Genomic DNA, 57,151 nt, shown 5'->3' with positions numbered 1-57,151 from the left:
CTGAACGATGGGGGTGGAGACGCTCCTTCAGGTATACTGGGCCTTTGAGGCCGTTTAGGGCTTTCAAGGTCAGCACCAACACTTTGAATTGTGCTTGGAAACGTACTGGGAGCCAATGTAGATCTTTCAGGACCAGTGTTACATGGTCTCGGCAGCTACTCTCAGTTATCAATCTAGCTGCCGCAGGCTTCAATCGCCAGCTTCTTCAGAGCACTCACTGCTTGACCTGTGCTAACTGCAAAAAGCAGAGGGCACTGCCAGAGACACTTTCTTGATTTACCTGCCACCAGGCAACACTTCTCCCTCTTCCCACTTTTAGAACTGCGTGGGTCCATTGGCTGAGTTATCTTCACAGCAGCTCAACAAAGGCACTGTTTTTGTCGGTTCTGTCTCACATACAGGAAACTGAGACTCTGAGCGAGGACGACTCTGAGCCATCCATGGCTTGTTTCCATAGCGAAGGCTTTGGGGCTGCTGTTCTTATAGACTGATGTAGTAATCTGTAAGAACAAAGGGTCCCGGTGTATTTTCACCCGCGTACGTCTTTGCCAAGTATCCTGGGATAACGTCAAGCCATTCTGTCTCTCTGTGGCTCCCCACATTTCTTAATTCTGCACTACGTTTTGGGGAGGGGGGATCCTGGCTGGCAGGGACTGTTGGGAATTGTGGTTCCCAAAACATCTCGAGGGCACCGGCTGGTTTACACAATCTGCTAACCCTGGGATGGAAGAGACACAACATTGATCATGGCTAGAGGGGGTAGACCAGGCATCCCCAAACTTTGGCCCTCCAGATGTTTTGGACTACAATCCCCATCATCCCTGACCACTGGTCCTGTTAGCTAGGGATCGTGGGAGTTGTAGGCCAAAACATCTGGAGGGCCGCAGTTTGGGGATGCCTGGGGTAGACTCTCCAATTTGGGACTTGCCCTCATAAGCACATCAGAGGCGGACCAGAGTTGAAGGAACTGATACAACTGACCGTGGAAACAGCTCTAGGCAATCGGGTCTCTCCCTCCTCATCATATCCCCGAAACCTACGAGCCTGTTTTGGCAGCCGGTTAATTAGTTGGCTCAGGAACAGAAATCCACCTTACAGTTCAAAATCTCTCTTTTTAATTCTTAGCAAAAAACTCGAAAAGGCAACAGAAGGTGAAATAACAAAACAGTGCGTGGCCCGTTAGTGGTCACAGCTCAACGGACTAAAATACACAGTGCAAATATTTACTCATCTAGAACTCAATATTGTCAGTTATCCACACATCACACCTACCCGGGGGTGGGGGGGGGTGGGGGAGAGAGAGAACAGAACAAGACAGCAGGAAAACATGAACTCCTGGCTTCCATTAAATGTCGCCACCGATTTCTTCGAGAAGCATCTCTTGTCAGCAAACAAGAATAAATTATATATAATTTATATATGTATATATATATATCTATATATCTCACACCCATACATACTTGTGCCAGCAGCCAACAAAGCCATCTCACCTAATTCTTTTTTTTTTTAAGGGGAAAGACAGAGAATTTGTGGCCTTCCAGATGTTGCTAGGCAGCAGCTCCCATAATCCCCGTTTACCGACTGTGCTGGCTTAGGGATGATGGGATTCGCAGGCCCACTTCCCATCCTTGCTGGGGAAGGAGTTCAAGGCCCAGGTGGGCCAGGAGAGGTACAGTAATAGCTGCCACCTCTGCCCTGGTTTGCTTCGTCTGAGTCACATGGAGCGCCCATAGATTGTGCGATTAAGAAGGCACCGGTTTAGCTAAATCCTGTTAGGAGGTTTCTTCACCTGACAGGATTGTAGTGTATCGTTTTGATTTGGGATGTTCTGCAGATTTTCTAATCCGGTGGGGCTCCCACCCTGTTTGCATATCAACAATTGAAGAAGAATCCATCGTGGTCATTGCATCTGAGCCTGTTATTGCCACCACACTCCCTGTGGGACCTACGATTCCTCACATGCTGCTGGACTCCAACTCCCATGACTGCCAACTTCTAAGATAGTTGGGGTGCTGGGAGTTGGAGTCCAACAATGTCCCAGAGGTTCCCCAGCTCCAATTCACAACTAATGGGCAAGAGCCAAATAGAGTGTGAGAGAACTTCCACTTTTGAGATGTGGGCTCTCCTCCTTCCTCTCTTGCCCCTTCAGCCCCTCCTGAAACCCTCAAATGATGCTCCAAAAGGTAAGGGAAGAAGATCTGGAGGCAGCAGAGGAGAAACCAGAAACCTCCTTGCGCAAAGCTGATCTCTGTTGCACAAATGGGCAGATAACATTGGAAGTCACCCACAACATCCTTTTGAAATTGTTTTTCCAAATATTGTCAGTTAAATTAATTATTATTATTATTATTATTATTATTATTATTATTATTATTATTAAAAATAGACATACAAAGATTTGGGCAAAGACTCAGTGCAGATATTACCCTTTTATGCTTCTTTTTAAATACCTATCTAAGAAAGACGCTTAAGAATGAGCCGTTGCCTTAAAAAAAATCAGGTAGAATTAAGAGTTGTTAACTTTTCTAACTTCATGTTTAGAAAACCGTATCTTCATGCTCTGACTGGCTTGAATGAAGCCTTAGCTTCATATTTAAAAAATAGTATTCTTTATATTAAATAGCCAGAGTTACCTTTTAAAATCTAATTTTTATCAGCATTTATTCATTTATACCAAGTTATGTTAATTTATTGGGCCTTTGGATCCATGCAACATTTTCTGTGCTTTTGGTCACCGCCAAAGAAATAATCTGCAATGATCACGACTAAAAATCTGAACTGATCATTGCTCTCGAGGAGTGTTTTCTTTAAAAAAATAAATCCTTCATACACATTTTCCTTATTTAAAGCTGTTCGGATATTCCATGTGCAAAATTTAACTTCTTTCATTTTCTGTGTCTTTCAAAAAAATAGCTTACTTACAAAACATTTAATCAATAAATGGAACAAAACATTGTTCCATCTTTTTCTTTGCCTAAGGCTGTGATTCTGTCTCTATACTAGGGAGTAAGTCCATTTGAACAAATTTGGGATTTGCTCCTGAGTAAACATACATAGGGAGTGCACGGTTAAAACGTTGCTTTGCAACTACTGCAGAAGAATTTAAGCTGAGTTGCTGACTTCATCCTCTCCCCCTTCTTTTAATCTTTCCACAACTCGAATCACGTGATTTTTCTCTCTCTGCTGTGGCATTGCAAAATAAGGATTGGGGCCCCCCCCAATTTAGTCATTGCTTTTAAGGGTTACAGTGCCTGTAAGGATTACTTCTGACTACTACATAACTCTTCTTCCTTCAGGCAGACATATCTGAGCTTCTCCCCGCAGAAGCATATTTCATTTCCGTCCCTTCCTCCTCCTCCTCCTCCTCACTTTCCAAGAACATTTCTTAAAATGTCAAGTGCATGTACATTCCTATCACTTCTTCCACACAAGCCGCGATTTCAGCACCGACTGAAACAAAAACCGCAGCAGGCAGCTCTCAGAAGATGGAGGTGTCAAGATAGCTGGGTGGGCCCTAGGGATTTGTTTCCTCTCGCCTCGTTGCGCAGAACTAGGAACAGCGGCGGTATACCAGATCAGAATCTCTCCCCTTTTAAGAACCACGATTTACGTGGCACGCAAATATCGCTCCCCTGTTCCGCTGAGCTGGTATTTGAATCCTCAAAGTGACCGAGGAAAGAGAGATGTCGCGGTGGCCCCTAGGAGCATATTCTCTTGCTCAAACACCAAGCATGGAAAATAACCTTTAAGAACTTCCTTTTTTAAAACTGCCACCCTTTCCCATACACCACAAAATATACCTTTAGGGGAGCGGGAGGGGAAGGGATTGCTGGTGGGGTGGGGTGGGGGGAAAGGGAGAGGGAGAGGTGGTAAGCGGGAGAGAGCTGGAAAAAATTCTGCTCCTGCTGTTGTGCACAAATAACCCTGTTTGCAGTTCTTAAAAGGCAACGTCCAGTGTTTGGGTAAGAGAGTCCCCGATGGCCCAGATGCTGCTGCAGAAGGCCGCTCAGGTCAGGAGGGGCTCGTCGTCTGCAGCCCAGTCGGCAGACGCACTTCCGCTCTCGGAGTCGGGCACCGTGAGGGACACCAGAAGTACATCATCCTCGTCTTCGGGGGACGGAGGGGCACTGAGCGGGTTGCCCGTCTCCACAGAGCACGGCAGCACAGGGGAGAACAGCCGTACGCGGAGAGACCGCATCATCCCCGAGAACCGCGGGGTGGGAGGGGGCGGGGGCTGGGGCTCTGGCGCAGGCTCAGCAGGCGGGGGCGGGGCCTTCTGGGGAAGAGGCGGGGCTTGCTCTTCCAGCTGGCAGGAAGTTGCATTCTCCTCTCCGGGTAGTGGCTCAGGCAGGGTGTCGGGAGTGGAGTGTGACGAAGAGGTGGTTGTGGCGGTGGCGGCAGAGGCGGCAGAAGGGGAGGTGGCTGGAGCAGGCCGAGGCAGCAGTCCCAACCGCCGCATGCGCCTCGCCAAGCGGCGCAGGAAGCGGCCGCGGTGCGGGCGGCGGTTCCCACCAGCGGCAGTGGCGGCGGCTGTGTCATGGCGGAACAAATGCAGTAGAGACCTCAAGTTCCCCAGCACTGAGTTCTGAAATGAAAGAGCAGAGTGAGGGGTGGGTGGGTGAGGAATTCGGACAGACCGAAAACCAAACACAAGTGTGTTTACCTGGCAGGGAGAGTCCCTCAAGAAATCCCCGGAGGGCATATTTATTCATTCGTTGATTTATTACACTGTTCGGGAGTGGAATTTGCTACCAAGGAGTGTGGTGAAGTCTCCTTCTTTGGAGGTCTTTAAGCAGAGGCTTGACAGCCATATGTCAAGAATGCTTTGATGGCGTTTCCTGCTTGGCAGGGGGTTGGACTGGATGGCCCTTGTGGTCTCTTCCAACTATGATTCTACATTTGCAACCTGCCCTTCCCACTCCCCAAAGCAGCCCAGTGTGGCAAACATGCCGAAACAAGTACAATCTAAACTAGAAAAGATATTTGAAACATCAAAAACGCAAATCTGGAAAACACTAAAAACAATTGCATTTCCTCACAGTTACTAATTTCCAACATTTTCAGTAGCCGTCACCAGTCAAATGCCTGGGATGTCAGGCATGTCAGGATGTCATAAAAATTCATCCGGAAAGCCAATAATGAGGGAGACAGGTGCACCTCACCATTGAGTGCATCACACAAGAAGCCACCACCCAAAGTCCCTGTCTTGGGTCAACACCATCCAGGCAGAGGCGGTAACATTAACAGGGCCTCCCCTGCCAATCATAGGGCCTGAGATGGTCAATATGTTGGGAAGACTCCAGTAAGGTATTTTCGCTCTCCTTCTACAGGTGCATGCCCTACAGTTCCTTTGCTGGGCACACCTTTTATTCAGGTCTTCGCATCTTCGCATGTGATGGTCCCAGAGTTTTCAGAGACCTCTTCAGAACTGAGTGATATGGGGGGCTGCAATACTGACATTCATTGCAGCCCTCAATACGGCGAGAGCTAGCTGACACATATCCATACAGTGAAGCCTCGCCCGAGTGCTCTTGTTGCCTATCGCTCCTCAAAACTCCCGGCTCAGAGTCCCCAGACTTCTGCCTCGAAGACACGGCTTTCTGAGAACGAATTGCATCTTAATATGAGGGCCATTTCCCAGCTGGCCCGGACCATATGGATAGCCCATCGTACAAGCAATGGAGCTTACAGAGTGGCATCTGTGCAGTTTGGAATCCCTGTGGCAGCCAAGTAGCCAGAATAATGTAAAATCTTAGACCTCAGAGGCAATTTCAGGAAGGGAACCTTGTGGGGAGACATGAGGAGTCAAGACATGGAGCACCCGTAGGAATATTCTCAGTAGGGTGGACAAAACAAAATGCTTTGGGGAGCAGGCCAATTTCTCACACACACACAAATGAGGAGAGTGAGGCCTGTACATTTTGCCTCCTACCTCAGGTTCTACAAACGTAAGAAATTTGCTGACCTGATGAGGGTGCTCTGTGGGGAAGCCTTCGACGGGGGGGATGACGCCGCGAGCAATGAGTTGCCCGTAGGAAGGCGGCGCCTGCCGCTGCACCAGCTGGGCCTCCATCCGCGACAAGGGGGATAAGATACTGTCGGGAGAAACACACACACACACACACAAAATGTGAGAGTTGGCACCCATCAACCCTCTCCATCCCTCCATAACATTCTTTTCTTATCCCTCCTCAGGATAAGAAAGGGGACGACAGAGGACGAGATGGTTGGACAGTGTTCTCGAAGCTACGAACATGAGTTTGACCAAAGTGCGGGAGGCAGTGCAAGACAGGAGTGCCTGACGTGCTATGGTCCATGGGGTCACGAAGAGTCGGACATGACTAAACGACTAAACAACAAAATCCCTCCTCAACTCTCCCTCTCTCTGCCTGAGTGGAAGCTTCTAACTTCAACTTCCTTTCACTTCATAAGAACAGCCCTACTCGTTCTGGCTGGGGGCCTGTCCAGCCCAACATCCTGTTCCTACAAGTCGCCAACCTAAGGTCCACAAAAAAGGAACAGGGTGCAACGGCACTCTCCCCAAATGCGATTCCCATTGCCTCTGGCCATGCAGGTGGAGCATAGCCCCTGTGGCTATCAGCCATTGATAGCGTTATCCTCCACAAATGTACAAGCTGGGGGTCCTCACTGCTTCTCATGGGAACCGATTCCATAGTTTTAACTAGGCGCTGAGAGAAGAAGCCCTTTATTTTGTCTGTCCCGAATCTTCCAACACCCACTTTCGTTGGGTGCCCCCGAGTTAATTTTCATTGCCCACGTTTTCCAGCTCTACAATAAAGGTAAAGGGACCCCTGACCATTAGGTCCAGTCGTGACCGACTCTGGGGTTGCGGCGCTCATCTCGCGTTATTGGGCGAGGGAGCCGGCGTACAGCTTCCAGGTCATGTGGCCAGCATGACAAAGCCACCTCTGGCGAACCAGAGCAGCTCCTGCCAACCTAGCAGTTCGAAAGTACGTCAAAGTGCAAGTAGATAAATAGGTACCACTACAGCAGGAAGGTAAACGGCGTTTCCGTGTGCTGCTCTGGTTCGCCAGAAGCGGCTTTGTCATGCTGGCCACATGACCTAGAAGCTGAATGCCGGCTCCCTCGGCCAATAAAGCGAGATGAGCGCCGCAACCCCAGAGTCGGTCACGACTGGACCTAATGGTCGGGGGTCCCTTTACCTTTTATTCATCAGGAAATAAGGATTTGTTTTAAGTTTTTCATGTATGCTAAAACTCAGTCTGGTTTTTTAAAAATTATCTAACCACATCAGTTAACAAACATGTATACATGCGCTATAATGTTATTGTTTTAGCTAAATAAATTGTTTAAATTGTTATTAAGGAAATTATTATTTTTCTCCTTCCAATAAAGTACAGCAGAAAAGTTGTCCCAATATAAACAGTTAACTTATTAAACCTCACAATAAAGTCATAATTATCTGTCTATGTATTACTAATAGTATAACCAAATCTGTAATTTTTTATATACTGTATATACTAGAGCATAAGCCAACCCGAATATAAGCCGAGGCATCTAATTTTACCTCAAAAAAACTGGGAAAACTTATTGACTCGAGTATAGGCCAAGGGTGGGAAATACAGCAGCTACTGGTAAATTTAAAAAATAAAAATAAATACCATCCTATGCCTTTCCTAGCTGTCGGCTCCCCGCTGCCTCACACAGAGCAGGCATAGGATGGGGGTTCGGAGAGTCGCAGCGCTTCTCCGAACGCCCGGTCCTGTGCCTTTCTCCACCACCGCCGCCTGCCTCACTCGAATATAAGCCGAGGATGGCTTTTTCAGCACATTTTTGGTGCGGAAAAGGTAGGCTTATACTCGAGTATATAGGGTAACTGTAAAAACTACTCTGAAAATCTATTATTCCAAAAATGAATAATATTTAAATCTGCTTGTAAATATTAAATTATACCAGCAAGAATGAGTCTTTCTGGGGGGGGGGGGAATGATTTAAATCAAGTCTTACTGACTAGTGATTTTAGATTGATTTGATTTAAATTAAATCCACCCTGGGCTGAAGAGTGTATTTAAGCAAATAAAGTAGATTTTTATACACCAGGGTACTGTGATCACTGCACAGCACTTCCTGGGGACACCTGTCTTCCCTCTCTGTATGGCTGTATTCCTATTACTTCCCACCCGCCTTCCCAGTCCTGTCCCCCCACTTTCCATTGCTCTCCTCATTTTTGATATCTCGTGTGCACATTCCCTAAGCCCCAGCCTTGCCCCTCGCTGCCTGGTTATGTCCCTCACCCAAACTCGTGGCTGCGGAGGGCATACAGCCGGCAGGTGCAGCCCAGCGCGATCACCAAGAGAAGGCCGCACACCAGGCTTCCGATGACGGCCGCCGTCACCACTTTCCGCGGGAGGACGTAGGAGCAGTCCGCCTCGTCGGAACCGTCAATGCAGTCCGCCTGCCCGTCGCACACCCAGCTCTCGTAGATGCAGCGCCCGTCCCGGCACCGGAAGTTCCCCGGTTGGCATGTGTAGCAGTGGCGCTCGTCTGCGGCGTCGGCGCAGAAAGTCTGGTAATTGCAGCGGTCGGCCGGCCCGTAGCAGCCGGCCCCACCGATCCCGCGCCCCCCGCAGGGGTACTGCCCCGCCGGGCAGCCTTTGCAGCCGTCCTCGTCGGCACCGCTGGCGCAGTCCCAGAACCCGTCGCAGCGTTCGGCGGCGCTGTAGCAAGTGGCCCCCTCGCTGTCGCCTCCGCCGCAGGGGAAGTCCCATGGTACGCAAAAGCCCCGCACATGGTAGGTGGCGTTGAAGCCCCGGCCGGAAGTTCCCGGCGCCGCCTGGTAGGACACCCACGCACGGCTGGAAGGCGAGTCCACGGAGACCACTTTCTTGTTGCTGGTGTAGTCAAGGTTGCGCAGCAAGTGGGGGAGCGGCACGGATCCAGGTGCCCCCTCGTACACCCTCAGGGAGTCCCCGACGTCCAGGCTGAGGGCGGTGAAGCGGATGCTCAGAGGCCGGCTGTCGTGGGCATCAAGGGCCCACTGGCAATGCGCAGCAGCGGCCAGGTAGGAGTCGGAGGCGAAGCCGGGCGAGAAAAAGATGCCGTAGAAGTTGTCCAGGGTGAGGTTGCAAGGGAAGACGGGTGGCCTGATGGCTTCTGGAGCAGAGAAAGAGAGTGAGGAAAGGGGTGTGGAAAACACAGAATGAGGCTCTCAGAAGGACTGATAGGAAGCCAAAAGAGGCATGGAATGGCCAGAGCCAATAATACACAGATTTGTATTCCATCAGTTTTGGAGATGTGGGTTGCTGGGAACAACAACAACAGCAACAGCAGCAACAACAACATATTTATACCCCACCCATCTGGCTGGGTTTCCCCAGCCACTCTGGGTGGCTCCCAACAGAATACGAAAAACACGATACAGCATCAAACATTAAAAACTTCCCTAAACAGGGCTGCCTTCAGATGTCTTCTAAAAGTCAGATAGCTACTTATTTCCTTGACATCTGATGGGAGGGCGTTCCACAGGGCGGGCACCTACCGAGAAGGCCCTCTGCCCGGTTCCCTGTAGCTGCACTTCTTGCAGGGAGGGAACCGCCAGAAGGCGCTCGGAGCTGGGCCTCAGTGCCTGGGCTGAAGGATGGGGGTGGAGATGCTCCTTCAGGTCTACTGGGCCTTTGAGGCCATTTAGGGCTTTCAAGGTCAGCACCAACACTTTGAATTGTGCTCGGAAACGGTAGGGATGGGGGACCCCCTTCAGTTCTGGTTTCTCTCACTTTCTGATTTTTTCAGCCTTGAGGTTTTCTTTCCTCATTCCCAAATCAGTTTGTGGTGGTTGCTTTTTAAATGAGAGAGAAGGGAGAGCCACACTTTAGAGGAAAAATAGCACCCCACCCACGAAACGGAGGGAAAGGAGGTCCATGTAGACATGCCTGTGTGTAGAAGGAGATGGATAATTGGAAACAGTAATCAGGGAGGGAAATGGATTGGGAGAGAAGCTTCTCTTCTCTTCCCATAATGCGCAAGACTCCTCCGTACCTCTCTCATATTTCAGCTGAAACCCATCTCCTGTCATGAACTTCCAGTTGTAACTCAGGGTGACGTTGCCTCCCTTTATCCGGAGGGGCTCTGGAGTGTGGTAGCCACAGATTTTCCAAGGAGATGAAGGGAGCGAGGCTGACTGGATGATCAACATCTCTGAGGTACAGGAGAGATGGAAGTGCTGGAACCTGTGGAAGGAAAAGAGAAATAGATATCTGTTCAGTTTCTGTTAATTGGTTCTCATGGGAAACTTACAGATTCTTGCTTCATACAATTAACTCAAGGCAGTGTCAATTTACCCTTGGCAGAAAGCCAAGGTCTGCCTGGCCTGGAAACTACTCTCTGATTGGTTATTGACCAGCACTGAACTCTGTTATCTAGGAATGCTAGCACAGTTGTTTCTTGTTGGGTGTTAGGAGTAGGAGTGCTGCGTATGGTTGGAGAGAGAGAGAGACAGAGAGGATTTATTTTGCTTTGCTTTGTATGCAGAAACTCTGCTTCTTTTATTTTCTTTTAATAAATCCTGTAAATAGTTATTCTGCGTCTAGCCGACTAGTCATTTCTACCTTAACTAGCTTCTGCGCTGTGCAGGAAAACTCTGCTACGTTCGGGCTAAAGCCACTAGAGCTATGCCTGACACTTCAAAATTCTAAGAATATCATGTGTGCATGCCAACTTTTGCTTCTATGTGGCGCTCCCCGGGAAATCTGAAGGATGCGCTCGTGTGAGGTTGGTTTCTGGGCGCAACTAAAAGTGCTCCCTTCTCACCTGATACTGATGATCTCCTCAGGGTCGGCCAGAATGACCCAGCTACAACTGCTGTATGTCGTCCCTTGGGAAGAAGGGCTACGAATCTGGCCTTGTGGCTCCCTCCGGACGTCAGGGAAGCCTTGACAGATAGCTGGGGGGGGGGAGGAGAAGGTCAGTTAAGCAACGTTGAGCCCCTTTCCCCCATACTTCCAGCTCCTCCTGACTTATAGTTCCCCTTCGTAATACAGTGGTACCTCTCCGTTTCCGGACGTCTCGGAAGTCAAACGTTTCGGCTTCCGCACGCCGGAAACCCAGAAGCTTTGGTTTCCGAACTCTTTTTGGAAGCCGAATGTGCCACACGGCTTCCCCGTTGAGTTTCCCAGAAGTAAATGCTTCCGGAAAGGGCATGCTTTGGTTTCCGAACGTTTCAGAAGTCAAATGGTCTTCTGGAGCAGATTACGTTCGAAAACCGAGGTATCTTTCTAAGCAACCTGGTCTCCATGGTCATTTCAGGCTTCTCTCCCTTGCTGTCACTTATCCCTGAAATGGCTACCACCACCCCACTCCGCTCAGTGCCCTCCTCGGTCCTTAACCTTCTTTTTCTGAGCCTTTGTCACGACATCCTGGTTCTCCAAACCCAATGCAGAGATAGCCAACATTGTGACCTCCAGCTATTTTTGGACAGCAACTCGCATCTTATAAGGGCTATATTGCTTGAGCACCAGGTTGGCTACTATAATATAATATAATAATAATAATTTATTATTTATACCCCGCCCATCTGGCCGGGTTCCCCCAGCCACTCTGGGCGGCTTCCAACAAAACACCAAAATACAGAAATCCATCAAACATTAAAAGCTTCCCTAAACAGGGCTGCCTTAAGATGCCTTCTAAAGGTCTGGTAATTGTTGTTCTCTTTGACCTCTGGTGGGAGGGCATTCCACAGGGTGGGTGCCACTACCGAGAAGGCCCTCTGCCTGGTTCCCTGTAACTTAGCTTCTCGTAGCGAGGGAACCGCCAGAAGGCCCTCGGCGCTGGACCTCAGTGTCCAGGCAGAACGATGGGGGAGGAGACGCTCCTTCAGGTATACTGGACCAAGGCTACCCTTGCCTTTCCCTCAGGGGTGCTGAATGTGTGACACCCCAAATATTTATGGGCTGTAATTCTCCTCATCCCTGATCAGGAGCCATGCTGGCTGCGGCTGAGGGGAGCTGGAGTCCCACAGAGTCTGAAGGGCCACAGGAACCTTATTTCTAGCAAACGGCTATTTAGGTGGCTGCATAAAAATAAAACTAGGCCACAATACGAGCCTGCTGGATCAGGACAATGGCCCATCTGGTCCAGCATCCTGATATCGCAGTTGCTTGTGGGAAACCCACAAGCAAGATTCGAACACAGGAGCATTTTCTCCTCCCGAGGTTTCTAGCAACTGGCGTTCAGAAGCATTACTGCCTAGCTGCTAGACCTTGTCGTGCCTAATCCCATTTTAAAGTCACACAAGATGGTCATCACTGCCTCCTGTGGGAGCAAGGGGGGAAATAGTTTTTAAAGTCCTGTGTCTGTTTCCCAACTTGGCCCTTTTACGTGGTTTTGTGTGTATGCATTGTGGTGTTTCCAGGCATTGTGACTTGCAGTTATTTTTATCGATCGTAGTTTAGCAATTATTTATTCCAATTGTTAAGGGTGATCTTCGTTTCATAATTACTTGCTGGTGTTTTGTGAGTTGATTTTATTGTGTACTGTGACTAACAGATGATTGAACATGACTTTATCTGATACAAGTCATTCCATTTGAAATTTATGTTTTATTACGACTTTTTGTGTGCAACAAAATATGCTGTTTGTTGCATATTTTGTTACCGTGAACCGCCTTGGGTATCGTTAATATAGAAAGGTGGTATACAAATTAAAAATGAAATGAAAATGAAAAGTTATGAGAGAAAAAAACTTTTCTCCATCTCCTTTTCTCTAGGACATGCATAATTTTATAAATTTTCTATCATGTCACACACACACACCCCACTCACTAAGTCTCAAATGCTACAGCCTTTTCTCTTGGGAATCGCTCCACCCCCTTGACAATTTTTGTTACCCTTTTCTGGACCTTCAGATATAAACAATACCCCCCTCCTCCGCCCCCACCTTCCCTCTCTGCCCCATGCCTTGAGCCCCCACCTCTATCCCCCAACTCACCCATGTGTGCGGAGTTGCTCTCAGTGGACCGAATCCCACCTAGGGATTAGAAAGGAAAGAGAAAGTCAAATTCCAGACTTAACATGTCTGTGTTAAGTCTGCTTATCTGAAAAACACACAAACCTAGGACTTCCTGGTATGTTGAAGGAGCACATTCCTTGTGGCCTAAACGGCTGTTAGGCTGGAGTGCACTTTGCCAGAGTTCAGCTGGCAGATTAAAAACTCATGCATGGCAACAACAACAAACATTTCCTTGCCAGCATAGAAAACCTTTGCAACGGTTGCCGATTTGCTACCCAGCCTCGTATATAAAGCCCTCAGCAGCTTGGGAATAACATACCTACAATATATTTACAAGGTGTTTTATTTCTTTATATGCCCACTTGGCCACTTCAACCTGGGGAACTGTTACAGGTGACACATATTGTCTGTTCCACATTGGTAAGAAATCAGTATTTTAGTGCAGCGACAGCCACACTTTGGAACGGCTCAGGGCCGCAATACCTCAAGGACCGCCTCTTTCCATGTGAACCTACCTGAGATCATCTTCTGAGGCCCTTCTTCGCATGTCTCCTCCTCGAGAGGTCTGGAGGGTGGCAACACGAGAACAGGGCCTTCTCTGCAGTGGCTCCCCGTCTGTGGAATGCTCTCCCCAGGGAGGTTCGCCTTACGCTTTTCATTAAAGATGCTTTCGTTATACATCTTTAGGCGCCAGGCAAAAATGTTCCTTTTTAACCAGGCCTTTGGGTTGATCCGATTTACATCCTATGCCCTTTTAAAATGTGGTTTTTTTGGGGGGGGAAGGACTATTTTTATTTTTATTAGGTATTTTGTGGTTTTAAATCTTGATTTTATTCTGTGAACTGCCGTGAGATCCCCGAACATAGGGCAGTATATAAATTCAAATAATAATAATAATAATAATAATAACTCTTTGCCCCTTGATACAAGACAGGCACCTTTGCTATACTCTTTTTGGTGCCTGCTAAAACAATTTTGTTTAGGCAAGCCCATCTCGACAGGAAGAAGAACACTGACAGGTGTTCTAGTGTGGTTTTTAGCTGATCGTTGATTTTAATTATCTCTGAATGTTTTACTTGAGATTCCTGCATTGCAGGGGGTTGGATTAGATGACCCTTGGGGGTCCCTTCCAACTCTTATGATTCTACTTATACTTTTTGTAAACAACTTCGAGGCTGGTTTGTTGTTGTTGTTGCTGCTGCTATATAAAGCAGTGTATAAATTCTATGAACTAAATACACGAAGCCCCTTCCCTTATGAACAGAAAGGTGAAAAGCCTGTTAAAAGCAAGATAAGAACAGAGCAACCCTTTCCCAATACCCTTCAGCAGGTGATAATGCTATCTTTATTGCTAACATACAATATGGAGAGGAATTACTTTATCTGGTGGGAAAGATACCACAGTCAGGAGCGAGTCTGAATCCAATAAATCCATTAAAAAAGAAAAGTTAGTTCCACAATGTGGCCTCCCTTTGCAATATATATATATTCCTGGACTACGGGGACTCTGAGGTCAGCAGAAGAGTGCCCCGCAAGACCATAGTGTGTTTTCCAGAGTTCTCTGAACACTGACATACAGGTGTAACTCGGAAAATTAGGATATCGACGAAAAGTGCATTTATTTCAGTAATGCCACTTATTATTATTTATTTTTCTTGTAATTTTTTTACAAATGCTTTCTTTTGGAAATTCCACAGTTATAAAACAAATAGTTACAATAATACAAAAATAAACATTGCTATGACATTTCATTAATTACATTTATAATTGACCCGCCTAACGACAAATAATTACAATTACAACAAATAAAGGCTTGACATATCTTGCTTTGCATGTCATGCATCTATCTCATACATTGGCTTCACCTTTTAAGTTGCATTACTGAAATAAATGCACTTTTCGACGATATTCTAATTTTCCGAGTTTCACCTGTATTTTGATGTCACATTCCTCTCAGATTAGAGAATCAGATTACCAGAGAGGAAAACAAGGCCTTTGACAGGTTGCCTGGAGGAAACAGAGGCGACTCAGAGCAGGTTTGACCTGGTGCATGACTCAGAGCAGATTCTGTTCCCCATATGTTTTAGAGACTGAAGTTCAAAACAACTTAGAGGCACCAGGTTGGGGAAGGCAGGCAGGAGGGCTATTAGGCTGAACTCCAGAGTCTCAGGTTTCCTCCATCAGGTATAAACCGGAATGAATGCAAGGGAAATGCTTATTAAACTCCCTCCATCAAGGAAACTTCCTCCTCACCTGGGCTGATACCAAGTCTCCTGGGAGAAAAGGACTCTCAGAAAAGGACCCATAGCAGCAAAAAGTGCTGCGCTGATACAGTATATCTGATGTTAATGTTGACACCAGTGGATTGGCCATCCCCAGACTTAGCTTAGACTCGAGGTTTAGAGACCAAACTTTACAGGTGTGCCTTTGAATGGGCAGATCTCTGCCCCCACCCCTGACTACCAAAAATGTGGGGTGCTGCATAGGGCTCCGAGCGGACGACCTTTGACCCTCCGGGTTTCGCTGGACCACAACTGCAACCATCATCTCTGACCACTGGGTATGCTGGTCCGGGCTGATGGGAACCGGAGCCCCGGCATTTCTTGGGGAGGGGGCACAGATTGAGCCCTCTCCCGTCGCCATAGCTGTCAAGTTCTCCCCCCCCCTTTTTAAAGGGAAATTCCCTTATGCTGAATAGGCTTCCTCGCGCGAAAAAGGGAAAACTTGACAGCTATGCCCATCGCCATCATTTCAGCAACTGGGCGACATGTGAAAAGGGGCGCTTGTGCCCCCAAAGGGAAACCGACCCCGCGCCCCACGCGCCAATCTCTCTCTTACCCAGGAGGAGAGCCAGGAGGAAGCCCCGGGCGAGCCCCGAAGGCGTCGGCATCTTGGGGGGCCCCATCGCCCCCTCCGCCCGATTCTCCATCCTCTCCGGCGCCTGCTGGGTTCCCACGCGTCGTGGCCCCGGAGGAGGAAGCCAGGTCTCAAGGCTGGTCGGTGGATCCTTCCTTGGGGATGGTGGAGAGGAGATAATCCTCCCCCCCCTTCCAAAAAAAGAAAAGACTCCCCCGAATCTGCGATGGAAGCCGGCCGCTTTCACTTTCTCGCGCCTCCCTCCCCCGCTTTGACCTCTACGCCTCCATCCCCGGCCCCTTTGCCAAGTCAGGGCTGCTTGTGGCCCATCGCCGCGGCCTCGGGCCTCGTGGCGCCCCGTTCCGCCGACTCCTCCCCGGGGTTTCTTGTTTTTCGGGGTGTTTTTTTTCTGGCGCTGGCGCTGCAGAGGACGCGTCCCCGTCGCCCTCCTCCTCCTCCTCTCCGCCCCGAATGTTTGCAAACTTTTGTTTCCTCCTTCCACTTCCTGCCTTTGCAACTTTCTCAGCCCTTGGCGGGGAGGAGCGCGGGGTGGGGTGGAGAGGTGGAGGGGCGAGGCACGTGACCTCTTCCTTCCTGACCCTCCCCTTTCCTCGTTCCTGTTTTCACACGCACACCCATCCTCCTCCTCTTTTTAACTACTTCGTGGCACTGCCAGCAATTTTTGTATTTTATTCCCTCCCCGCCGCCCGCCCCGTGGGATAGACTCAAAAAAGGAAAGAGAGACAGAGAGGGAGACTCTCCCGACCTGAAAACGACCTGAAAACGAAGCAGGGCCCACAAAAAGCAATAGGGGGCATTAAACCGGAGTGACACCGGTCTTTACATGAAAACCTGATCTTCCAAACAATTCCTCCCCCCCGCTCCTTCTGAATCCTTCCCATCCAAAAGGATCGAGCGGAAGAGTCAGCACCCCTTTTTATGATCCTGCTTGCCCTGGGGGGGGGGGGAATCCCATAATTTCACCTCCCAAACACACCCAATTGTCCGACGTTATAATGTGGGTCTGTCCTTTTAAGAGTGGGCGCTCCCCTCCCCGGACTCCGCCGTTGGCCAGCGTTTGGCGCCATCTAGCGGCTTCGGCGCGATTCTGCAAGCCGGGACAAGAAGGGAAGCCAAGCGCCACCCCGGCCTCAAATTGCAGGTTTCAAATTTGCTTGCTCAGGCTGCAGCTTGCATTCCTCCCCCCCCCATCGCCCCCGTTTCCTATCGCCAGCTTTAACCCTTTTTTTGCGAAGAGTTGCATCTCATCCATCATAGTCTCTCTCCAGCTGTTTCGCCCTTCTTTTTTCTTTCTTCTTCTGCCTGCCCCAGAATAATCTGGATGATTAATATATAGTTTCACTGAATGCAAGCAGGCAACAGAGTGTGCTAACACATTCCTGCTAACATCAGAAGCAGGGAGCGCATTTAAGTCCGACTAGCTTCTACCAATTGCTGCTCCACTCTGGCACTCCTAGGCAGTTTGATGGCCAAAACAGCAGCAGCAACGAAACCCAGTGGTACTAACTTGCCACAGTGGCTTTTGCAAAACTAAAACAGGCCCTCACCAAAACCAATAGGTAAATATTCCACTATTATAAAGACAAGGCAATCTTTGACCATGTGCAGAGTGCACTTCCACTCACATCACACACCAACCTAAACCCATTCCCACTAAGTTAGAGGGTAGTCCTTTCACATCAAGCTTAATCCCTGGAGCCTCTTTGTTTAGAAAAGAATTCGGAACAGCGATTCCCCCTTCCTTGTGCACTATTTCCAAACAGGCAAGCAGTGCTCTCGAAGCTTTTTTTTGCAGCATTTGGGACTTTTTAGAGAAAATGCCAGTAAAAGGTGGCATGATAGAATTTTTGTAAAATTATGCATAGCATAGAGAAAGTGGATAGAGAATAGTTGTCCTCCTGCGTTTCATTGCACTAGAAACTGTGGACATTCAGTGACGCTGGATGTTGGAAGATTCAGGATAGATGAAAGTCCTTCATGCAGAGCATAGCTAAACTATGAAACTCCCTCCCACAGGAGGCAGTGATGGCCACCAACGCAGATCGCTTTAAAAGAGTGCATGTCTATGGTTTATGTCCTTGATCACTGCAGATGGTGACAGCAGTCACAAAATTAAAAGATGCCTGCTTCTTGGGAGAAAAGCAATGACAAACCTAGACAGCATCTTAAAAAGCAGAGACATCACCTTGCCGACAAAGGTCCGTATAGTTAAAGCTATGGTTTCCCCAGTAATGATGTATGGAAGTGAGAGCTGGACCATAAAGAAGGTATCTGACGAAGTGTGCATGCACACGAAAGCTCATACCAAAATAAAAACTTAGTTGGTCTTTAAGGTGCTACTGAAGGAATTTTTTTATTTTGCATAAAGAAGGCAGATCGCCGAAGAATTGATGCTTTTGAATTATGGTGCTGGAGGAGACTCTTGAGAGTCCCATGGACTGCAAGAAGATCAAACCTATCCATTGTGAAGGAAATCAGCCCTGAGTACTCACTGGAAGGACAGATCCTGAAGCTGAGGCTCCAATACTTTGGCCACCTCATGAGAAGAGAAGACTCCCTGGAAAAGACCCTGATGTTGGGAAAGATGGAGGGCACAAGGAGAAGGGGACGACAGAGGACGAGATGGTTGGACAGTGTTCTCAAAGCTACAAACAAGAGTTTGACCAAACTGCGGGAGGCAGTGCAAGACAGGAGTGCCTGGCGTACTATGGTCCATGGGGTCACGAAGAGTCGGACACGACTAAACGACTAAACAACAACAACAACAATGTCTATGGGATCCTAACCCGTCCCTAATCCTAACAGAGACGTATGGCCTTTTCCCGAAAGTATCTTCTGCATGAAGAGCACACACACACACACACACACACACACACACACACACACACCACCACTCTTTCTTTCCCCCTCTCATTCCATAGAACTTGGATCTCTTGCTGTCGGTCTCTCCAGACGTGGTTCCTGGCGTTTACATTTTGCTGATCCCAGATTTTTTTTTTTTTAAGGTTTCCCACTTCCTCTTTCTCCTTTGCCCTATGCATTTTCTCTTCTCTTCTTGTGCTGGCTGGGTCCCAGGACTCCTGGGGTTCTCTAGGAAGGGGAAGCATGCTCCAGTGATCATACAGATTAAATCTGAGCCGCCCCCAGCCCACCATACCTGGGAGGAAGGATGTAGATGTTTGCGGTGGGTGTAATGAGATTGCAAAAGGAGGTCATTTGATGGGTGGGTGGGGGGTAGGCAGAGAAGCAGGATTCCTCAGTCCCAGCTGCCGGCCTGGGGGGTGAAATGGAGGGGGGGTGCAGTGGAGAGGGGGAGAGGAAGGGAGCTAGGTGCCACTAGGACTAACGGGTTTTGTTTTGGTGGTTACCAAGTTATAGCTAAGCTCCCCAGTGGGAGAGAGAAACGCAGGATGCAGGACTCTTGAATTCCATCCCTTTATCCGGGAGGGATCTTGCGGGCTAGAGAAGGCAGGGACCAAGAGGAGGCTCTCTTCTTCCAACTCAGCAAAAATCAGTGTTTGCTGAGTCAACTGTAGGAGCCAGTGTCCCCAACCCAGCAGGGGAGCAGACAAGGATCAGAGAGAGACATGCAGGATGGGGGAGAAGGAGGGGGAATAATTTTTTGCTGAGAGGGGAAGCCCACATCATTTGCAAAATCAACATCCTCCACTGACTTGACTTGCTTCCCCTACACACCCTTTCGATTTCCTTCCTATTAGTCCTGTTGAAAGGCTGCAGGTTCTCTTTTAAGCTGCCGTGCTAACAATTTACCTGGTTTATTGGCAAATTCAAATTTTTTCCTGTTCCATTAGTTTAATTTTCTGTTCAATCTCTTGATTTACTAACATCGAGAATTGTGTTTGATCGCTTGGGCAATATTTTTGTCCTTTGGTTTTTAAATTAACTCCTCCTCCTCCTCCATTGATGGTTGGATGTTTTGAAACCCACCAGAGGCACTAAGGTGCCTGCTTTGAAAACCTCTTGGCCCGCTAGCTCCACCCCTTTCTCCTTTGACCACACCCACTTAGCACCGCATCACAAGCTTTGGCCACACCCTTTCTGCGGGAAGCGGTTGTATATGTGGAAGTAAAAGCGGCCTATGAGAACGCACAGAGTGCCATTCTCTCAGCCTCTGCACACGTATTTGCAATTAACAAGTGGAGCTTCTGGAAGGTGGGTGAAAGTGTTTTGAATGCGCTTTAAGCATGTTCATGCTCCTGTCTCAGCGACATCTACACTGGCTTGGTCATGTACACAGAATTAAAGCGGGCAGGAACCCCAAGGACGTGCTCTATGGGGAGCTGGCTTTAGGCACCAGGCCCGTCGGCAGACCAATTCTGCGTTACAAAGAAGTCTGCAAATATGACATGAGGGCTGGCAACGTAACCCAGCCATGTGGGAATCCCTTGCAGACGACCACAGAAACAGGAGACAGACAGACAAGTTGTGCATCCACAGCAGTGACCAGAGGAGGAATGACTGCTGGGAGGAGCGCATAGAAAAGAGGTGCCCAGTGCGTCTGCAACAGCGAAACCGGATGTCTTGATCTGCCCCGGCTGCAAGAAACATGTCTCTCCCGTATTGCTCCCCACAGCCACAACAGGCGCTGTTAACTCTCCAATAGTATGACTTAATCCCCAAACAAAGGCCCACTTTTCCATTGTCTCCCGAGACAGATGGATGGACACCAGCTCTTGTCTGCAGCTCTAGCATTAGGAGAGAGAGAAAAAAACTGGATTCACGTCACATTTCTAAGCAATACTAGTAGCACTGCAGAACTGACTGTATTTGCTTATTTCTACCCTTGGACCATAAAGAAGGCTGATCGCCGAAGAATGGATGCTTTTGAATTATGGTGCTGGAGGAGACTCTTGAGAGTCCCATGGACTGCAAGAAGATCAAACCTATCCATTCTGAGGGAAATCAGCCCTGAGTGCTCACTGGAAGGACAGATCCTGAAGCTGAGGCTCCAGTACTTTGGCCACCTCATGAGAAGAGAAGACTCCCTGGAAAAGACCCTGATGTTGGGAAAGATTGAGGGCGCAAGGAGAAGGGGACGACAGAGGATGAGGTGGTTGGACAGTGTTCTCGAAGCTACAAACATGAGTTTGACCAAACTGCGGGAGGCAGTGCAAGACAGGAGTGCCTGGCGTGCTCTGGTCCATGGGGTCACAAAGAGTCGGACACGACTAAACAACTAAACAACAACAACCCTTGGGTTATGGTGGTGATTTCCCCCCTTCCCTTCACCATAGAGCCTCAGGGTGGCTTACAGGGGTGTATAAATATAATATTAATATCAGTTAAAAGCAAGTTGCAGGTAAGATATTAGGGTGGGTCATCTATATCCCTATACTGTACCTATTTCTATATAATTTCCAAGGCCAGAAAGAGCAAAGACTTGCATCTTCAGCATACAACGGAAAGTGCATCATGCAAGTGCCAGGACACAACTCTTTGGGGAGGAAATACTTAAGAGGCTGTCACAGACAATGCCCTCTTCCTGGGCTGCTGCCCTCCCCACCCCCACCCCTGAACTTCTGAGGGCAGTGGAACTACCACCGAGGGCCCAGATCCTATCTAGTCTTAGTTCTTGGAACCAAAGTTTCAGCTCAAAGGTCAAGGGCGTAGCCAGGATCAAAACTAGGGGGGGGCAAGCCATGATCATTCAGGGGCGGGGCCACAAAGTGGGAACGTGGGCGGGGCTACAGGGCCAGCTGGCCTGACGACATCGTGGTGGCAGCAGCGGCGGCAGCGGCCACCTTGTGCTTCTGGGGTTGGCAACGGCAGCGGCTACCCTGCTTGGCTGGAGAGGACGGGAGGGTCGGGCAGGCAAGAGGGGGTGACAGGGTGGGCGAGGGCAAGGCAAGGCACGGCCGCAGTCACGACGGCTCCGAGGCGTTGCTGCATATCAGCATAATATTTCAACCATATTGTGGGTTCAAGCCCCACCTTAGGAAAAAATTCCTGCATTGCAGGGGGTTGGACTAGATGACCCTTGTGGCCCCTTCCGACTACAATTCTATGATTCTATTGATATATTACCATAGCATATGCATCATTCTGCTTTCTTGAATTGTCCTACTCCTAGGCATAGCAGCCAACTCCTAGAGGCCTAGGTGCCTCCCCCCCCCAATTACTAGTAAATACCATATGTGAAAGAGTCATCCCCCCCATGTTGATGGGCTTTCTATGTGGGGCTTATCTGCCCCCCCCCGTATTTTATTAAGAATGGAAGAGGGAGGGAAGGAAGGAAGAAATAGAGAGAGGGATAACTCATATTTGTGGGTGCCTCTGGGTGACGCTGTGATGCTGGAACTCTGCAGCAAGAGGACGGGAGGGTCGGGCAGGCAAGAGGGGGTGGCAGGGCGGGTTAGGGCGAGGGAAGGCACGGCCGCAGTCACGACAGCTCCGAGGCGTTGCTGCATATCAGCATAATATTTCAACCATGTTGTGGGTTCAAGCCCCACCTTGGGGGAAAAATCCTGCATTGCAGGGGGTTGGACTAGATGACCCTTGTGGTCCCTTCCGACTACAATTCTATGATTCCATTGATATATTACCATAGCATATGCATCATTCTGCTTTCTTGAATTGTCCTACTCCTAGGCATAGCAGCCAAATCCTAGAGGCCTAGGTGCCTCTCCCCCCCCCAATTACTGGTAAATACCATATTTGAAAGAGTCACCCCCCCATTTTGATGGGCTTTCTATGTGGGGCTTATCTGCCCCCCCCCAGTATTTTATTAAGGATGGAAGAGGGAGGGAAGGAAGGAATAATAGAGAGAGGGATACCTCATATTTGTGGGTGCCTCTGGGTGATGCTGTGAAGCTGGAACTCTGCAGCAAGAGGATGGGAGGGTTGGGCAGGGGAGAGGGGGTGGCAGGGCGGGCGAGGGCGAGGCAAGACAGGGCCGCAGTCTCGATGGCTCCGAGGCGTTGCTGCATATCAGCATAATATTTCAACCATGTTGTGGGTTCAAGCCCCACATTGGGGAAAAATTCCTGCATTGCAGGGGGTTGGACTAGATGACCCTTGTGGTCCCTTCCGACTACAATTCCATGATTCTATTGATATATTACCATAGCATATGCATGATTCTGCTTTCTTGAATTGTCCTAGGCATAGCAGCCAACTCCTAGAGGCCTAGGTGCCTCCCCCCCAAAAGAAATTACTGGTAAATACTGTATTTTAAAGAGTCATCCCCCCCCCATGTTGATGGGCTTTCTATGTGGGGCTTATCTGCCCCCCCGTATTTTATTGAGGATGGAAGAGGGAGGAAAGGAAGGAAGAAATAGAGAGAGGGATAACTCACATTTGTGGGTGCCTCTGGGTGACGCTGTGATGCTAGAACTCTGCAGCAAGAGGAAGATACCGGTACACCTGTACAGGAGCCTTGTAAGCAGCTTTCTCTCTGCTTGATTTACAGCAGGCACGTCCAACAGGTAGATTGTGATCTACCAGTAGATCACTGGATGTCTGTGGTAGATCACTGCTAGATCACTGGCACCCCTAAAAAAGCAACCCAAATTTTTCCTCCTCCCTAAAAAAAGCTGAACTATGACCTGAAGCCCTAAACAAAAATGGGCCTCCCTCCCTCCTAAAAGAAGCTCAACAAGTTTGACCTAAACCCCCCAAAACAGGGCTTCCCTTCCTTAAAAAAACTCAACAGCTTTGACCTGAACCCCCCAAAAGGGGGTAGATCACTCCCAGTTTTTAACTCTGTGAGTAGATCAGAGTCTCTTGGGAGGTGGCCACCCCTGATTTACAGTATACAGATGCAGGAGGAGGGGCAGACTGGAACACCAATGCTTTTTATAAACATCACTGTGTCTATCAAAGCTACAGCCCCCCCCTCTTATTCACTTCCTTTTAGCCTTGCAGGGCCACCTTAGTCAAATTGAATCCTCTGCACCCTCATTAAATCGCCAATAGAACTGTTAATGCGATCCCTGAATGCCCATTAACAACTCCCACTGAATAACAATAGGGTGAATAGGGTGGACCTTGCCTGAAGGGATATTCTGCTCCATTGTCTTAACTGCTTAAGTACTGGTAGCCACTTTGCTTTATTTATTTGATGTGTTTTTGTTACAGCTGTGTTCCCGCCCCCAGCAAGTGGAGAGCTGCTCTTGCTAAAGCAAAGCCCTTTCCACTTCAGTTTTTGGAGGGGCAAAGTATTGGTTATGGTCTGTAAAATACAATAATTTTTTGCTTCTAGGGGGGGGCAGCTGCCCCCTCCTGCCCCCCCTGTCTACACCCATGTCAAAGGTGGTGTGTGTTTCATGTGTGGGGTTGATAAAGCCATGCCAAAGTCCACAGGACGCATACCTGGAATTGCCCTTCCAGAACAGAGTTGGCTTTGCCCTAGAAAGCAGGGCAGAGCTTGTTTTCCCTCTGCGGAAAGAGAGACCCTCTTAAAAGAGGCAGAGTGGTGAGGGATGGTGGGGTGTGGGCTGCCTCAAATGGTGTGGTCTTAAGTAGGCACAGGGCAGGCCTCACCGGAGAATTCCCTTGCCCAGGATTTGGCAATTGCCCAGTGCTGGCTGGCTGGCTGCTGCCACCCAGCGCTGCTGAACAGTCCCATCCTTATCAGGAAGGAAGCCCCTAATGATTTCACGTTTCATATCCTCCCGCAAAGCGGATATTAGGAATATCTGGGTTTGCGCAGCAGACCATTCATGCCTCTGAGTCACCGCCTCTCGTATACAAGAAGCGGCCACCTGTCTGCCCTGCTAAGAAAGGCTGCGGTGCAACTCCTGAAATAGACGATGCTCAGGCAAACCTCCAGGGCAGAGCAGCTGGAGCCGAACCTCGCCGAGTAATCCCTCGCATTGTAACATGTTTGTCTTAACAGGAAGGTCCTTTGGCTCCAACCATTTCCTCACTTTCTCTGGAAGCCAAGACCACCGGTTCGCTCAGCCCAGCCCTACCTCCCTGGTCTGAAATCTGGGTGGGGGTGGTGAGCTCTGGCTCAAAGTGCATTGCGCTCGGAGGCAGAGGCAGAATCCAAGAGTCCCAGGCCATAGCATTTCTTTTTGTTCACTGGAAAATAAACCAGCATTCCAGCTGCCCGGTCCTGCTTTTTTTTTTAGTTGAAATGGTGCTTTTATTGTTTATTTGTTTTTTTTAAAAAACAAACGCAATACTGCTTAATATCATAAAAATCTCTCGAGTGCTTTACAGGAAAAACAAACAAACAGTAATAATAACAATTAAAACAGCAATGATTTCACTTAATATTTTGAGCTGCTAATCTATTTCAGAAAGAATTACTACACCATTCTGAGTCGAAAAGCTTTTGTGCCCAGGCTAATTCTCGGGAATAATTTCCTCCAATTGATTGGCGCTAATTGATATTGATATGGATAGATATAAAATATAGAGTATTATATAATGTGCAGTTGGGAACATTGACAATAGGACCCAGGGAGGGGATGGGTGGGGGGAGGTCTCGAAATTCAGAGAAATCTCTTTATATGGAAATGTATTTGGTTTTGTTATAAATTTATATTTGTAAAATCAAATAAAAGTGATTTAAAAAAAAGATATTGTAACATTTGCCCCGGTCCTGCTCTGAACATTTCTCCTACGCCTCATGCTATGGAAATGTTGGCTGGATGTTGATATATTTCTGTTTCTTGAGAGACAATGGACCGCGCCTCCAGGGGCGAAGTCAAACCTCTGGAGAATCGCAGCGCCTGCTGTGGCTGCAGAGACCGGTGACTTGTAACTGCTGCCTCCCACGTTGTTTAGCGGCACTCAAGTGACCTGTCTGGGAGGCAAGCCTGGGCAGTGTGTATGGAGGTCCTGGACTGGCCAGACAACAAGGCACCCCCCTTCCCCCGGTCTCACTTATGTGGTCTAAAGGAAAGCAGAGCAAGACATTTGGCACCAGCTTGGCTGCAGGAGTTGGTGGAAGGAGGCATCCAACCCGCTTAGGCAGGTACTCCACTCTGGATTTGTGCAGGGTTTAAGATGTCCCACAAGACAGAGGGTACGGATTTGTCCTCAGGGTTTACTCCTAAAGCCCTTTCTCTCAAATGAGTTTAGCCACAAGGCAGCGGAGGTTTAGGATCAGAATTTTCCTTGTCCTAGATGGGCTACGTTCCCAGGTGGGCGAGTCCCGTCTGCCCCTCGCTTCTCTCTCCAAGACATGCAGAAACCGCTTTCTTGACCATTGGACCCACTCTCGGTCTCGTCTGGCCGCTGTCACCCCATTAACCTACCCTGCTCCTCCTGCTCCAACCCTTTGTTCCAGAAGGACATTTAAGTAGAGCTTCCTGGCCCTCTAGCCCAGCATCCTGTCATCACAGCGGCCAGCCAGGTGCCTGTGGCATTGAAGCACAGCAACACACTCACTTCCTGCAGTTTCGAGTGGATGGGATTCAGAAGCATTTACTGCCTCTGACCAGTGGAGGCAGAGTATATAGCCATTGTGGCTAGTAGCCGCTCCATGAATTTATCTAATCCCTTTTATAAAGGTAAAGGTAAAAGGGCCCTGACCATCAGGTCCAGTCGTGTCCGACTCTGGGGTTGCGGCGCTCATCTCGCTCTATAGGCCGAGGGAGCCGCCGTTTGTCCGCAGACAGCTTCCGGGTCATGTGGCCAACATGACAAAGCTGCTTCTGGCGAACCAGAGCAGCACACGGAAACGCCGTTTACCTTCCCGCCGGAGCGGTCCCTATTTATCTACTTGCACTTTGATGTGCTTTTGAACTGCTAGGTGGGCAGGAGCTGGGACCGAGCAACGGGACCGAGCAACGGGACCGAGCAACGGGAGCTCACCCAGTTGCAGGGATTCGAACCGCCAACCTTCTGATCAGCAAGCCCTAGACTCTGTGGTTTAACCCACAGCACCACCTGGGTCCCTAATCTCCCTTATAGAGCCATCCAACTTGAAGGCCCTCCTTGCCTCCTGTGGGATCAAATTCCGAGAACTTAACTAAGTGCTATGTGAAAAAGACCTTTCTTTCCTCTGACCCAAATTCTTCAATATCCAGCTTCTTCGGAAGTTCTAGCATTATGAGGGGGTGGGGGGAAATCACCCTCTAACCACTTTTCTCCATGACTTGCATAGTTTTACATTAACTTTCGTCTTGTTGCCTCTGCTTGCCTTCTCTTTAAATTGAAAAGCCCCACATGTTGCAACCTTTCCTCAGAGGGGAATTCCAGTCCCCTTTCTAGATCTGAATTTCTCCCTCCCTCTCCAGTAGGTAGACTAGAGCATGAGGCTCTTAATCCCAGGGTCGTGGGTTCGAGCCCCATGTTGGGCAAAAGATTTTTGCCTTGCAGGGGGTTGGGCTAGATGACCCCCCGGGTCCCTTCCAGCTCTATGATTCTATTATTTGATTACCTAATTAATTTCAGAATTTACACATTGCTCTACATTCAGAGAATACCCAAGCTGTGTAAATAATAATAATAATAATAATAATAATAATGTTTTACGTTAATGTCTAATTCTTTACAATTTTTATGTGTTTAAGCCACCCAGAGTGGCCGTGAATAAAGGAAATTATTAAATAATAAAGTAATAATAACATTATTATTATTATTATTATTATTATTATTATTATTATTATTATTATTATTATTATTTTGCCAGGCACAGTGATGGCATAACACCACCACCACCAATACTAGTAGCATGATAGAGAAAGACCAGAAAGGCAATGTGGGGTAGTGGTTAAAGTATAGGACTAGGACTTGGGAGGCCAGGGCAGGGCCGGATTTAGGTTTGATGAGGCCCTAAGCTACTGAAGGTAATGAGGCCCTTTGTATATCCAACTGTCCTTTTTCAACAACAAATTGTTGCTGTTTTTTATGTGTTGAATATATGCTACAGTACTGTATATGGTAATTTATGGACCTAACAGGTGTCTAAAGCCATTTGCACATAACAAAATAGGAGCCTACACAACACAAAACACTGTTGCTGTATGTAGGTTTTATTTGGTAAATGGTTATTTAATTGGTTTTATATTTTGGAAATGTACATCAAGGTTTTTTTCCCTTTCAATTTTTTTGGGGCCCCCAAGAGAGTAGGGCTCTAAGCTATAGCTTGTTTAGCTTATACCTCGGGTTAAGAACTTAATTCGTTCTGGAGGTCCATTCTTAACCTGAAGTACCACTTTAGCTAATGGGGCCTCCCGCTGTCGCTCGCCGCCGTTGCGCAATTTCTGTTCTCATCCTGAAGCAAAGTTCTTAACCCGAGGTGCTATTTCTGGGTTAGTGGAGTCTGTAACCTGAAGCGTCTGTAACCCGAGGTACCACTGTACATAAATCCGGCTATGGACCGGGGGCTCAATCCCCACTCAGCCTCAGCCATGAGCCTCAGGAGGTGCCTTGGGGCCAGACTCGTTCTTTCACTGCCCTAGCCTACCTTTTAGGGTTGTGGTGAGCAGGCAACGGTGACAGCGGGAGAGAACCATGTCTGCATGCCGCCTTGAGCTCCCCGGTAGAAAGGCGGCCTACCCGGTATGCATGCAATAGAAGTCGCTGTACAGTAACATTAAGGCGAAGGTAAGTTCCTGCCCCGAAGTGGGGGACTTACGGTGTTAAAAGTTCAGCGCAGAGGGAAGAACCGGGGGATGGGAAAAGAGAGGTGGTGGTGGAAGCGGGAAAGAGCATGCCTGCATTTGGGTCGCATGCGCAGCGATCCTCTGCTCAGAAGTTGAGTTCAATAGGCGCATGCAGATTGGAGGCTCCCTGGCTTTCTTCCTTTCCTTTCTTTTCCTCCTCCCTCCGTCCCTCCCTCCTCCCATCTTCTCCCCCCCCCCCCCTGCAAGGGGAGTCTCTCTCTCTCTCTCTCTCTCTCTCTCTCCCTCCATCCTCCTCGCAACCCTCTAATTGGAGCCAGACCCCGCGCCCGACCACGTCTCCACTTTGGGCGAGGGGGAGAGACGGGGCGGAAGGAGGGAGCGAGGGAAAAGCAGCGCGAGGAGGGGAGAGGAGAGAGAGAGAGGGAGACGGGTAAGGAGGGAGGGACAGAGAAACTCGACACCAGCAACTTTTTTTTTCTTTTTTTGCACAACGGGAGAAGGGAGAGGGGGAAGAAGAAGAAAAAAAGGCTTTCGAGTGAGTGGGATCGCCACAGAGCGCCACACTCGGGGAGAGAAGCAACATGTGTCCGTGGCTCGCCCTCCTCCGGCTGCTGCCCCTCGCCGTGGCCTTGAGCGCCCTCCTGCCCCGAGGATCCTCCACCTCCCGCTTCAGCCCCGAGGTGAGTGCCCTGCAAAATCGAGGGGAGGGGGGTGGGGAGAGGTAATGCATTTGCCAGGTCCTCCTGGCCAGCTATCCTCCGTTGCCTCCCTCCTCTTTCTCTCTGAATTTCCCAGGCTTTCCTCTGCCCGACCTGCTTCTCCGTTCCTTCCCTTGCATCCCTCCACCCGCCTGCCTTCCCCACTCCTTTGCTCTCTGCTTTCCTCCTCCCTTACGTTTTTTTCCTCCTTTTCTTTTCCTGGCCGGACAGTTCATTCCTCCACGTTCCCGCTTGGTGCGCTTTTGTTCTGGGAAACTTTTATTATTGTTTTTGTATGAATGAGACCCATTGGAGAAGATCTCCCCCTTATTTCCACCCCACTTGCTGGCTTTCCCACTCCCTTCTTCCTGCTCTCTGCCTCGCTCTCTCATTCTCTTGCGCCCGCAGTAGACTTCACCCTTGTTTCACTCTTCTCTCACCTCTCTCTCTCTCTCCTCTTTCCCTCGTTTTCATCCTGCACTCCTCTGCCAGCCCAGGTTTCTCATTCCTTCCTTCTGTGCCTTTCCCTCCTGCTAAACTTCTCTTAAATACTCCATTCTTCGATGTTCTTGTCTCCACTTGCCTGCTGCAGAGATGGCTCCGTTCCCTCTCTCCTGTGCTCGCTCTTTCCCTCGGCCTCTGCCACACTCATTCGCTTTAAGCTTGTCACACATTATTCTCCACTTATTCATCAACCAAGTGGCTGCCCTCCACCTAAACAGGATTCTTCCATCTCTCCAATGATAGAGCCTTCACCTCTTCCCATTAACTGGGTTTATATATTGCTTTATTGCTGCTTGCAGTTCAATATTTCTGCCTTCCTTTTTGCAAATTCATTTGTATGTGTTCTGCCTTCCACTGCACTCCTCCTTTAGGAAGCTTCTGACATCCACCCTTCCCTGGTGGTCAATATGGCCTTTCCCAATCACTCCTGATTTTTTCCTCCCCTTTTCTTCTTCTTCTTGAGACGCCCCTTCACGAGTCAGGCACGTTCTGAATTTTCCTTCCTGTATCTCCCTTCTGCCAAACTTCCCATCACCTTTGCTCCTATTCTTTTATTCACATTCCTTCTCCAGCTGTTCTTTCCATCTCCTCCTCCCTTGCTTTTTTCTTTTACCATCCTTTGTGTTCACCCCCTCCCCTCTTTTCTTGGATGTGTTCTGCAGCTGGACAGAGAGGTGGTGTTTTCTATGCCAAGGCATTTTCTGTTCCATTCGTTCTTTTGCCAACCTTCCCCATTCCCTCACTTCCCTGCGCTTTCGTGTTCCAGTTTTGGATGGCTGTCCCTTGGATGCAAGCTCCCTTTCTTCCTTGATTTTGCCCATCAGCTTAAACAATTTCATGCCTTCTGCCCCCCGCTCCCCATATATTGATGTCTACCAAAATCCCTTAGTTTTAAGGCCTTTATTCTCTTTCACAACCTTTTCTCTTCCCTTTTGGAGAAACATTGCAGTTTAAACTCCCCTAAAGTGGATGGTAATCCAGCTTGCCTGTTCCCTTCCCTTCCCTACCGCTTTGTTTATGTACTTTAAAAGTTTTATTTATTTGCATTTACGTACTGGGTTCACACACCACATTTCCACCCAGACACCCTCGAGGCAGCTTGCAACAGTCCATCAGATTGTCATGCAATCTCTTCCTTCCTTTCTGTTATTTGAACTGGCTCCCTGCTCCTTTATAAATCAAGTAATGTGAAGTCACAATTCATTCCTTGCTTCTGAGCCTTCACCATTCTCAACAAGCAGATAACTCCCTCTTTCATTGTGACCCATTTCCTTTGCCCACTTTGTTCTCAAACTCCCTCCCTATCTTCCCATAGCTATCTGTCCGCTTGTCCGCTTATATCTCTCTCTCCATCCACTGTTTTGAAGGGAGTTTGAAAGAGGAATTGCTACTTATGGTGGTCACACTCATCATCCCTCCTCTTCTTCTTCTTTGCCTCACTCAGCCAGACAAAAGAATTATGTGTATACACCGGAGAGAGTGAAGTCTGTCTCAAACCACTTTCAACTCCCTTTAAAAAAAGTTTCTACCTGCCCATCAATCATAACCTTATCTACTTCTTAGTCTGCCATCTCTCTGTCACCCATTGAACCTCTCTCATCCATATTTCTCAATTTAGCCATACATATCTCAGGCTCCCCCATCCATCATTCTTCCATCTTCCTTCCCTCTTTCTTGATCTTGATCATACTGCTCTCAGTTACGCAATCCTTGAAGAGGGGAAAAAAAACAACCCCAAACAAACCACCTTGGTCTCCTTCCAATTTTTCCTTGGCTTTTGACGGGGTGTCTGTTATTGTTACAGTTCCTTTCTCTCTCTTTTTTCTTTTTGTTCCTCGATTTTCTTGCCGATCCAAGCAACTTTTGCTGCTGAAACACACACACACACACACACACACACACACAAAATTATTATTATTATTTGTGGTAGCTGGGAATATTTTATGTTAAAGGGGAAGAACCCGAATCTAGTCCTGAAATGTCCTCGGAGGAACAAAGAGGAACAAAGTCTGTGGCATTGGTGGCTGGTTTGGAAGAAAGAGCTGTGAAGCACTTAGGGATCAATGAGGGCTAGAATGATGGTGGTGGACATCCACTGGCAGAAGATGCAACTGGAAGGATGTCTTTTACCTTGTAACATAATTGTTGTGATAAGTTTGGAAGGAAAAAAATGAATGCAGAGAGAGAGAGAGAGAGAGAGAGAGAGAGAGAGAGAGAGAGAGGAATATGGGGAAAAGAACCCAGGCAGGAAAAGGGTAGCTTTTCATGTGGGTGTTCTCAGCCAATTTCACAATTGGAAGAAAAAAATAATAAGAAGAAAAGGAAATGGACCCAGCATAGGAAGGCAGAGGAAAGAACAGGTCAGGGAAGTGGCGGTACCAGCTCTGAAAGGGGGTTGGCGGCTGTGACCTTAAGCCACTCTCCGAATGCCAGGAATGAGGATGTGGGGAGGGACGAGACAAAAGAAAGCCTTGTCTGAACCCTCGAGGAAGTTTGCAAGTTTGCCCGGACAAGAGCGAAGGCCGGGGACTGCTGGGGAATTCACTCTAAGGAAGGCTCTGGCCTAGGATGAAACGAAGGAGGAGGGCAGGACGGTTACTGTACCCAAAGGCCGCGTGGGCGGTGGGTTGTTTGTGTCTCTCTTCCAAGGGATATTTTTGAGACTTCGGGGATGAGGCACGGTGACTTTTTTTAGGGACCGCTCCGTCCCGAAGCGAGGGAAGGGAGGCAAGAGGGAGTGCGAAGGGAGAGCAAGCGGAAAAAAGCGGGGGCACGGGGTCTTTTTTTATACCCAACGTTGGCGAGTGGAGCAAGGGAAATTGGGGGGGGGGACGCGCGTTATGGACGGATAGGAAGGCAAGAAAATAATTGGCAACGCCCGAGGGTGTCGAAATTTGTCAGGCTCCTTGACATCATCACCTGGGCCTGCTCCAAGTTCTTTTTTAAAATCTTTGCCTTAAGGGGGTGTGTTTCTGGAAAACACACACACACACAAAAGGCCTTTATGTATAGAGTCTGAAATGTATACATTGCTGCTCACTTTGACCCTAAAGTCCCCATTTCCTTGTGCCCACTTACTTGACATAACTCTCAAAAGTAAGGCCAAAGATACCAGGAAAAGGTTTAGGCTGCACACTTGCTAGGGAGTGAGCCCCATCAAATACCCACTTTGATTATTTATTAGATTTATATCACACCTTTCCTCAAGGTAGCATGGTTTCCCCCCTCCCATCTCATCTTATCCTGGGAGGTAGTTTAGGCTAAGAGACAGTGACTGGCCCAAGGTCACCCAACGAGCATCAAGATTGAGAGGGGATTTGAACCCTGGTCTCCCAGGCCCTAGTCCAACGCTCTAACCACTACACCACCTTACTTCTGAGTAAGCACATATAAGATTGTGCATGCATAGTAGTCTTCTCCTTTAGTGGAGCATGGAAAAGGATCTCCTCTGGTGATGTTAAGAGCTCGAGTAGCTTGGCACAAGAGGAGGCAGATATTTGAACCCCAGGCTCTTATACAGCAGGTGTCGCTAACTTTGGGTGTCCTCCCAACTGTTTTGGAGTACAATTCCCATCGTCATGCTGGCTGGGGCTAAAGGGTGATGGAGAGTGCAGAACATCTGGCAAGCACCAGGTCGGTGAAGGTTGATTTAGGGCAGCAATGCCTTGAACTGGTCTCCGTGGTAGAATCTTAGAATGGTAGAGTTGAAAGGGACCCCGAGGGTCATCCAGTCCAACCCCCTGCAATGCAGGAATCTCATCTAAAGCATCCATGGCAGGTGGCCATCCAACCTCTGTTTGAAAACCTCCAAGGGAGGAGAGTCCACAACCTCCTGAGGGAGACTGTTCCATTGCCAAACAGCTCTTACGGTCAGAAAGTTCTTCCTGATGTTGAGTCGGAATCTCCTTTCTTGTAATTTCAAGCCATTGGTTTGACTCCTACCCTCCAAAGCAGGAGAAAACAAGCCTGTCCCCTCTTCCAGGTGACAGCCCTTGAGATATTTGAAGATCACTATAAGATCAAACCTATCCATTGTGAAGGAGATCAGCCCTGAGTGCTCACTGGAAGGACAGATCGTGAAGCTGAGGCTCCAATACTTTGGCCACCTCATGAGAAGAGAAGACTCCCTGGAAAAGACCCTGATGTTGGGAAAGATTGAGGGCACTAGGAGAAGGGGACGACAGAGGACGAGATGGCTGGACAGTGTTCTCGAAGCTACGAACATGAGTCTGGCCAAACTGCGGGAGGCAGTGGAAGACAGGAGTGCCTGGTGTGCTCTGGTCCATGGGGTCGCGAAGAGTCGGACACGACTAAACGACTAAACAACAACAACATCCTATCTGATGAATAGGGAGCCAGCATACCTGTAGTTCCTTCAGAGTTGATGCGATATGTCTCTATCTAGATAAACCATCCAGAATGGTAGCAGGTGAATTCTGTATTAGGTGAGGGTTCTGAACTGTATTCAAGGGCAGCCCCATGCGTAGCACATTATAGTAGTCCAAGCTGGAGGGTGCTAGAGATCAGGTGGCCAGGTCACAGTTGCTAAGTTTCTTAAAGCTTAACAGTGCAGTCGTGTGTGTGTTTACTTCAAAGTACATCTCACTGGCTCAGTGTATACAAAGCGTTAAGCCGCAAACCATGGTTTAAGTGAGAAAGAGCAAACAGATTCCTAGGCTGTGGCTGTTTTGTTCCTTTTCTGGCCCTGCAGCTGCGAGTGAAGCTATGGTTTGGCACAGTGTTACGTCTGATCCCAAACTTGTGTTTTATCATATTCCGGACAAACCATGAATGGTAAAACCACAGAACAAACATTGGTTGCAACTCAAAATCCCCATGTTCAGACATTATGCTAAGCCAAACCATGGCTTAGCAAACAGCAGTGCAGGAGGACAAGTGGTCACAAACCTGCATATTTGTGCATTCGCATTAAATCATGGCTAAGCCGGGTCGGTGTGCTGTTATTATTATTTATTAAATTTATATTCCTCCTTATACCAGGAGGTCTCAGGGCAGTTCACAGAAAAAAATCAAAATATGAAACCACAAAAAATATAATCAAATGAAAAACAACAACCCAATAACCCTCCCCAGTGGGCTTTAATCAGCTGATTAATTGGTTAAAAGGTAGGTGACTAATCAGCTAAAAAAACCAACCCTCTTGGATTGTTTGACAGCTATTAAAAATAAACTTGCAGAAAGAGAGCCAGCAGCTGTGTTGTATCACCCACTGTATGGGAAGCCAAAATTAGGGTGTTCCAAGGACAGGGCTGCCAATGGCTACCAGCCATGATAAGAATACCAGAATAGAAGAAGAGCGCTGCTGGATCAGGCCAAGAGTCAATCTCATCCAGCATCCTCTTTCTAGGGGTGGCCAGGAAACTCGCGAGCAGAGCGTGTAAGCAAGAATAGCCCTCTCCTGTATTTGTGCCCTTCCAGCAACTGGCATTGAGAGAGAGAGGTACACTGCTCCTAAGCCTGGAGATTCTACAGGATTTCATTTGTCAAGGCCAATAACCACAGGCAGACCTCTCTTTCCCTCTGGGAATGTGGATGATTGCCCCTCTGATGCCTGCCCAAGCCAAGCTGGCCATTGCCATACCTCGCTGCTGAAAAATTTGCAAGTTGCACTGTCGGCCCTCTCAGCTGATTTTTCACGGGGTGCCCCTGAGTTCTAGTCTTCCAAGAGAGGGAGAAACATTTTTCTCTGTAGCTAAATGACACCGTCCGTGTGGAGAGGCAGTCTACCTCGTGAGTAAAGAACAGGCACTAGGGATAGACATCAGGAAAGACCTGCCATGCTTATGGCTCAGGACGTTCTTTTGGGGGGAACGGGCTGGCGGCTGTCAGAAAATGGATCGACAGGCTAATAATAATAATGATTTTTATTTATACCCCGCCCTTCCCAGTCAAGACCCGGCTCAGGGCAGCTAACAACAAATAATATCAACACAAGTATAAAAGAAACAATTCAGTTAAAACGCAGATTAATACAATGTTAAAATTCAATTTTGAAATTAAAAATCTACGAATAAGATAAAACCATTATGAAATAAAACCTTAGGGGAGGGTAACCGTGGGGTCAGACTGCGTCAGTCCGAAGGCCAAACGGAACAGCTCTGTCTTGCAGGCCCTACGAAAAGATGACAAATCCCGCAGGGCCCTAGTCTCCTGGGACAGAGCGTTCCACCAGGTCGGGGCCAGTACTGAGAAGGCCCTGGTCCTGGTCGAGGCCAGCCTAACCACCTTGTGACTTGGGATCTCCAATATGTTATTATTTGTGGACCTTAATGTCCTCTGTGGGTCATACCGGGAGAGGCGGTCCCGTAGGTACGAGGGTCCTAAGCCGCATAAGGCTTTAAAGGTCAAAACCAGCACCTTAAACCTGATCCTGTACTCCACCGGGAGCCAGTGCAGTTGGTAAAGCACTGGATGAATGTGATCCCGCGGCCGGGACCCCGTAAGGAGCCTCACCGCGGCATTCTGCACCCGCTGGAGTTTCTGGGTCAGTTTCAAGGGCAGCCCCGCGTAGAGCGAGTTACAATAATCAAGCCTAGAGGTGACCATCGCATGGATCACTGTGGCCAGATCAGGTTGAGAGAGGTAGGGGACCAACTGCTTAATGCGGCGGAGATGGAAAAATGCCACCTTGGCTGTCGTTGCACAGGGCTAGGAGGCCCTGTTGAATTATCCGGCCATGCAGTTTCATTTTGAGGGGGGGGGGGCGAGAATCGCCATCACAAAACCTATCGCATCACAAAGGGTTAAATCTTCTCCTTTCCCAGCTCTTCTCTCTGTCTTCCCCAGGATAATTCATTTGCTGCTTGTTTCCTGGGTTTCTCCCTCTGAGTAACATCCCTTTTGAATCACCTGGTGTTACGCAAGGAGATGATCTATAATGAGTGTCAATCCTGGACCGCAGTTCCTTGTAGAGACGGACCGCCCCCCTTCCCCTTCTTCTTCTTCCTGCTCTTCTCTTTTCATGCTGCTCAAGCAGCTCCCCTTACCCCCAAAGCATTGCAGAAGACCAGCATCTGAAGATCTGATCCCAGGCCTCTTAGATCTGAGGAGAGCTTTGCCCAGCCTGCTTTTACCAAGGGTCACCATGCCTGGAAATGGCTGCAGACATAGTGATTCACTGTAAAGATCAATGGAAGGCTAGCAGTGGGGCGGTGAGGGGGGGAGGAACTGAGACAGCCACAAGGCCTGTGTGCCTGGCAGGAGCTGACACACAAAAGCAACTGATAAAGGAAGGAAGCACTTAATAAATCCCACTGAAGTTAGTGGAACTTAAGATGGCATTTGATGTTCCCCTGACTGAACTGGGCAGGGGGCAGGGGGGGGGGATAAGCTCCCCTTAGCACCAGCCACAATCATCACAGAATTGTAGAGTTGGAAGGGACCCCAAGGGTCTTCTAGCCCAACCTCCTGCAATGCAGGGATCTCTTGTCCAGTGTGGGGCTCGAAGCCACGACCCTGAGATTAAGAGTCTCCTTCTGTACTGACTGAGCTGAAGGGGAAAGCTGGTGCAGACAGACAGGCAGAATAAGGAGAAGGTTTTATTTTGGAGTATTTCAGGGTTTCCCAAACTTCCAACCCTCTTACACGGCTCCCCAAAGTGTACTCCTTTAATTTTCAAAATATGTTTAATACTAGCTGGCCCTGTACGCGTTGCTGTGCATTAGTCTGTCAAATGGAGGGTAATAGCCCCCCTTCAGATCCCCCTGAGTCTCAGAGTTCCTGTTTTACAGGATCTCGTGGCGGAGGCGGAGTTTGTGGGTGCGGGCTAGACTCCATGGGGAGGGAGGAGGAGGAGGTGGAGGAGGAGCTGTGGGAATAACGCCACTTGAGGGCACTGTTTTAGTTTGTGGAAAAGCAGGTTTTTACCCGTGCAGGTATGAGATGTGAGCGATCCGAGGTTGTGCAAACACTCGGCTAGTGGCATGGACCGTTGTGTCCAAATTCCAGGACAATCGGTCAAGCGGTTTCGGAGAAAACTGGAGCCCACAGTTTCACATTTTTTACATTTATATATATATATAGATTCATCCCCTGGATGAGTCACTGTTCTGGGTATGACTCCTCTTGAGATCAGGTGGTTCTTTGGCACCTCTTTGTATTGGGAGCGATGGAATGAATTTATCCTGCCCTATTCATCGCTGTTGCCTTCCATCCAGCAGAGAATGATGGGAAGGAGGGCAAGGCGATCACGCAGAGGCACAATGTGTCAGCTCCTGAATGGGTAGATGCTTTGGGCTCACAGCACACTTTTAACGGATCGGCAGATGGACAGAAAGATGAGTTCGACGTATGGGAATGAGTCGGTGGATGGGCAGTGATTGGGGAGGAAAAGTGGATGGACAGAGAAAGGAAAGAAAGATGGAGGCAATAGATCAGGACTGAGGATGCTGGGGCATAGCTGCCAAGTTATCCCCTTTTTAAAGGGATTTTCCCTTATGCTGAATAGGCTTCCTCACGAGAAAAGGGAAAACTTGGCAGCTATGTGCTGGGGCAGTCAGGTGTTGTTGGACTACAGCTCCCATCATCCCTGGCTATTGACCATGCTGATGGGAGTTGGAGTCCGACAGCATCCAAAGGACTAAACAGGTCCTCAGACCCCACGATCGCAAGACGAATGCCTCGCGCAACGGAAAACTCGCTAGACGAAAGCGTCTAGCGATTCTTTGTTGCCTCGCAAGACGAAACTTTCTATGGCCGCGTCTCGCAAGACAATTTTTTTTGCCGTCTGCTGTTTGTTTCTGCAAGACGAAAATTTTCGTAACACGACCCGACCCGTGGAAAGAATTATTTTCGTCTTGCGAGGTACCACTGTATATATATGGAAACAGAAGGATTGCACTGTGAACTTTATTTGTTTAGTTCATAAATTTGATATACCGCTGGATTGTAAAAACGAAACCGCAAAGCGATTATGTAGGTGGATAGATGAATGAATGTGGAGGGGAAGGTTGATAGTTGAGGGGCGTCCTTTATAAAGGATGCCCTACCTCAAAGCAGGCAACAGAGAACACACAAATGGATTGATATGTAGGGAGGAGTGTGGGAAGGACAGATAGACGGGAATATGCTGAAAGGTGGAGACACTGAGTGGGACTGATACCAGCAATTATCGGGCAGTGGGTCTTTGCCATGGATAGTGTTATGTATTAAGTTAACTGCAGTACTCCTTCTGGCCACCGTGGCTGCAGTTCTTACCCTGCCCAGTGTGGCTGCAGTTCTCACTCAGGTCCACAACATGCAAATGAAGGATTGAGAGTGCTGTTCACTGATTGGGTAGCTAGGGGAAGTTTGTTACTGTTGCAAGTTACTGAGTACTATATAAGCCAGTTGGCTAAGCTACTGTTCAGTCTGGGACTCAGAGGTAGAATAAAGAGCTGGTTGTTTTGAGAGCTGTGTCTTCATCCTTCTTACCCACTATTCAGCAGATAGTATGGCTGAGCTGACAGTATATGGACATAGATCAGGGGTGGGAGACATGTGGGCCTTCCGGACGTTGATGCACTCCAAATCCCATCAACCCCAGCCAGCGTGGCCAGTGGCTAAGGATGATGGGAGATGTAGTCCTGCAACGGTCTTGAAGGCCACAGGCTCCCCAGCCCAGTTTGTTCGATCCACCGTCACTCCTGGCAGCCAGCTATTTTGTTTTTCTTGAGCTATCATGCGGCGAGCGGAGCTAGCAGGAGAAGGGCTGGGATTTGTGGGAAAACCTTGTTCTGAGGCCAGGGGTTGGCCTCTATCTGTGTCTGGTTCCTTCGAACCCTATGATTCTGTGGCCTAGCTCTCACCAAAGCGGTGAGCCAAGACTGGGCTGTACCACTTCAGATGGTCGAAGGGGTGGGCGTGTAGGCCCAAACGCATGTCCATATGAAAATAACCCCCCTGGCATAAAATATCAGCACACCAGAGAGGCGGCTGCTCTGCTCTAATATTCTTTGCCGTGCTCATCTTCTGCCTGAAGGGCTTTTGTTTTAAATAGGGTGAGCCCCCCCCCCCCCCCCGCAGATTGAGGTGGCATATTCCAGACACAGGTTTGACCACCTTGGTGAGAATGAAGCCTATAGGTAGAAATGGACAGAGGAAAGGAAAAATCCTGAAATAATTTGCCGTGGCTCAGTCCTCCATTCTTCTTTTTTGGGTTGTGCACTCTTTGCGGTGGTTCTGGCTTCACAAATGCGCTTGTGACCAAACTCGAGAGATATAAACTCACCAATTGGCTAATAATAATAATAATTTATTATTTATACCCCGCCCATCTGGCCGGGTTCCCCCAGCCACTCTGGACGGCTTACAACAAAACATTAAAATACAGAAATCCATCAAACATTAAAAGCTTCCCTAAACAGGGCTGCCTTGAGATGCCTTCTAAAGGTCTGGTAATTGTTGTTCTCTTTGACCTCTGGTGGGAGGGCGTTCCACAGGGCGGGTGCCACTACCGAGAAGGCCCTCTGCCTGGTTCCTTGCAACTTGGCTTCTCGTAGTGAGGGAACCGCCAGAAGGCCCTCGGCGCTGGACCTCAGTGTCCGGACAGAACGATGGGGGTGGAGACGCTCCTTCTTAAACTTGGTCACTGCAGTGCAATGTCTAGGCACCTTTTTTGCGGTAGAATTTATTGTCGTCGTTATGATTATTATTCATTTCATTTCTATACTGCGTTATATTTTAAAAGAAACGATCTCAAAAAGTGGTTTACAACTAATTGAAACGTCAAATAAAACAACCCGGAATAAAACAGGTTCGAGCTTCAAAGAAAACATTTCAGATCCTTTTCTAAGTGACATTTGGCTTTCCCCATATTTTATTCACCTACTTAACTTATAGAGCTGCCCCATTGCAGAAGTGCTCCAGGAAGCCAGTGGGCTGGAAGCCATTAAGAGTGTCAGACTAGGACCAGGGAGATCGGGGTTCAAATCCCCACTCAGACATGAAGGTCACTGGGCCAGTCACAGCCACTTAACCTACCTTACAAACCTACCTTACAGGGTTGTTGTCGGGATTAACCGGGTGTGTGTGTGTGTGTGTGTGTGTGTGTCAACCATGTACTCCTTGGAGATATAAATGCAATAAATAAGCAAAACGAGCCTGGGGAATTTCGACCGCTGCTTGTGAGGACGGCTGTCCTTCCTGCCATCTGTGTTTCTCACACCCTTCTCCTTCTCCCCCCAGGCCTGGCTGCAGCAGTATGGCTACCTTCCCCCCGGAGACCTTCGAACGCACACTCAACGCTCCCCGCAGTCGCTCACGGCTGCCATTTCGGCCATGCAGCGGTTCTACGGCCTTCAGGTGACGGGCACGGCGGACTCCGAGACCATGAAGTAAGTTCCCTCCTCCTGATGCTGCCGCTGCTCACTTCCTTCCTGGGTCCGTCCAGTTCAGCATTGCCTACACTGACTGGCAGCAGCTGTCCAGGGTGTCCGGCAGGGGACCTCTCGGATGCCTTTGTTGCAATGCTCAGGCTCTGTCACCATGGCCCTTGGTGTGACGAATTCTCCTTTTCAAAATCCGGTGGCAACTCTTCTCTGTTTTCACCAATAAAAGCCTTGGGACCTTCGCTTCACCCCTACCCACAAGTGAAGACCCCTTTTAAAAATCTCTTTTAGACCCATGCCCTTTTGAAGCCAATAATGCCCTTCTCCCTCCCAATAATTTAATTTTTAAACTTTTTTTGGGGTGTGTGTGGGGGTTGTTTGGCTGGGAAAGTTGCATGTTTCTAGAGAAGGCTGCTGCCTGCGGCGTTTGTCTGTGTTTTCATTCATTTTGAGGTGTTTGTAGCTGTTTTGCCTTCTTTTCTTTCTCGAGGGGTTTCTGAGCATTGCCAGTTTTTCTTATGTGAAATGAGTGCTTTTGAGGCTCCCCTAAAACAGTTTATCATTTGGGACCCCAAGTTTTAAGGTGTAGCAGTAAATAGTAATAATAATAACAACAATAGTGATTTATTGCAAGCCATGTCAGAAAACAACAACAACGGATTGTATTTACATGGTTCACTGAGGTGCTGTGGCAACCGCAGTGTTTTTGGTACGTGGGGTCTTTTAGTCATGAGGTGGGGGTAAAAAACAAAACTGTTTTGCTTTACTGGAAAACAGTATCAGAGGGGAATTGTCTTCCTACCAAGCATCAATCAAGCAAATGGGATATATTTCTCACAGGTCCTATCATGGCGGTCTTTAGTGACTGTGCTTCAGCCATTTTGAAATGAGTGTGTGGTCGGCAACTTTGTCCCTTGGTTGCCTGCCGGCCTAAGTTGGGTAAAGAGGAGAATTGAAGGAGAGGACAACTGTGAGGGCCTTCTTATTTGGGGTACGCGGTTGGCGAGACCCAGCCTTGATAAAACTCTACTGGATAGGAGAAACTTTTCTGAATTCAAGGAGCACCTCATAGGTGATAAATCTCGAACTCAGGACAGGCAAGACCACCAGTCCAGGAGCTGAGATTTGTCCCTTGCGAGGTGCTTCCTGCATCCGGAAAACTTCTCCTATCCAGACTTCCGAAGATTTGAAGGACTATGGGCAGTTTTTCCCCAAAATGCTGCAAACGCTGCTGGTGGGAGAACGATATGAAACCACCTAAAAGGCCCATGATGTAACCGAGAGAAAGGCTGGGACTGTGGTTGTGGCTCGGTGGCTGGCTGGCTTCCAGTTCCCAGCGCTGGCAAGCAGGCAGAACGGCTGAGCGGCATCCTGTCCCAGGGGTGGCCCTCGTATTGCATACAGAGCAAGCAGTGTCTGGTGGAGTTAGGGCTGACCAGTGGAACTCCACACCACAAGAGCTTGGCGAGGGTACAAAGAACAGAGGAGGAGGAGAATTTTAAACAGGACTCAGAAGCAGCTTCCGGCTGGGGAATAGTGGCTCTTCTATTGTCGGATCTACAAATTTTGCAAGGGGGGGGGAGCAAATGTGTGCACTGCTGTTCCCCCTCTTTGATTGTGAACTCTCTCTCTCTCTCTTTGTGGGGTGGGGGCTCATCTTTCGCGGTGGCAGCGCGTAGTTGCCAACTGCAATGTGCAACATCGTCCTTTAAATCACGTTAAGTGGTTCCTAAACTATAAGCTAGCAAAAGATTTAATTGACATTTTTTTACTAGAAATCTCGATCCATTGAGTGTTTACGATCCATTGAGTGTTTACATTTCCCCTCTCCATCCCCTCTCTGCCCCCTCTTTCTAAGCTCCCCCCCAACCCAGTTTAGTCTAGGGCCAGAACTTGCCTGTCGCGTAATTGCACACTCCAGTCGAAAGAGCAATTTTATTTGCCACGGCCGGTGAGGTATCCCAGGACTGCCCTCTGCTCTCCTGCCCGGAGCTGGCCTTGTCTCGCTTTTGCCAGCCTTGCTACTTGCCGCTTTTGCCAGCCTGGCCAAGCTGAGGGTGGCAGGCCTGGGGTCTTCTCTGCCTTGGTCAACAAAGATTGGGAAAGAGAAAAGTGTCACACATCTTCCACTATGTTTGGCATATAGAGCTAGGTGACCGGCAGCAAATTGGCACCCCTTGGCCTGTATAAAGCTGATAAACCAGTGTAAGAACTCCACGCACACGCTGGATGATGGGATTTGTAGTCCAAGGCATCCAGAGCTGGGGAAAGCTGGTTTGGAGATCCTTTGCAAAAAGCATTTTGGAGGAAGAGTGGGGCGAGAGATACCCTTTAAAACATGTTATTTGCTTGTCTGTTCTGGGTTAGTGATGATACGGGGAAGGGCTGGGCCAGAGGGATGATGGGGCTTGTAGTCCAACAACTTTGGTGCGGTGGGGCTACTGGTTTCCTTATCCCTGTGCCGAAAGCATCCTAGAAAGGCTTCTTTGTGCTATGCAGAGGAAGTCAGAGAGTTTTGGGTGTGGAGGAAGGGAGGGGGAACTGTGTGGGATTGGCAGAGACTGACTTAGCGTGGACACTGGCAAACGACAGTGCCGGAGAAACAAGTTGGCATGCGTATGCCATCATTGTTTCAGGCAGCAGCTCCGCCTCACAACAACCCTGTGAAGTAGGTTGCTGAGATCGGCCTCGGGTCCACCCAGGGAGCTGAGTGGGGCTTCAAACCGTGGTCTCTCAGGTCCTTTCCCCCCCATGCAACACTTTGTGCTACTCTCCCACAACACTATGGATCCTGAAGCAGAAGCCCAGGATGATACCCCTCCGCGTGAATCCATAGGGGCCCGATCCACCAAGAAGTTACTTCGCACAATCTTCTGTCTAATGGAGAATTGGCTGTCTGAGTTATGAAACTTAGCTTCCTCAGTCTACGATACCGCCTCTTGTATTTCTATGTTGTGAACTGCCCTTAGATCTATGGTTGAAGGGGTGGTGTACAAATTTACTTTTTATGTGCTAGAAGCCACCCAGAGTGGCTGGGAATAAACAAAATTATTTAATAACTAGTGTAATTCAGCCCGTTGAGTAAACGGGCACTAGAACCCCGGGGTTCGGAGAAGCGCTTGTGCAGCGCTTCTCCGAACCCCAGGACCTGTCCTTGTTGTCGGCGACAGGGGGACAGGAATGAAGGAGGAGAAAGCAGCCCTTTCTCCTCCTTCCTTCCTCTCCCCCAGCCGCCGCTAGGAAGGAGACATCCCGGGGTTCGGAGAAGCGCTTGCGCAGCGCTTTTCCGAACCCCGGGACCTGTCCTTGCTGGACGCACACACGCACGCTCTCCCACCCCCTGCCGCCAACGCTTAGTCCGGCTGGGAGCAGCGGTTGGAGGCTGCAGGGAAACGGTAGGTGGGGTGGGGGTGGGGAGAGCGTGTGTGTGTGTGTGTGTGTGTGTGCGTGCAGTCTCTGCCTCCAATCCCTGTGTCCGTGGGGCACATGCGCAGTAGCACGGACACAGGGACACAGGGAATCTGGACGCAGAGACACTTGCACTTTATTATATAGGATGATAATAATAATAATAATAATAATAATAATAATAATAATAATAATAGTGTAATCAGAGAGCAGAGACAGAGCTTTCTCTCCTCAGGAGTCTTCTCTTTTGGTCTTCATAGCAGTGGGCATCATATACGATCAGAGCATCCTGAAATCGTTCTCCATCTGTCGTTTCAAGCAGCAGAGGCTGGCTTATTAGGGTGAATACCTGACTGCCCCACCAACCTCAGTTTGCAGCTCCCCACCTGCCTGCTTTCCTGTCTACAGTCCACCCAAGGGTGGGAGCGCCCTGTCCGCTTCCTCCTCCTTAGCCCCAGTGTTGCCGTTTTAGGACCCAGCAGGGAGGAGGGTGGCAGACAGAACTAGAATGAGCTGGCTCTGCCTGCCATTGGCTCGGACTTCACCTGCTGCTGCGTCTCCATGTCTTCCGTTCTACCTGTCCCGATTTCGCACCCCAACCCCCACTAGTTTCAAGACGGCTAGAATGTAAATAACTATTCCGACAGAAGCAGCGGTAAATGCTGGCCAGGTGTCAAGGCATCGAACCACCAACATCACCATTTATCTCATGATTTCTGGAAGTCTCAAAGCAGTCCATAAAATATGCAAACACATCAATAAAATACAATTACTGGTTTTTTTTTTTTTTGCTGAAAGCGCTCCTCCAGCAATACTGACCCTATAAGAAGGAGGCATCCTATCCCAGCCTACTAAATGATTAACACCACAGACGGGCCGATAATCACACTGTGGTATGATTCCAAGAAGGAACCAAGGGTAAACAGGAACGATTTAGCCTGGCAACTGAAAGCTGGCAGTGGCAGAGCATTCCACAACCGGGACATGATCAATGAAAAAGCTTTTCTCACATTGTCCTCCTCTCTCAGAGACGGCGCATGAAGAGAGACAGACCTCATGACAGTCACTGAGCCCGGGCAGGTTGTCCGGATGGCTAACATGAGGAGGTCGACCTACAGAGACTTTGGTGAGATAGAAATGCGTTTCTCAAGGTCAGCTGGAACCTTAAATGCATCTTCCTTCTTCCAGGGCTATGAAGAGGCCCCGCTGTGGCGTCCCGGATAAATTTGGGGCGGAGATCAAGGCCAATGTCCGGCGCAGGCGCTACGCCATCCAAGGGCTGAAGTGGTCGCACTACGATCTTACTTTTTGGTGAGGTTGGCAGAGGAGACGGTGTGGGGTAGGGAGTCGAAGGGCTGGCCTGCGGGAAAGGAGGGATAAAGGAGAATTAGCTGTGGGGCTGGGTCTGTTGGAAGAAAGGCAGGCGATATAGAAAAGCATGAATTCCTGGGGGCAGAATTCTGACCTGTTGCCAGAAGAAAATGCAAATACGGGGTTATTTTTATACACATTTTGTGTCCTGATGTTGAAATCAACATGGGACTTCAAAGGGGGAAACTTTTAGGAAATGAGACAATGAGGCAAAAAGCATGAGTAAAAAGGCAGCGTAGTGGCCTCTTGAGAAAGACCTGGGAAGGCCTACATGGAAGGCAAAGCCTGACTCCTCAAGCCCAGCTCTCATTTTTTTGCTCTCCAGCTTCATTTCTGAGTGCCCAACACATTATCCTAGCAAACATCATTTGCAAGAACTAAACACTTCAGATAGGAAGAAATCTGATGGTCCAAATAAGCCAACAAGTTTTGCACTACAAATCCAGATCCTCAGGTTCCCAGGCAATGGAACAGATTCCTTCCACCCTATTTTTCAGTGCTTTCCCTGAAAGTTTTCCAAACTTTCAGAGGAAGGGCAGAAGTCATAACAAGCTTTTGGCCCCATTGTCCTGCATGAAGAGCCATCTTAAGAGGGGGGAGCAGTTAAATGGCGTGCATGACTGAAAAAGGAGGGAGAGCTTGAAAGGTAATTTTAGCTGGATTTAGGAGGCATCCTGAAAGGGATGTCCAAGTGATCCCTTTGTGGAAGCAACGCAGGTTCAGAGGCCTACATGCCTGAGATGGTTGAGGTATCAGGACGGGCCTTTCCAAAACCCTTGGGATTTCAACTTCTGCTTCCGTTCCAGCATCCAGAACTACACACCCAAGGTGGGAGAGCATGCCACCTTCACCGCAATCCGACGCGCCTTCAGCGTGTGGCAGTCTGTAACGCCACTGCGCTTCCGCGAGGTTTCCTACTCGGACGTGCGCGAGGGCCGCCAGCCGCAGGCCGACATAATGATCTTCTTCGCCGAAGGCTTCCATGGCGACAGCACCCCCTTCGATGGCGAGGGAGGCTTCTTGGCCCATGCCTACTTCCCTGGGCCCCACATCGGTGGCGACACTCACTTTGACGCTGCGGAGCCCTGGACGTCCCGCAGCGATGACCTTAGCGGTGAGTGGAAGCTTAAGGTGCTGGAAGGACTTTGGGGGGGGGGGTTGGGGAGATAAAATATCAGGAGGAAGAAGCATAAAAGGGTGGCAGACATGACTGACAAACCCTTTCTGGGAATGAGTCACTATGAGTAACTACCGGCGAGAAGAAGGAACCCCTCTCTCCTCATCAGCTCGAGACCAGCCAGAACATCACTTCCTTTTTCTAGTTCCCCAAATCTCATAATGAAGTGAGTTCTAGACAAAAGCAGAAGGACTTCTTAGGAAGGAAACCCCCTGTATCCAATTCCTTATTTTCTCCTGAGCTCAGCCTTTGTTCGATCAGAACCGATGTTAAGGAATGGCTATCCTTGACCCAAGCTGTGTTGGATTCACCACGAGAGGAAGTGTCCCCTTGGCCAAGATTTTCACACTCCTTGAACCACTTGGTGTCCTTCATCTTGAGGGGATGGTTGACTCTGGCAAACCATTTGCAAAGGACGCTGGTAAATCGTTGCTTCCCTCCTCGTAGGAAATGACATTTTCCTGGTTGCGGTGCATGAACTGGGCCACGCGCTGGGTTTGGAGCACTCGAACGACCCGTCCGCCATCATGGCCCCCTTCTACCAATGGATGGAAACAGAGAACTTTGAGCTTCCGGAAGATGACCGGCGTGGCATACAGCAATTGTATGGTATGATCCCACTTAACTTCTGCTGTGACTTCTGACCCCTTGGCCTGATTCCATTTCTACAGTACTCTTATATCACCCTCACATCCCTGAGCGGAGCTGGGCTGTGTGGCTGGTAGCTACAAAACCCACTGTCAATTGTTCCCTTAGCATGGCCAATTAAGAGAGTGCTTCAAGGGAATGGCGGCCATGTTTACCAGGCCTGCTTTCAGACTTTCTGCTTCCAGTTCCACTCAGAGCTGTTTTTCTGACTTTACACTGACAACTAGCTGCCTCCTTTGGAATATGCTCCAGAGCACAACAGAGTCTTTCATCTCTGTTGTTTGCCCCCTGCCATTTTGTAATTGGCGGAATAGTGCCCTTGAACATGGAGGTTTGATTTTAAGTTGTTATGGCAAATAATTCCTCAAAAAAAAGGGGGGAGGAATCGCAGGCCAGACTAAAATCACCCCAGTTCTTCGCTGTAACCCTGACTTCTTAGAACTTTCGTTGCATGTTTCATTCACCTGCCCACAAAGGTTTCAAGATTCACCCTTTCCATCCTTGTCTCCAGGGACCGAAATCGGCCACCCCAGTAAACCTCCGCCTATCCCTCGAACCACTATGAAGCCCCGAGTCCCAGACCGGCCGCCCAAGAACCCAACATACGGCCCCAACATCTGCGACGGAAGATTTGACACCATCGCTGTGCTAAGGGGCGAGATGTTTGTCTTCAAGGTTAGCACCCAGTGCGGGGAGCATAATCAGAGCTGTGGGGAGGGCAAGGCAGAGAGCGGAGGTGGTTATAAGTTTGTAGGAAGGGTGATAGCCCTGCTTTGGAGCCATCTCTGAAAATACTATTACCTGGTTTTACGTTTGCTACATAAAAGAGATAGATCCATCATTCTGCAACAAGATTTTTTTCGGGGGGAACCCTGAACTCTGCAACCTGTATATGAAATACAGAGATTTAGCAAATCTGCTTATTTTGCATAATTTATTAAGCCTCTATTAGTCATGGTTGCAGATTAAGGTGTATGTAGGCCTCTAGTGCCCATTCCCTTGATAGCGACTGAAATTCTAAGTGGAATCTCCACAAACACAGGCTTAATATTATTTGCTATGTATTTTCAAGCTTGTCTGTTTAACTTTAAGGGCTGAAAATGTCTTGGTTTTTTAAAAATTTTATAGTCAGAATGTAGAAATCAGTACCCAGCATCAACTTTCTTTAGTAACCAACGTCAGCCCAAACCCAGCCTGACTGTGGAATTGCAAAAGCGTGCAAGCACCAGCTATTACTGCATTAGCATCAGTATCGTCATGATTGGACCCACCGATCTAAGTATGCAGGGCAATTTAAACACTGTTTCACATCATTTGACGTGTTTGGAAACTCACTGCTTTCCAGGACAAATGGTTTTGGCGAGTCCGGAACAACCGCGTGATGGACGGGCATCCTCTCCCTATCGGCCAGTTCTGGGTTGGTCTCCCCTCAACAATCAACACAGCCTATGAGAGGAAAGACGGCAAATTCGTGTTCTTTAAAGGTTGGCGGACTGTTACGAACTCTTTTGCTTCTGAAGGCAGCAAGGTCTTCCTCAGTGTGGAATGCCAATATGTTATATAACGAAATATATTATTCCCCCCTTTCCCAAATACTCTTTTTTATATTTCTGTGATTTATATACCTTTTAATTGCTGGGGTGGGCTGTGCCGCTGTCCTGCCAAAGTCCCTTGCATGGGAAAACAGCATTGCAGGCCAAATTGGGACCTGTGCTGGGCCAAATTTGGCCTGCAGGTCAGAGCCCCACCCCATGGTTCTTTGCGGTGTTTGATGGGGGTGGAAGTTTGGTCCTCTGGCTAGGCAATGGTAGACATGGTTAAGGCTGCTGGTGCATCTTGGGAAATCAGGTGGCCTTCCTTCTTTCAGGGGACAAGCATTGGGTCTTCAACGAAGCCACCTTGGAACCCGGCTACCCGAAGCACATCAAGGAGCTGGGCAGAGGGCTTCCCACAGACCGGATCGATGCTGCTCTCTTCTGGATGCCGAGCGGGAAGACCTACTTCTTCCGGGGAGACAAGTGAGTTACCGATAAGCTGCTGTGGCCTGCTAAGCGGCTCACATTCCGCCCCCAGCAAACCAGACTTCTCACCCAGCGAACGGTTGAAATTGTTTCAGCTTCAAGACTTCTAGCCATTCGCTTTGCCAGATGAAAATGCGGGAGGATTTGGGTAACGAGTGCTGGCTGTTTTGAGGGAAGAAACCACTGGGTGGATCAATGAGTCCTTTGCCCCCGCACCCAGGTCAGAAGGGTAATTTGCACGTCAGGACTGACTGCTGCAGAATTCTCCGGCTCCTTGGGACCAAAACAGAGTTGGAAGAGGTTGGAGGTCTCATAGCCCAGCCCCTTTCTTTACTCAGCGGCCCCACCCCTATCCATCATGGTCTTTAGAAGCATTCTCTGCCCGAGTGTCTGAATCTCATTGCTGTGTCCAGAAGGCCATTTGCAGAGAGGGTTCCCATGCCAATGGCAGCTTCCCTAGGCAGAGTGTAGGGGAATTGCTGCAGGTTCTCCGGGCGAATGCCAGCCAAGTCTCTGGGGGAAGCGAGTGGTAATCGCGAGCGCAGTCCTTTTTGCTTTCCGTGCATAATTTTTGAGAAGGTTTTTTTTTTTGCCACGTGCCCCGAGCCCTAGAACAGGCTGTTAGTGTAAGCAAATGGACACAGGAGGATAGGAGGTTGACATAGTACTGAGTTAGGCCATTGGGGCCCCATCTTGCTCAGTACTGTCTTCACTGACTGACAGCGGCTCTCTAAGGTTTCAGGCAGCCCTGCTTGGAGTTGCCAGAGATTGAACCCCTTCGGCATGCAAGTCAGACGTTGCTATAGCCCTTCCAAACAATATGCTACTGTGAGTTGCAGGGGGGAAGCATAGAGCTGAAGATCAGGGCGCGGAAGCAAGTTCTGCTCCCCCAGCTAACTCGGAATCTTCCTCGTCCTTCCCTTCTGGGTTCTGTAATTTCCCCAGTCAACACATGCACATTCCCAAGCCTGTCTTCACATCCTTGAGGGCGAAGAGCTTGGCTTTTATTTCAAAAGAACGGCAGCTGAGATTGTCAGCTGAGCGCTGACTGAACTGAACGCTGCGCCTGCTCTCAGAATCTCTGATTTGCGCGATCACAAGTGTTTCTGGTTCCTTGTTAAACCTAAAGGTTTAGCTCTCTTTCAGTTTGCTGTGTGCAGGTTAGTAGCCCCGCAGACCTCAGAATACTGCCCAGGGCAAAAAGTCCCAAGTCAAGGCGGTGGGGTGTTCTTCTGAGTAAATTTAAGCTGGGCTGCACACTGTAGACGTTTTACCTGCAGATCCTCAAGAGCTGTGTTGCTCAATGAGGCCAAAGATCCAAAACCTGCAGGCATGAGATATTCCAGATATTCTTAGACTGCCACTTTCTGAGCACTGGCCATGCTTGCTGAAAGGGCTGGTGGGAGTTTTTCACCCTTGGTCTAACCCTTTCTAAAGGCCCTCTTGTCTGGTAGGTCGGTGCCAAATCATGCAATCTTGAATTCCAATTTAAGGCATTGTCTGGCCACCAGAGGGAGGTTTGATCACCGCTGCTGCGGTTTTCTTGCTCATCCCATCGGGGGTTTTGCTACAAAGAGGGAAGCAATTACTTTTCTCTTTCTGCTCTGCAGTCTTTTTAACACGGCGTTCTTTTTCATTCTTCAGATATTACCGCTTCAATGAGGAGAGCCGAACGGTCGAGCCCGGCTACCCCAAGCACATTTCTGTCTGGGAAGGGATCCCTGAGTCACTTCGGGGGGCTTTTATGGGCAGCGATGAGGGTGAGAAAGGGGGAGCGGAGGGGGGGGCTATTGGGTGGGAGGAAAAGGGGGTTATTATGAAAGGGCTCCGCTTTCTAACGCAAAGCTAGGAAGGATGCGGCCCACCTGATACTGACTTACCGTATGTAAGAAGCAGCTGCCAACATTCTGCGACCAAGAATGAGTGAACAGGATGCACACGAATAAAATTGGGTGGTGGTGTGCAGATAGGGTCAGGATTTGATACCTAATAGCTGGAGTCATTGTAGTAGAATCATAGAATCATAGAGTTGGAAGAGACCACAAAGGCCATCCTGTCCAACCCCCTGCCAAGCAGGAAACACCATCAAAGCATTCTTGACATATGCCTGTCAAGCCTCTGCTTAAAGACCTCCAAAGAAGGAGACTCCACCACACTCCTTGGTAGCAAATTCCACTGCCGAACAGCTCTCACTGTCAGGAAGTTCTTCCTAATGTTTAGGTGGAATCTTCTTTTTAGTAGGGAGCTTAATCAGCAGCCACCATATTGCAGCTGTCCAGAAAAAGTGGAATTTCTGCACTCTGGGACAGTGTGGTGTAGTGGTTAAGAGCGGTAGACTGCTAATCTGGGGAACCGGGTTCGTGTCTCCGCTCCTCCACATGCAGCTGCTGGGTGACCTTGGGCTAGTCACACTTCTCTGAAGTCTCCCACTCACCTCACAGGGTGTCTGTTGTGGGGGAGGAGGGGAAAGGAGATTGTTAGCCGCTTTGGGACTCCTTCGGGTAGTGATAAAGCGGGATATCAAATCCAAACTCTTCTTCCTCTTCTTCATTTGTTGATTATTAAGTGCCTGGTTCTCCTCCACTTGTGAGGCAGATTAGGCTGAGAGACATGGGCTGGCCTAAGGGTCACCCAGTGAGGATCATGGCTGAGAGAGGGATTTCAATGGGAGTAGGCCCGGCCCTCGTCCAATATTGTCTCTCTCCTCACTGTTGCAGTGAAGGCAATGCCTGCCCCGGCCCCTGATGTTGACAGAGGGTAGCTTGGCCTCAGCCGCAGGAATCTCCTGAAGAAATGCAATGCACCTAGGTGCAAAGATTATGCAAAGAATGTCTCCCAGGTGCTTCTTGTGTGAATAATCAAACCCCTGCACACTCAGCCATTCAAAAGGCATCCCGTTTTAATGACTAAAAACCGTTTGAGCCTTCATGAAAGGTGGCTGATGTGATACCGTTGACCGTCATTGTGCAGTTAATGTTGTGTTCCTAAAATGATTCAGCGGGTGGCAGCTGGTAATCATCTATTAAAACATGAATTTTTCATTATGTGAATTTTTTTTAAAGGAAGCTTTACCCTTCCCAACTCTGATCAGAAAGCCATTTTGCTACGATGAAATGTAAAATGCCTTAAAAAGTGATTATAGCTTGAATTGAAACCCAACCGTAAAAACTTGTTGGAGCCAAAGGTTATTTTTACGAATTTCTAACGTGAAATGAAAGTGAAGATTCAGATAGAAAACATTTTGCTTTCAGAATAATGAAACAACTCAGTGTGAAATACCATTTTTCTCACAAAAATGTCTCGGATGAAATAAAACATTGCCTTTATAATTTACACATGCCTTTATAATTGACACATTGGTGTCAAAATCCAAAGGGAAGGTCTGAAATGAACATTTGGGCCACAAATTCTCCATATGTACTCAAGATGGGGGCAGAAAATGAAATTCAGATTCCAAAGCTTAATCGGCAAAACACAGGCAGATATCACTTGAATTCCAAATACGCACACGAAATAAAACGTGCTTTGCAAGGTCCTCAACTTGAAACTGAAAATTAACTTTGAAGTATCCACCAGACAGATCCTACATTCCTGCCTCAGATGGGTTTTACAATTTAAAAGTGGGATTCAGAATTTCACAAAAACCATCTCGAATTTTATTGGGAATGATCCCATTGTTGCTCTCGGGTAATTTTTTCCTTTGCTGTTAAATGACCCACATTTTCTTCCTTATCTCTCCTGTTTCTTGACCACCCCCTTTTCCTCTCTCCTCCCCCTACAGTTTTCACCTACTTTTACAAGGGAGACCGTTACTGGAAGTTCAACAACGAGAAGCTGAAGGTGGAGCCAGGGTACCCCAAGTCTGTGCTCCGAGACTGGATGGGATGTAGCTCGGGTGGCGACCGCCAGGAAGACGGCGAGGAGGTCATCATCATTGAGGTGGACAATGCGGAAGCAGGGGAGGTGAACGCAGCCGCCGTGGTGCTACCCATCCTCCTTCTACTCACCATCTTTGCCCTGGGGATCGCCCTGTTCATCTTCAAGCGCTACGGCACGCCCAAGCGGTTGCTGTATTGCCAGCGTTCTCTGCTGGACAAGGTGTGACCAGGCGAGCTCCCTCGCTGGGCCGGGAGCACAAGGGCACTCCTGTCTCCCCCGCCTTGGCCACCATCTCTCCTCCGGTGCTTCTTTCGTGAACCCTTTTGCCCTAGTCGCCACACTCTTCCTTCTCTGCCTTTCCCCGGTGCTGCCCTGCTGCCATTTCATCCTCTTCTTGCCTTCGTTCTGCCACTGCTCCTTGCGTGCTGCTTCCTCATATCCTGATCTCCTCTTCTCCACTTGCATTTTCTCCTACTGCATCCTTTTCCCTGGTCCTGTTCTCCCTCCTTCCTCTCCTTCCCTCTCCTCCTCCTCGGTCTCTTCACATCCCCTCCACCCCCCCTGTTTCCATGCAAGCGTGCTCATCGTGAGTGTAACTTGAGGAGGCAAAAGAGGACCTTCTTCCCCCATGCTGGTTTCGGTCTCTGCCCGACCCCCGTCGCAGTGCACCCCTTGACCTCCGCTCGGGAAAAGGAGACTTCGCTTTTACCTGCCGACCTGCAAGGCAGGGGGATAAGACGGCACACTGTGAACGCCCACCAAAGTTTCCCCCGCGCTCTCTCTCCCATGGGTGGGATCGAGGTTAAATTATCGCGGCGGCCCTCCCAAGTATCCCCTGTTGTTCCTGCCGCCCACCCCGCAACCTTCTTCCAGGGTCACATGGGAATGAATGATGGGCATAAGGATTAGGAGTGATGGGAGGGGAGTTGCAGGCCTCGTGGTGGGCGGAGCTATGAAGGCAAAATAGGGAAGCTGCAGGATTTTGGGGGCGGGGCAATGTAGCTGGGAAGAAATCACGGCATTCCAAAAAGGGAACTCTTTTATCATTCCATTGGGCGTGGCTTGAAAAGGAGGGAGGAGCCATGGCTGACCAATAGAAGCGCTTATGTAGATTACCCAACAGGGAGTGGCCGGGAGGGCCCTTTGGTGGAAGGCAAGGGGCGGGGTCTAAAATGTGGGGCGTGGCATGACAGCTCGTACCTTTTGGAGGTGGGGAAGCATCTTAAAGGGCCAAACCTTGGGAAAGTGGAGGTCTCCCACACAGCAGAGGTGGAGTTGGCCATTGGTACCCTGAATGCAACAGAGAGTGGGGCAAGTTTGGGAGCAGGAGGAAAGGGAAGGGTGGTTGTGGCGGTCGGTCTGGAGATGGAGGAGGAGGAGGTGTGGAATGGGATGGAGGTGGTCAGCGCGGTTCAAATGATTTTGCATAAATGTTTACTCCAATGTCTGATTATAACTGCATGAAGTTTACAGTTGTCACTTCCAATCCATTCTGGATTCTTAAGAAAAAAACCAAACAAAGCAAAGTAGCAATTTCCAAAAACGAGAAAAGAAAGAAAGAAAGAAAGAAAGAAAGAAAGAAAGAAAGAAAGAAAGAAAGAAAGAAAGAAAGAAAAAGTGGAAGAAAAATTCCTATTGCACCAGAGAACTGCCTCAAACTGCCTTATCCTCCTTTCTTAGGGAAAATGTTTAATTTTGTTTGTTTGTTGAATATGTAATTTTTTAATTATTCTATAGAAATGCCTTTTTTGAAAAAAGAAAGTTTAAAATAGTGCATTAACAGGGTGGGGAAATCAGAATAGGGGTGGGAGATGGAACCCCCCAATCCTGCAGGCCGGGAACGAGGTATCTAAACTCTCTCCTATTCAGACCATTTTCCATTGGGGGTGCGGGGAGGGCATGTCTGGATTCTGGATCTTTTGTTTTCAAATGGTCTCCAAACGGAATTAAACTGTGTTTAACGATACATTTGGGTTTGTGGGCGGGTTTTTAATATTGTTTATTGTTTCACTTTATTGTTATTATTATTTTGCTATTATTAATAAACACCCATTCTTTGGGAGGGGAATATAACATACATCGCTGGGGCCTGTTTTAAATCTGTTATTCCTTTTAACGTTTAGCAATAAAAACCCCCATTTCTGGGTAGAAATGGACTCAAAATGCTGGGAGTTTTCAAACATTTATTTTATTTTTGTCCCCACACAATTTGTTCATGACTATTTTGTTATTAAAAATAATCACCAGAGTTTTTTTGGTTTTTTTGGAAAAAAATAAATGCTGGAATTTCCCCTCCTTTTTAGTAGTATGTTGTATTAAAGTGTGATTTATATTTCTTTTTTGGGAATTGATATCTAAATACTCCCGAGATATTTCTGCACATTCTTGGAAAGTTTGCTTGCCATTCCTTTTCATTGACCCAAAGAAATGCTAATATAGAAATCCACAATGTGTTTGGCCCATTAAGGGCTAAGAGCCAAGTTCAAATCTAAGAATAATCACAGAGCTACGCTTCTCAAGAGTGTTTTAACAATCAATCCCTTTTCCCAGGGAACTCTTGAAAACTGTAGCTCTGTGAGGGATATAGGGCTCTCCTCTTAACAACTTTCAGCACCCTTAACAAACTACACTTCCCAGGATGCTTTGGGGCAGGCACCCCCAACCTGCGGCCCTCCAGATGTTTTGGCCTACAATTCCCATGATCCCTAGCTAACAGGACCAGTGGTCAGGGATGATGGGAATTGTAGTCCAAAACATCTGGAGGGCCGAAGGTTGGGGGTGCCTGCTTTAGGGGAAGCTGCTGCGACTGTTGAAAGTGCTATGATACCGCTTTAAATGTATAGTGCGGAATGGCCCTGAATGAACTAACGCTTCCCTGCCAAAATTAGCTGCTCGAAATCAAACACCAGAGCGAGACTTTGCCTGTGATGAAAGTCACAGGGAGAAGATGACTTGCAGAAACCCCATACTTCCTGTCCCCCTGCTCATCTGATCTTTTCAGAATTGAAGCTTCACGTTTGGGAAATTTTTTGTGATGATACCGCATTTGGAAAAGTGCGTCTCATTGTGCAATGTTTGTTTTGAAATCTAGTTTCCGAAGTACTGTATTTTGCTTTGCACGTCAACGCCATAATTCTGGGAAATTCAGGGCCAAGTTGTTTGTTGCTGGGGGAGTCAGATGAGTTGGCACAGGCGGTTAGGGACATGCACTCTGCACAAGGTCAGGAGCACTGTGCTCCATCTTCTGCGTGTGTTCCAGAGCTGAGCTGTAGACTTCACAGTTGCGCGGCTGAAATCCTGCCGATCACACTTTGGTTCAAAGTGAGCCCTGGGCAGCCTCTGGAACAATGTTTTGGAAACCGGCTGAAGTTTTAGCAAGTATTCCTTGACTGGGATAAGGCAACTTTTGGCCATCTTGGGGGGCTACCTCTATGGCACTGCTGTGCACTTTGTTTAACATACCATAGTCAACCTATTTTGGACAGCAAGCGCATTTGCAAAATGGAGAAACTTACAGGTGCCATGCACCACCCTATTCTCGGGGCTGCAACAGAATGCTTCTCTCAAGCCTGGTTTCCACAGGGACAGGGGTGGAGGGAACCCTGTGGGCACCAAGGAAGCCCCCTTGTGGGTGAATGTGCACCCATGGGTGCTGTACTGGCAGCCCGCAGCCTAGCGAGCTATAGCCAACTGAAGGAAGGGTTTGTTTTTA

At 48.6% G+C, this 57,151-nt stretch overlaps 2 protein-coding genes across 2 annotated transcripts; one reads left to right on the top strand and one right to left on the bottom strand.

The window, feature by feature from the left end:
- Nucleotides 1-1,460: 1,460 nt before the first annotated feature.
- On the bottom strand, nucleotides 1,461-16,382 carry LRP10 (LDL receptor related protein 10). The gene is made up of 7 exons (XM_035136270.2): nucleotides 15,823-16,382; nucleotides 12,964-13,002; nucleotides 10,789-10,921; nucleotides 10,018-10,208; nucleotides 8,277-9,135; nucleotides 5,966-6,095; nucleotides 1,461-4,585 (listed from the first exon to the last, which is right to left on the bottom strand). The coding sequence occupies exons 1-7, from the start codon at nucleotides 15,911-15,913 to the stop codon at nucleotides 4,007-4,009; spliced, it is 2,022 nt and encodes a 673-aa protein (XP_034992161.2). The 5' UTR covers nucleotides 15,914-16,382; the 3' UTR covers nucleotides 1,461-4,006.
- A 12,323-nt stretch (nucleotides 16,383-28,705) lies between these two features.
- MMP14 (matrix metallopeptidase 14) lies at nucleotides 28,706-55,744 on the top strand. The gene is made up of 10 exons (XM_035135851.2): nucleotides 28,706-29,086; nucleotides 40,793-40,941; nucleotides 45,532-45,654; nucleotides 46,521-46,828; nucleotides 47,339-47,500; nucleotides 48,051-48,214; nucleotides 48,885-49,023; nucleotides 49,407-49,557; nucleotides 51,205-51,320; nucleotides 53,342-55,744. Exons 1-10 carry the CDS (start codon nucleotides 28,988-28,990, stop codon nucleotides 53,662-53,664), a joined length of 1,734 nt encoding a protein of 577 aa, XP_034991742.1. The 5' UTR covers nucleotides 28,706-28,987; the 3' UTR covers nucleotides 53,665-55,744.
- The last annotated feature ends 1,407 nt before the right edge of the window (nucleotides 55,745-57,151 follow it).

This window comes from Zootoca vivipara, chromosome 13 (assembly GCF_963506605.1).
Source record: "Zootoca vivipara chromosome 13, rZooViv1.1, whole genome shotgun sequence".
Taxonomy (NCBI): Eukaryota; Metazoa; Chordata; class Lepidosauria; order Squamata; family Lacertidae; genus Zootoca; species Zootoca vivipara.
The sequence above is the reverse complement of the archived record's forward strand: the minus strand, read 5'-3'. Positions and strand labels throughout refer to the sequence as shown.

Coding starts and splice junctions, on each gene's coding strand:
- LRP10 (XM_035136270.2), bottom strand. CDS start 15,913: ATGGAGAATCGGGCGGAGGGGGCGATGGGGCCCCCCAAGATGCCGACG. Junction 9,136..10,017: donor TCAGCTGAAATATGAGAGAG/GTACGGAGGAGT, acceptor TCTCTGCTCCAG/AAGCCATCAGGCCACCCGTC. Junction 6,096..8,276: donor CTCCGCAGCCACGAGTTTGG/GTGAGGGACATA, acceptor TTCTCCCGACAG/TATCTTATCCCCCTTGTCGC.
- MMP14 (XM_035135851.2), top strand. CDS start 28,988: ATGTGTCCGTGGCTCGCCCTCCTCCGGCTGCTGCCCCTCGCCGTGGCC. Junction 29,087..40,792: donor CCTCCCGCTTCAGCCCCGAG/GTGAGTGCCCTG, acceptor TTCTCCCCCCAG/GCCTGGCTGCAGCAGTATGG. Junction 48,215..48,884: donor GCGAGATGTTTGTCTTCAAG/GTTAGCACCCAG, acceptor ACTGCTTTCCAG/GACAAATGGTTTTGGCGAGT.